This window comes from Cornus florida, unplaced genomic scaffold, assembly GCF_030987335.1.
Source record: "Cornus florida cultivar Cherokee Brave unplaced genomic scaffold, ASM3098733v1 CherokeeBrave_3.0.0_Hap2_Chr06, whole genome shotgun sequence".
Classification (NCBI taxonomy): Eukaryota; Viridiplantae; Streptophyta; class Magnoliopsida; order Cornales; family Cornaceae; genus Cornus; species Cornus florida.
Genome location: NW_026775576.1, coordinates 88,530,893 through 88,602,981, shown reverse-complemented (window position 1 = coordinate 88,602,981; position 72,089 = coordinate 88,530,893). Strand labels below are relative to the sequence as shown.

General features: G+C 34.9%; 4 protein-coding genes and 1 pseudogene across 4 annotated transcripts; 1 reads left to right on the top strand and 4 right to left on the bottom strand.

Moving 5' to 3' along the window:
• Positions 1 to 25,071: 25,071 nt before the first annotated feature.
• On the bottom strand, positions 25,072 to 36,191 carry LOC132312682 (UDP-glycosyltransferase 88A1-like; annotated as a pseudogene).
• A 3,122-nt stretch (positions 36,192 to 39,313) lies between these two features.
• LOC132312681 (UDP-glycosyltransferase 88A1-like) lies at positions 39,314 to 40,980 on the bottom strand. Its single transcript, XM_059811147.1, has one exon. It carries the CDS (start codon positions 40,899 to 40,901, stop codon positions 39,459 to 39,461), a length of 1,443 nt encoding a protein of 480 aa, XP_059667130.1. The 5' UTR covers positions 40,902 to 40,980; the 3' UTR covers positions 39,314 to 39,458.
• Positions 40,981 to 47,244: 6,264 nt separating this feature from the next.
• On the bottom strand, positions 47,245 to 56,564 carry LOC132312680 (protein SGT1 homolog). Its single transcript, XM_059811146.1, has 10 exons — positions 56,290 to 56,564; positions 55,428 to 55,497; positions 51,657 to 51,781; positions 50,038 to 50,209; positions 49,514 to 49,610; positions 49,325 to 49,390; positions 48,790 to 48,928; positions 48,007 to 48,092; positions 47,777 to 47,881; positions 47,245 to 47,599 (listed from the first exon to the last, which is right to left on the bottom strand). The coding sequence occupies exons 1-10, from the start codon at positions 56,447 to 56,449 to the stop codon at positions 47,492 to 47,494; spliced, it is 1,128 nt and encodes a 375-aa protein (XP_059667129.1). The 5' UTR covers positions 56,450 to 56,564; the 3' UTR covers positions 47,245 to 47,491.
• Positions 56,565 to 57,487: 923 nt separating this feature from the next.
• LOC132312679 (pentatricopeptide repeat-containing protein At5g52850, chloroplastic) lies at positions 57,488 to 61,356 on the top strand. The gene has a single exon (XM_059811145.1). The coding sequence runs from the start codon at positions 57,960 to 57,962 to the stop codon at positions 60,609 to 60,611; it is 2,652 nt and encodes an 883-aa protein (XP_059667128.1). The 5' UTR covers positions 57,488 to 57,959; the 3' UTR covers positions 60,612 to 61,356.
• A 381-nt stretch (positions 61,357 to 61,737) lies between these two features.
• LOC132312678 (probable NADH dehydrogenase [ubiquinone] 1 alpha subcomplex subunit 5, mitochondrial) lies at positions 61,738 to 67,287 on the bottom strand. The gene is made up of 2 exons (XM_059811144.1): positions 66,877 to 67,287; positions 61,738 to 62,256 (listed from the first exon to the last, which is right to left on the bottom strand). Exons 1-2 carry the CDS (start codon positions 67,187 to 67,189, stop codon positions 62,066 to 62,068), a joined length of 504 nt encoding a protein of 167 aa, XP_059667127.1. The 5' UTR covers positions 67,190 to 67,287; the 3' UTR covers positions 61,738 to 62,065.
• Positions 67,288 to 72,089: the final 4,802 nt, after the last annotated feature.

Below are 72,089 nucleotides of genomic sequence, written 5' to 3'. Positions count from 1 at the left end.
ATTTTAAACAACTGTTAATTACAAATAAACCTGCAAAGGCTGCAATCCAGTACATACAAAGAATCAAATAAATATTCTGAAGCAATATATATTCATAGGTTCTACTCTTGATCCTCATAAACAGCCTCAAGAATCAAAATTTTAAACCGAACCAATATACATAATTTTAGGAAGAATTACAATGGAAGGCTTACTTTTAATTTTATAGGACCATTAAGTCCTATCAATGAATAAACCTATTTTTATTTAGTAATAGGACTTAATGATTTTATAATAAAAAATTAAAGTCGGACTTCTTTGTATATATATATTTTTCTTATATTTACCCAAAAAAAAAAAAAAAAAAAAAAAAAAGGACTAAATTAAAACATACTTCTGCTCCTAATAAAAGAAGAAAAAAAGAGAGACTAAATTAAAACATACTTCTGCTCCTAATATCACATTTTATTATAAGTTTAGCAAGTCTACTCATGTTAATTCTGGTCTTCCCCTTTCTTTAACATTACCCTTATTGTGGACCATGTCACTCTTTTTAAGTAGCGCACTTGGTAGATCTTCTTTGCACATAACCAAAATCATCTTAATCAATGTCTTCTCATTTTTATTTCCTATTGATGTTACTCTAACTATCTCACAAATGTGTTAATTTCTAATACTATCATTTCTTGTCTCCTTGCGCATCATTCTAAATTCGCATTGACTTCATTCACTTTATTGTTGCATTATTTTTTAGTTGCCCAACATTCTATTCCATAAAAAATAGATGATCCAATAGTTGTACACTAGAATTTTCTTTATAATCTCAAAGGGGTAGCGGATTTCTTAAAATACTAGATGTATTCCTTTATTTATCTCACCCTGTCTATATGCTAGGATTAATATCACCATCAATTTCTCCTTCATTATGAATAATTAAACCTAAATAACGGAAATATTCTTTTTTGTGCCTATTGTAGGTGTCCAAAATACGTTAGCCCATACGGTCCACATAGCTTGGTCAAACAGTCAAAGAACTACGCCACATTAGCAACAATGACCACATAGCTTGGTCAAATAGTCAACAGACTACGCCACATCATCAACAATGACCACATAGCTTCGTCAAATAGTCAACAGACTACGCTACATCAGCAACGATGGCCCACACAAATCAAATGGTCAACGATCAAAATACGTATCATTTACCACCTTATCACTATACCTCGAACAGAAGAGTAAAGACTTGAAGACCTGAGTTGAGAGTAGGACTCAGGATTACCTGGGATCCGAGAGGTACTTGGTTTGGTGGTTGAAGTCCAATGTGATACCCCTCGATTCTAGAGCCACGGGTGATCAAGTCCGAGCACAGAATACAAGGGATATCAAATAATTAATATTTAAACAAGCATTGGAATACAAGATGAATTAAAATTAAATAGATAAGCTGAAAAGAAAACTAAATAATAATTAAAAAAAAATCCCATACCAAAGTTCTCCAATCCTCTGATACCAGTAATTAATTAAAATCACAACTTGGGAATCCATATTGTGAACTCCTAATAATATCCTAACTGAAATAATTGAACTGAAATAAAATTAATAATTAAACCATGAAGAAGAGTCTTACGTAGAGTCGGAAGAGTGAATAACTGTCTCTACTTGGCACGAACAATCTCTAAGACTGGAACTAACGAACACCTGAAAAATAATGGTGAGTCAGGCCCACAAACAAGTTATAATCTACTACATCCCAAACAGAGACCCGATACACGTACACATCCTAATTAATTCAACAATAACTAAATAGTCCATACGTAGATATATACACACTAAAGGAACTATAGAGTTGTCTCAACCTGAATAGTAGGCAACATGCAAAACGCACATATAGTGGGCATGAATACCTAGACCATACCAGGGTACACAACTACACTATATCTAGCTACACATCCTTGGCAATATACGCACCCTAACCACTGATCCTGAGACTCAAGCTCATATCATGGTGTATAATTATATATATATAATCCGTCATATCCAACCATCAAAGTAAATTATCCAAATATTATTTTAATAATATGTCATCCAACTATTCCGTTGACCTGACACAAATAAGTAGGACTTAACACTATGGTTAATCCGTTCCCTTATCCAAAAATAGGTAGGACTTAACTTTTAAGTTAATCCGTTCCTAATATGCCCCCATCCCATAATGGTGCATTAATCCATACCATAATCAAATAAAAGTTTCCAATCCAGAGACAATATAAATAATATTTATATCTAACAATCCAAATAAATATTATATAAATCATATACACAAACTTTGCATTTACTTGAGCAAAAATATCAATTCTAAATAGCATGCATTTAATTTACATCACAAGAAATTAACATGCATCTGAACTAAATTGTACATCACTATGTTCTGATTAAATTAATTTAAATCTAAACAATTGATTAAAATAATTTAATCCAATAATATTTAATTAATTTATCCTTTAAAAAAAAAATAATTAAATTCTATACTTAACATGTAAACTTAAGTCATGCATTCCAACTCTTAATGGATCTATTTAAATAACATTTAAAAATATTTAATGCATTACTAACTATTATTATTATTATTATTATTATTGCTATTATTATCATAAGGTTTATTCCTAATACCCACGTTACCACGTATTACAAACTGATTATATTATAGACTGATTTATTATTAACTCATTACCTCGTTCGGCGTGCACCATCCATTAAGAAAACAAATTCATAATTTACGATCCAATTGAAAGGACGTTAGAACACCAAGTTTACCAAAATTGATTGTTGCTGATCCTAGAATACCAAACTTGCCAAAACTGATTGTTGTTCCTCGTTCGGCGTGCCAAACTTAAAAGAAAAACAAACACACTACACTGTATTGACCTCTTGACATCACGAAATTGAATTTCATACATATATACAAAATTGATTTATGAATCATAGTTCACCTCGCTCGGCGTGCCAAATCTATCACCCATTTTGACTTGAGTCACATGTATACAAATTAATAAATTCCAGCACTTGCGAAAATTCTTTATTATTTTATTTCATTTTATTTTTTTCTTTCACCATTATTAATTATCCTATGAACCAATCTATGTTCTAAAATTATCCTACTAGCAATTAAACATAATACAAATACGCTTTGAACTTCATAACCATAATGTATACCTTTATTTATCAAGTTTTGAAATTTCATTACAAACTCATCATTAAAACACATGAACTGAATTTTTTTTAAATCAGTATATGTAATTAGAACTAATTAATTTATTTAGAGAATCTAGAATTTATCTAGCATGCATAGAGTATGAATCAAAGGAGAAGAGAAGAATTAAAACTTGTCTTTAGGGATTTGATAAAAATCATAACCTCCTTCTTCCTTTTTCTCTTCCTTCCTCTTCCTTCTTTCTCTCTCTAAAATATAGTACGTGATACATTTTCTAATCTCTTTCACAACTCTATAGTTATATATTTATAGGCAACTAAAATAACCCTAATCCTTTTCCCATTCCAAGACAAACTAAAATAAAATAAGAATAAAATAAAATAAAATTTAAACACTAAAAAGGTAACTTAAATATATATTACGTATAATCTATTTGTACTCCTTTTTATATATAATATATAAATATATATCAGATTATTATTAAAGGATTTTCCTTATATATATATATATATTAAATATACATATACATGGGTAATTATCTGTACCCATTAAACCCCTTATCCAAGTAGTCCATGTCAGTCCAATTGATTGGTCAATTACTACTATCCATATTCAATTCCTTAAAAATATAAAAATAAAATAAATAAAATAAAAATAAAAATAAAACAATTAAATTCTTAAATAAATACACATCACCACATACAATTCAATTTAAACAAATAATTAAATTAACACATTTAAACAAATAATTAAATCAATTAAACAAGTAAACAATTAGTCAAGAAATCAACTAAATAATTAAATGCAATTAAAATACTTTTAAAAAAATACCGAGACTATCCCTTTAAAATTAGGGGTATTACATCCAGGGCTCGTCGAGTTGATCCTCGACCTGACTTGCAGAGAGAGAAATATCATTTTGACTCCCAAAATTATCAACCCCATTTTAATATAGCTTTATAATTATTTGAGATATTTCTTTCTTTTAATTATTATATTAACCAATTCACATGTGATGTCATCCAATGACATCATCCAACCTCTCACTTGGCCTATATAATGAAGTGTTCCAAGGCCAAGAGGGGTAGAGAAAACAGGGAGGAAAAACACTTCCTAGACATTGAGAGCTCTAAGCCTCTGTCTTTTAGGTTGTCTTCACAACCCTTAAACATTTACCAAGGGAGTCAATGGTGTTTAGTACACTGTCATCCTCTTTCTCACTCTCTCTCAAGTTTGCTTGGGCTTCCATCTCTCTCAGTCCACCTCGGATTCTATTATGTTGTCTGGATCACTTATATTTGTGTTTGATACATCCTAAGAAATCCAACAATAGCTAATAGTCCGTAAGTATATATATATATAATCACACTAAAGGACTCTCACTGGCCTACATGCCGGTCTCAACCTGAATAGAGGTAACATGCTAAAACGCACTCGAAGTGGGCATGTGTACCTAACCTAAACAGGGTACACCTCCAACCATCGTAGCCAGCTGTGCATCCTAATGCATATACGCTCCCTAACCAACGACTCTGAGACTCAGGCTCATATCGTGGCACCATAAAATATATAATTAAATTCCATTCCAAAATTCATAGTAGTGTCACTCAACTATATGTTGCCTTGACACTACAAATAAAATAGGATTAAACTTTTAGTTAATCCATTCCTTAATCTAGAGTAGGTAGGACTTAGCATTTTTTAGCTAATCCCCCTAGTATGACACCGTCCCATACCGGTGCATACAATCCATCCATCCAGTGTTGATAATGTACATGACAGTAAACATTTTAATATCAACTAATCAACCAATCCATAATAAGTATAACACCATCCATCTAATTGTTGATAATATCATTGACATTAACACATATCAATATCAACATATCCAATCAAAGGCATAACAAGAATCTATAATTAACATGTTTGTTTCAATACATCTAGTACTTAATTCTCTAACAAATATAAATATCCGAGAATAAATGTAACCATTCTGTATTCCACAATAAGCATAATAATAATTAGAATAGAATTAACATGCTTACTAATAACGACTCCGCAACATCCCATAAGTTGATATAAATAATTCTTTGAAAAATATCAACTAGTTTAACCTTAAGCATCAACCGAATTTATATTAATTGACATGCTTAATCTCAGACCATTGTTACATGATTTAAACATAAAATTCCTAATTCAATTGCTAATTTAAAAATAAATAAGCAATCTGAATCATTTATATCAAAGCCGTCACAAAAGCTTATTTAAGTGTTCCAGACTGTTCCTACTTTAGCCTCTTATGATGCTTTAAGTATTTCCATGTCTTCTTAGAATTTATCAAGGGTTTATTCATTACAAAATACCCCTAGAACCATTCCTAAAACATTGTGGAACTTCAAAATTCCAAATATAGTAGCCTAAGTTCGCAAGAAAATCACATAAAAATAAATAAAAACTGAAAATCTTTGGAGGAGCCAGCTCCCCACAAAGTGAAGCCGCCTCTAATGATGGTGGAGCCGCCTCCACCTATAGTGGAGCTGCCTCCCCTAATTCCTCGAGCCGGCTCCACTTAAGGTGGAGCCTGCTCTGCATTTTGGTGACCTAGTTCCTCCTCTGTACGTCATCTTTTTCCATTCCGGCAGTATTAAACTACTTTAATCCTCTAAACCAACTTCACTACTGATTAAAACTAAGCCCCAAGGTGCTCTAAAGTTATTTAAATTCATTACTCGTTAGCCAAAAACAATTAGAACAAGAAACAAACAAAAGCAGTTCAAAAACGAAAGGAAAAACATATATAAGAACAGATACTGTTATGAAACAATTAATTGTGCAACCAAATTAATTTAAATTTAATTCTTCTTGGAACTGAATTAGGGATGCAAAGAACACAGGCCAAAGAGATTGAGTTAGATATAAAACTTGCCTATCAGATTCAGTTCAAAAATCTAAACGTCCTTCCTCTAAGTGTTTCCAGAAATCCTTCAGTTTTGTCCCAGACTTCTCTATACGCTTCTTGCTTCCAATATGCCGTGAATAGGGTTTTAAAACCCTAGGCAGATGCTCATTACATATATTTATAGATTTTCACAAAACCCTAATCCATGTCTAATTCGGCCCATAAGTAAACCTAGGATATACAATGTCGGCTGCCTATGAAAACTATAAATCCCATGAAAATATATTCACGTTGCAAACTAACTAAAACCAATTAAATGTAATTTAACTAATCCAATTTAATTTAATTTTAACTTAAAGCAATTAAATCCATAAGTAAGACAATTAAATAAAACAAATCAATTAAATAAATTAACTCAATTAAATGCAAGTAACTTAAACAAGTAATCAAACGCAACAATTAAATCCATAACTAACCCAATTAAATATAATTTAACTTAAAACAATTAAAATAAGTAAATCAAACCAAAGAAATAAACAAAAGCAATTTTAAACAATAATTTAAATACCAGAATTATCATTTTAAAATTAGGGGTATTACAAAATAGGCCGGAGAAGAAGCAAAAAGGTCGAAGACGGAGCAAACGGAGGTTGGAAGCTCTCAAAAGGGGTGAGAGCCGGCTCCCACACATGTAGAGCCGGCTCTAAGACTTTTAGAGCAGGCTCTTTTGAGGCTCCAAGCTCAAAAGAGCCTGCTCTTTAAAATTTAGAGCAGGCTCTCTTCAAAAGTACACTTCTGATGTTTTTTTTTAAGAACTATTTGATACTTTGGAGCATGGGAGTGATTCTGTTGATTCTGGGGTTTCACAGAAGGATTAGAAGGCTAGTTTTAAGATAGAACATAATACAAGTATAGAACTTAGTACACTGTTACCGGATGGAAATAACTAAATTGCTTAAATTAATTTAGCAATTTATTGGACTATAATATGATTATAGAATTTATTTAAATGCATGATAGAGTTGTTGATTTATTTAAATACATGATAGAGTTGTTGATTTATTAAAACTAATCTATGCATACTCTGGATGCTGGTTGTTGAATTATTAAACCATTTCTTGCAATTACATGGTTTAGATCTTGGATTTAAATTGTTGAAACTTTAACCACTTTTCTGCAATGATATGGATATTTGGTTTTGGACTGTAAATTACTTACTTATTATTTATATGTTTTAATTTACATGGATATGGAGAATTGTATGCACCGGTATAGGACGGTGACATATTAGGTATGGTTTAGCTCAAAACGCTAATTCCTACCTTATGGATTTTAATTGGTGAACAATTTTACCTGTTCAATCAATTATATGGATTTTGTGGATTGTATGCACCGGTATGGGACGGTGGCATACTAGGAACAAACTGAATCAAAATACTCAGTCCTACCTTTTTTGGATTAAGGGTACGAATTATAAAAACATAATTCTCCTTATATTTAAGTCAGTGCGGTTGAATAAGCTGAACGACTTATTGGATATCTTATATAAGTCTGTACGGTTGAATAAGCTGAACGATTTATTGGATTTCCTATGGCTGGATGTGAATGGATTTTAAATATATTTTTATGGTGCCACGAGATGAGCTTGAGTTTCAGACTCGTTGGTTAGGGTGCGTATATGCATTAGGATGCGTAGCTAGCTATGTTAGTTGAGGTATACCCTGTTAGGCTTAGGTAGTCATGCCCACTCAGGTGCGTATTGCATGTTACCTTCTATTCAGGTTGAGACCCTCAGTATAGTTTAGTGAGAGCCCTGTAGTGTGGATATATATTTATTTATTAGGGACTATATAGATATTGTCGAGATATCTAGGGTGTATCTGCGTATCGGGTCACTGTTTGGATTGCAGTTAGAGAAGAATTTGCATGTGGGCCTGATCCACTCTTATTTTTACAGGTGTTCGTTAGTTCCAGTCTTAAAGCTGGATCGTGCTGAGTAGATACAGTTATTCACTCTATCGATGATTCGGATTTTATTTCATGTTTTAGACTTGGGTTTTAAATTTCAGTTGGGATTTTAGGGGTCCACTAAATGGATTCCCGAGTTGTATAATTTGGTGAATGATTTGTATACGTGGAGGATCAGTTGTAACGGAATAGTTTTATTTATCAATGGAAATAATTGTTATGAGGTTTCTATTATTAGATTGTCTTTTTAGTTTTCATTTCAACAAATTTTATTTATCTCTTTTGGTTTTAATTGTATTCTGTGTTTGATTATTACTAATTGGTTTGATATCCTCGGGTAATTAGACGTGGGCTTGGCCAACCCGCATCCGGAGATCTAGGGTATCACAGTTGGTATTAGAGCACTCCAGGTTCTAGTGTCCTTAGGAGTGTCTTTCGTTATAGGACTTCCACGTTGCGTCTCTTAAAACTTAGAGCCATATTAGGATTCGTTGTACTCTTTTTACGGTTCGTTAGGAGGAGCTAATGTCAATTATATTCTGTAGATACATAATGGTTGACACTAGGAGAAGGATAACGTTTAAAGCGAAAGCGATACGGACCCAAAGGAGTAACAGAATAGGTTGTCGAGTTCGTTGCCAGAAGCAGAACTTAGGATCGAAGGTTTAGTTTCAAGGTTGACATTATTTAGAAAGTATACGCCAAGAACGGATCAGGGTATAGGTTATAGGTCACCGCATGTCGGGGCCAACATAACTTCAGATGTTCTAAAAAAGGAGACAAACGAAGAATAGGATTCTGAAGAGGATCCTAAGGGGGGAGATATCAACGTCTCCAAGAAAGGGGATATTGAAGCTTAAAGATGAAGGATCGCATGAGGGTGCTCTCATTCACAAGTAGTATAGTGAATGATACTGGTAGCTTTGGTGTGAACCAATCTACATATGGATGAATTTTCGTGTTGTTGCTCAGAGAGTTAATTGAAAAGTACTCTTTAGGCATTTGGGAATCGGATGGAGTTCTTATCAGAACAAAGACGTGATTTTATATCACATTCTAGAGCGAATGGGGATTAGGTTGTGACATTCTACGTTGCGTTGTAAAGCCACGATAGATGGTTTGTATTCCGAGTATAGGGAGGATAAGGGGTAAGCCTTTGGTATTTGCTTAGGCAAAAAAATGTTGCTTTTAAGCTATGTTTACAGATAGGTTTCAAGGTTAGATGATTACCGACGAAACTGCAAAATGAACTTTTGTGACATAATTTGGGAACTTGAGTTCAAAGGAGGTTTTCTTCTCTGGAATGGAGGATGTTTTAAGTATAAATTATAGTTTTGTTGTTTTGTTGTATTGTGTGTATCTATGTGTTTGATTTTTGTTATTCTGTGTTGCATTTTGTTGTTAAGTGTTTCATTTTTGTTAATTGGTTCAGGATTTGGAATAGGGTTTAGTTGGGGCACATGTATGTTGGCTAACTATTACTGTAATAACATGGAGTAATAGCGCTATATGCGCTAGGATTTGTGGATATAGGGTCATAGGATTAGGTAGAGATACAAACTTCTAGCCAATCTATTGGACTTGGATATGCATCATTATGTTATGCTACTTAGGAAGGGATAGTTCAACTGCCCATAAGAGTCAAATAATCTACAATGATTAGTTGGATATGTTCTATGCTAGGTAGGGATTCGTTTTTACAACGCTATAATAATGGTGGGTGTTAATGTTTTGGGGATTCGTGAGTTTGTGGTAGATAAAGACCACTGTAATGCCACCATGATTTGTGAAAGGTGTCGGATGTGCAAAATGTCTTCAGGAGAATTTCTGAAGTGACCACCAAGACGGAAGGAGGATTTCGTGCTGGTAGGTATCTATTGGAATGTCGTCGAGAGAGGTTGGTGGACTGATTAAATATTTATTAGTTTATTCGTAATTAAGACACTATTCCTGAGGGTGTCATTTGGAGGGGTTGCTGGTGTTGTACTTGGAGGAAGAACCAAAGTTTTTACACTATATAAAATATGAAAAAAAAATTTTAAGGTCATAATTTGCAACAATTAGTTGTTGCTAGGACATTGATGACTATATGAAGGATGGAAAAAGTTTCATAAGTTTTAGAAGTGGGACAAGAAGTCAAATTAACACTACTTATTGTACAAAGGTAGGGTGTGTCGAAGATAGGATGGTGAGACCAGTCACTTATCATGAGGAAGTGGTACATGGTGTGCGTGAAAAAGTCATGGTTAGCTTTTAACGATGCTCCAAATTAAGTATTGGGTGCAGACGGAAGCTGGTGGTACCAGACTAATGGTACTTTTAGTAGACAGATTTGGGAGTAGGATGCTGGGACTGAGGGTCACAACACTTACTTCTTTCTTCATTATGGCAAATAATGTGATGCATTCACGGTCTGGAGTAGTTTTTGAGGGTCAGGAGGAGGGACAAAGTGGTTTTCTTCCAGTTTAATAAAATTAGATGGTCGAGATGGATCATCAGAGATCACTAAATCCTTACAGTCATTTTCTGTACTGAGGTGGAAATGATAGAGCATCATTACAGATTTAGTTGAAGGTTGATTTCTAAATTAAATCAGCTCAGATCTTGTTTATTTCGAACCAGTGAAATATCAGTTCATATGAATAAAGGGGATTACAAGACGACTTAGATGCATCAACGTGGTGATTCGCACTTTGCGTTAAGTTCTGTCCAGTGGAAGGGAACATGGATGAGGACGCTCGCAACAACTGATAGGAGTTTTCGGTTAGTTGTTACATTAGGAGTTGGGGTCTTAGTTTATATACTAATGACACTTGCTTTTACCAAGGAAATTAAGGGGGGTCAAATTCAAATATCGGAGCTAACCCTGGAGGCAGTGTTACCTTACTTGGATAGAGCTTAAGGTACTGGAGGATTAATTTCTATTAAGGTTGTCGGAGTAAGTGTGATGTAAATTTTTGTCATTTTTTCTCAATTGCACTTGGATGATTAAAGACCATCAGGACATCAAATGTTCGTTCTGGTGAACAGGTTTAGAAAGAGACATGTATATAACTGTCTAAATGAGTAAGACAAGTTAGAAAGATAACCGGAGATCATTGGAGATTTTTGCCACTGCCTAAATTAAAATGGGAGTAAAACTAATCAGGAGTGGGTGGTTGGTAGAACTTGTTGATATTTATTGGAATTTTAATTCCATACGGATTAAGAGTGGTGGATTAAGCAAGTTTGTTGCTCGACCTAATTCTCGTAATGTTCACTTTTGGACTTCGCATTAGTTCTACATTGTACTAATAACGGAGGTATAGCTGTGCTTCATATCTCTCGACAGAGGATTGGATTGAGTATGTACGTTTAATCATGGAGGAGATATTTGGGATAGATATCCTAAGTTTTATGGGAGTGCTTACTTCACTTCTCATATTATTGGCACAAGGAGCGTAGGAGGTTTTGTATTTTATGTGGTGCAAACCTCTTACCTGTTGGTTTGTAATGGTAGCGAGGGTTGTACAATAAGACCCTGGTTTCATTAATGGTAACATCGGAAAGGAATACTCTTCTTTGTAATGGATTGCGCGCTGTTTGGCGGCAGCAGTATGATTTTTGTAAATCGTTACACTTGTACATTAGTATTTTCTATTAGGAAACAGCTGATGGTGATGTCTTTCATATCGGAAGCATGGTGTGTTGTGAGGGAAGGTCAGTTGTAATGTATTAAATTGAATTTTCATGGACGGCGTTACTACAACACTAGGATGGATGCATAAAAGTTTTACAAATCTATGCTATGGAACTTGGAGGAGTGTGAATTTTTACCCTGTCTAAAAAATATTGGGTAGGAATGAGTAGTTGTTAAATATAACTTACGTGTGGATTAATTTTTGTGTTTCCTTATATTGGACTCATAACTTTTATATTGGAGGTTTTGGAATTCAGTAGAGCTCCTACACAGAGGCAGTGTCCACAATGGAATGTAATTGAATTTTAATAAAAATAATTCAGAGTTTCATGAATTTCGAGAACGGAATTCCTTTTGTTAGGGGGGAAAGAATATAATACCCCTAAATTTAAAAGGATATAATTGGAATTTTTTTTTTTTTTTGGTGTTTAAAATGCATTTTTGAATTGATTTTTGTGGCTATGTGCTTATGTGTCAAATTGTTTATTTATCTTAATTAATTGGTTAATTGGATTTTTGTTTTTATTTAATTAAATTAGTTTTGATTGTCTTAAATGAGTTAATTAGGTTGTTAAATTAGGATTTTAGGGTTAGGGATCGTGTATTTGGCCGACTAGGGTTTAGTTGGGTTTCCATCTCTTAATATAAGTAAACGTAGGTTTTTATATGCCTATATATATACTGTTATAAGTCTGTTTAGGGTTGTATGCACAAACCCTATTCACGAATAGTGAAAATACAAAGAGTTTAGAGTGAAAATAGAGAGAGGTTGTGAGGAAAAAATAGAGGAGGAGGAAGGTTCAGCAGTAGGAGGTAGAGTTGACAGAGAACGGACGTCGTCGGAAAACCTAGGAAGACGGCGATAGGGTTTTTATTCAAAAACCACATAGGCAAGTTCTTTTCTTTCTCCTTCCCTTTGGCTTGTGTTCTGTGTACCTAGGTAGTCTCTAGGGTTTAATTAATCAATAACTGGAAATTACATGTTTAATATATGCTATATTGATGATCTGTTTGTGTTGAAATCAAATCTGTTACAATTCGTGTATATCTGTTTTAGTTTTGTTTTCTTAAAGCATGTAAATTCTGTTAGAATTTTAGTTACTGTATTTTCTTTCAACAACTGTAAACGAATGATTGGGATGATACTGGGATTAGATAAGACTCCTAAGTTCAGTAATGAAGAGGAACAGAGGGGTTGGAACGGAATTGTTGTTGCAAAATAGTTTCAGTTTCGTTCCTAAAGCATATTTAATTCGGTAGCAAATTAAACCTCTGTAATTGTTTCCAGTTGTGTTATCAAACCATTGATAGGCTTCTTAGTATTAATAAGACCTTCAGGATCAGTTTTAGAAACCAACTGAAGAGTAAAAATATGTGATACCCCTCGGATCCGAGGCACGGGTTGATCAGGTCCAGGCCCAAACCCGAAGGATATCGAACAATTAATATTTTATAACGAACACAGATGACAAAATGAATTTAAGAAATAACATTTAAGATGAAAGAAACTAAAATAAAATCCTCAAATAATAAAGATTAAATAATCCAACTCCAAAACCTCCAAGGGTATAACTCGGAAATCCATCTCTAGTGGACCCTTAATAATAATCCAAACAGTAATACAAATAACTGATAAGACATCCAGAAGTAAGCTACGAAGAGAAGTCCTACATCGTCGGTAGAGTGAAAAGAAACCTCTGCTCAGCACGAACACGTCTAATCTGGAACTGTCGTGTACCTGAAAAAATAGAAGTGGGTTAGGCTCACGCGCAAATTCTATACTACTACAACCCAAACAGAGGCCCGATACGCATGTACATCCTAAACAATCCAACAATAGCTAATAGTCCGTAAGTATATATATATATATAATCACACTAAAGGACTCTCATTGGCCTACAAACCGGTCTCAACCGGAATAGAGGTAACATGCTAAAACGCACTCGAAGTGGGCATGTGTACTTAACCTAAACAGGGTACACCTCCAACCATCGTAGCCAGTTATGCATCCCAATGCATATACGCTCCCTAACCAACGACTTTGAGACTCAGGCTCATATCGTGGCACAATAAAATATATAATTAAATTCCATTCCAAAATCCATAGTAGTGCCGCTCAACTATATGTTGCCTCGACACTATAAATAAAATAGGATTAAACTTTTAGTTAATCCATTCCTTAATCCAGAGTAGGTAGGACTTAGCATTTTTGAGCTAATCCCCTTAGTATGACACCATCCCATACCGGTGCATACAATCCATCCATCCAGTGTTGATAATGTATATGCCAGTAAACATTTCAATATCAACTAATCAACCAATCCATAACAAGTATAACACCATCCATCCAATTGTTGATAATATCATTGACATTAACACATATCAATATCAACATATCCAATCATAGGCATAACAAGAATCTATAATTAGCATGTTTGTTTCAATACATCTAGTACTTAATTCTCTAACAAATATAAATATCCGAGAATAAATATAACCATTCTGTATTCCACAATAAGCATAATAATAATTAGAATAGAATTAACATGCTTACTAATAACGACTCCGCAACATCCCATAAGTTGATATAAATAATTCTTTGAAAAATATCAACTAGTTTAACCTTAAGCATAAACCGAATTTATATTAATTGACATGCTTAATCTCAGACCATTGTTACATGATTTAAACATAAAATTCCTAATTCAATTGCTAATTTAAAAATAAATAAGCAATCTGAATCATTTATATCAAAGCCGTCACACAAGCTTATTTAAGTGTTCCAGACTGTTCCTACTTTAGCCTCTTATAATGCTTTAAGTATTTCCATGTCTTCTTAGAATTTATCAAGGGTTTATTCATTACAAAATACCCCTAGAACCATTCCTAAAACATTCTGGAACTTCAAAATTCCAAATACAGTAGCCTAAGTTCGCAAGAAAATCACATAAAAAAAAATAAAAACTGAAAATCTTTGGAGGAGCCGGCTCCCCACAAAGTGGAGCCGCCTCTAATGATGGTGGAGTCTCCTCCACTAATTCCTAGAGCCGGCTCCACTTAAGGTGGAGCCTGCTCTGCGTTTTGGTGACCCAGTTCCTCCTCTGTGCGTCGTCTCCTTCCATTCCGGCAGTATTAGACTGCTTTAATCCTCTAAACCAACTTCACTACTGATTAAAACTAAGCCCCAAGGTGCTCTAAAGTTATTTAAATTCATTACTTGTTAACCAAAAACAATTAGAACAAGAAACAAACAAAAGCAGTTCAAAAACAGAAGGAAAAACATATATAAGAACAGATACTGTTATGAAACAATTAATTGTGCAACCAAATTAATTTGACTTTAATTCTTCCTAGAACTGAATTAGGGATGCAAAGAACACAGGCCAAAGAGATTGAGTTAGATATAAAACTTTCCTGTGAGATTCAGTTCAAAAATCTCAATGTCCTTCCTCTAAGTGTTTCCAGAAATCCTTCAGTTTTGTCCCAGACTTCTCTATACGCTTCTTGCTTCTAGTATGCCGTGAATAGGGTTTTAAAACCCTAAGCAGATGCTCATTATATATATTTATAGATTTTCACAAAACCCTAATCCATGTCTAATTCGGCCCATAAGCAAATCTAGGATATACAATGTCGGCCGCCTATGAAAACTATAAATCCCATGAAAATATATTCACGTTGCAAACTAACTAAAACCAATTAAATGTAATTTAACTAATCCAATTAAATTTAATTTTAACTTAAAGCAATTAAATCCATAAGTAAGACAATTAAATAAAACAAATCAATTAAATAAATTAGCTCAACTAAATGCAAGTAACTTAAACAAGTAATCAAACGCAACAATTAAATCCATAACTAACCCAATTAAATATAATTTAACTTAAAACAATTAAAATAAGTAAATCAAACCAAAGAAATAAACAAAAGCAATTTTAAACAATAATTTAAATACCAAGACTATCCTTTTAAAATTAGGGGTATTATAAAATAGGCCGGAGAAGAAGCAGAAGGTCGAAGACGGAGCAAACGGAGGTTGGAAGCTCTCAAAAGGGGTGAGAGCCGGCTCTATTGAAGTGGGAGCCGGCTCCCACACATGTAGAGTCGGCTCTAAGACTTCTAGAGCAGGCTCCAGGCTCAAAAGAGCCTGCTCTTTAAAATTTAGAGTAGGCTCTCTTCAATAGTACACTTCTGATGTTTTTTTTTTTAAGAACTGTTTGATACTTTGGAGCATGGGAGTGATTCTGTTGATTCTAGGGTTTCACAGAAGGATTAGAAGGCTAGTTTTAAGATAGAACATAATACAAGTATAGAACTTAGTACGCTGTTACCGGATGAAAATAACTAAATTGCGTAAATTAATTTAGCAATTTATTGGATTATAATATGATTATAGAATTTATTTAAATGCATGATAGAGTTGTTGATTTATTAAAACTAATCTATGCATACTCTGGATGCTGGTTGTTGAATTATTAAACCATTTCTTGCAATTACATGGTTTAGATCTTGAATTTAAATTGTTGAAACTTTAATCACTTTTCTGCAATGATATGGATATTTGGTTTTGGATTGTAAATTACTTGCTTATTATTTATATGTTTTAATTTATATGGATATGGAGAATTGTATGCACCGGTATGGGACGGTGACATACTAGGTATGGTTTAGCTCAAAACGTTAATTCCTACCTTATGGATTTTAATTGGTGAACAGTTTTACCTGTTCAATCAATTATATGGATTTTGTGGATTGTATGCACCGGTATGGGACGGTGGCATACTAGGGACAGACTGAATCAAAATACTCAGTCCTACCTATTTTAGATTAAGGGTACGAATTATAAAAACATAATTCTCCTTATATTTAAGTCAGTACGGTTGAATAAGCTGAACGACTTATTGGATCTCTTATATAAGTCAGTGCGGTTGAATAAGTTGAACGATTTATTGGATTTCCTATGGATGGATATGAATGGATTTTAAATATATTTTTATGGTGCCACGAGATGAGCTTGAGTCTCAGACTCATTGGTTAGGGTGCGCATATGCAGTAGGATGCGTAACTAGCTATGTTGGTTGAGGTATACCCTGTTAGGCTAGGTAGTCATGCCCACTCAGGTGCGTATTGCATGTTGCCTTCTATTCAGGTTGAGACCCTCAGCATAGTTTAGTGAGAGCCCTGTAGTGTGGATATATTTATCTATTACGAACTATATAGATATTGTTGAGATATCTAGGGTGTATCTGCGTATCGGGTCACTGTTTGGATTGCAGTTAGAGAAGAATTTGCATGTGGGCCTGACCTACTCTTATTTTTACAGGTGTTCGTTAGTTCCAGTCTTAGAGCTGGATTGTGCTGAGCAGATACAGTCATTCACTCCATCGATGACTAGGATTTTATTTCATGTTTTAGACTTGGGTTTTAAATTTCAGTTGGGATTTTAGGTGTCCACTAAATGGATTCCCGAGTTGTATAATTTGGAGAACGATTTATATTCGTGGAGGATCAGTTGTAACGAAATAGTTTTATTTATCAATGGAAATAATTGTTATGAGGTTTCTATTATTGGATTGTCATTTTAGTTTTTATTTCAGCAAATTTTATTTATCTCTTTTGGTTTTAATTGTATTCTGTATTCGATTATTACTAATTAGTTTGATATCCTCGGGTAATCGGGCGTGGGCCTGGCTAACCCGCATCCGGAGATCCGAGGGTATTACACATCGCGTCCAAGTACCCAAAATCCTGGCATCGTGTCCAGGTCCCAAAACCCTGGCATCGCGCCCAGGTACCCAAACCCTGGCATCGCGCCCAGGTACCCAAACCCTAGCATCGCGCCCAGGTACTCAAACCATAGTATCTCATCCAGGTACCCAAACCCTGGCATCGCGCCCAGGTACCCAAAACCCTGGCATCGCGCCTAGGTACCGAAAACCCTGGCATCGCGCCCAGGTACCCAAACCCTGGCATCGCGCCCAGGTACCCAAAACCCTGGCATCGCGCCTAGGTACCGAAAACCCTGGCATCGCGCCCAGGTACCCAAACCCTGGCATCGCGCCCAGGTACCCAAAACCCTGGCCTCGCACCTAGGTACCCAAAACCCTGGCACACGCCCAGGTACCCAAACCCTGGCAGCACGTCCAAGTACCCAAACCCTGGCATCACGCCCAGGTACCCAAAACCCTGGCATCACGAACAGGTACCCAAACTCTAGTATTGCGCCCAGGTACCCAAAACCTTGGCCTAGCACCAAGTACTCAAAAACTCTGGCATCGCGCCCAAGTACCCAAACCCTTGGCATCGCGTCTAGGTATCTAAACCCTGACATGCCACCCAGGTCATCAAACCTTGCATTGCGCATCGCAGCTCACTAAACCTTGAAGACCTCATCTTCGAGTCCGCAAACCCTGTCATCATGCCTAGGTCATCAAACTCGAAGGCTTTGTCCTTAGGTCACCAAGCCCTAGTATTTCATTAGGTAGCTAAACCTCGCATATAACACCATTCTCGCGTCATTTATTTACGGCTACTCTTTTATGAATTCTATAAAGAACACCCGCGCAGGGGGACAAAATGTAGGTGTCCAGAATATGTTGGCCTATATGGCCCACATAGCTTGATCAAACAGTCAAAGAACTACGCCACATCAGCAACAATGACCACATAGCTTGGTCAAATAGTCAACCGACTACGCCACATTATCAAAATGACCACATAGCTTCGTCAAATAGTCAACAGACTACGCCACATCAATAATGATGGCCCACAAATGAAATGGTCAATGGTCAAAGATACGTGCCATTTACCACGTTATCACTATACCTCGAACAGAAGAGCGAAGACTTGAAGACCTGAGTTGGGAGCAGGACTCAGGATTACCTGGGATCCGAGAGTTACTTGGTTTAGTGACTGTAGTCCAGGGCTCGTCGAGTTGATCCTCGACCTGACTTGCAGGGAGAGAAATACCATTTTGACTCCCAAAATTATCAACCCTATTTTAATATAGCTTTATAATTATTTGATATATTTCTCTCTTTTAATTATTATATTAACCAATTCACATGTGATATCATCCAATGACATCATCCAACCTCTCACTTGGCCTATATAATGAAGTGTTCCAAGGCCAAGAGGGGTAGAGAAAACAGGGAGGAAAACACCTCCTAGACATTGAGAGCTCTAAGCCTCTCTCTTTTAGGTTGTCTTCACAATCCTTAAACATTTACTGTGATACCCCTCGGATCTGAGACACGGGTTGATCAGGCCCAGGCCCAAACTCGAGGGAATCTCAAACAATTAAAGTATTTTAAATGAGCACAGATTACAAAAAAATGATTTAAGAAATAAAAGAATAAGCGGAAAGATACTATAAAAGAAATCCTCAATATAAAAACCTTAAAATATTAATAACTTAAAATCCTACAATCCAAAATCTCCAATCTTTTAACAACTCGGGAATCCATCTCTAGTGGACCCCTAATATAAAAATCCCAAACTGAATCAAAGTAAAACTGAAGATATAATCTAAGTCGAACATCTGGAAAGAGATCCTACATCGTCGGAAGAATGAGTGACCGTCTCTGCTCCACACGAACAAGCTCAAGCCTAGAACTGACGTACACCTGTAAAATAGGAGTGGGTCAGGCCCACGAACAAGTTCTATCCCACTGCAATCCAAGCAGAGACCCGATACGCATGTACATACTAAATAGTTCAACAATAGCTAATAGTCCGTACATAAATATATATCCACACTACTGGACTCTCGCTAGACCATGAAGAGGGTCTCAACCTGAATAAAAGGCATCACACAAATCGCACCTGAGTGGGTATGAATACCTAAGCCTAAACAGGGTATACCTCAATCCCCACAGTCAGCTACACATCCAACTGCATATACGCATCCTAACCGTTGACTCTGAGACTCAAGCTCATGTCACGGTACCATAAATTATATTTAAACTCCAATTCCATCCATCCACAAGAAATCCATTAAGTCGTTCGGCGTAGTCAACCGCACCGACTTACATACATATAAAGAGGATTTATTTAATAACCCGTACCCTCATTCCAAATAGGTAGAACTTAGCAACTTGTGCTGTCCAAACCTAGTATGTCACCGTCCCATACCGGTACATACAACCCAATCCATCCAACAGTTGATACCATACATAAACAATGCACATAGCAACTGAACCGTAATAAGCATAAATAGAGATATAGACTAGCCTGCCTACTCCAGTAATTAACAAACCAAAACCATAAGACATATCAATTAATACCATGATGAACATAAAATAAATATATAAGTTATCATATTCATCCCATATCTCCATTATAAATTATCATATTACTGAGCATGCAGATAATTCATCCTTCTCGTCCACGAATCCATGACAAGTACAATAACCTTAACTATATTAATTACCATGCTTGTCACTATTAATAACATCATATTAATCCATTTTCCATCCACAGAGAATATAAATTAAATTCAGTAGAAGTATAATTCCTCTGCACTACAATGAACAACTTTCGTCGATGCTTACTAATGTCTAAGCTATAAACACCTACTGGTTTATTAAACTTTAATCCACTCTCACAAGTGTTAATTAGACTTAGAACATCTCAAAACACCCAAGTATAGCTTCCTACAGCTTCTGAAAAATCCAAAATCCGAGTTCCGTAGCCAAACAAGTCACAGAATACGTCACACTAGAAGTTCGGGAAAGAGCTTGCTCTTTCAAATGAAAGAGCCTGCTCTTTCTTTGCTTGGAGCCTGCTCTTTGGTTGCAAAGAGCCTGCTCTTTTTGCTTCTATGAGCCGTCTCTTTGAAAACTTAAGCCGTTTCTTCTCTGTTCTTCTGTTTCCAACTCCGGTGAGTTTATGTTAAACTGTGTTTCAATCCGAAGAGTCTTAGATGTTTAAATTAGATTCCAACTAATTCCAGAGTCTACTAAATTCATTGCTCAGTTACCAAAATTAATTAAAACATAAACTTTGCACAAGAATTTAATACTAGCAGTTTATGCAATCCCAAACTCCAACTGTTTTAACCCATCAACCTTGTAACTAAAAATTAATTCCATTGATTTCCAACATGATATAGAGTTAATTAAAAATCATTACTCATTAATTTCATTGAACTAAAATAAAAATTTAACATAATGAAGAAATTATAACATGAAAATACATTCAGGACCAAGCAAAATGGAGTGTAGGAAAACTAGTAAAAATCATGGTGCAACCTTTAATACCTTGGAACTTAATCCCACTCCAGACCCTTGTTAAACCATCCATTACAGTAACCATTCCATTTAGATAACTTAGAAAATCAATCTCCATAAAGCCATCTCACTGAAAACTGGAACAAAACCTCACGGAACGTGGAAAAACTGGAGATAACCAAATGGAGCAGGCTCTGGAAAACCTTGGAGCCGCCTCCATGGCCTTGGAGCTGGCTCCCAAGTGTCTTGGAGCCCCTCCAAGCATGTAGAGCCGGCTCCAAACCCTAAAGGAGCCGGCTCTCCCCCTCCTTTGCTCTGTGTTCTCTTCTCCAGCTACGTTTAAACCCTTCTACAGATCACCGTTTTGATTACCAGAAATTTCTAAGTAATTCCCCGTAAATTCTAATGTTGGTTTAAGCCTTGATTATACTTACTAATATGGATTTAACCAAGCACAATGCAAGATCAGTTCCAAGCTTTAACAGTTTATCAAACCAAACCTAGGACTAACAGTTTGCGTCCTAGTAACAGATAGCCTATCTATTTTTGTTTTAAAATCATATAATAAACCTGGAACCAATTTAATATGCAAAGAACACGAGTATAAGGGAGAGAGTAAGGTTAGAACTTGCCTTTGAGATCTTTGTTCAAAATCTTTACGCCGTCTCTAAAGCTTTCCGACGATTCCCACTGCAAAACTACTCTGTTGCTTCTCTATCTCTAGAGACGTGAATAGGGTTTTGTTTGTTTTTCTAAAAAGCCCTATACAGACATCTCACATATATTTATAGGGTTTTACTAAACCCTAGATTAATTCCAACCCTCCTAAAAATCCTCACCGACCCAAAGAAACTTAATAAAACCTACGTCGGCAACAACTGACTTTTAAAACAAAACCCTATTTAAAAATACAATTAAATTAAAAAAATTACCACTTAAATTAAATTAATCAAATCATTTTATTAAATTAGATTAAATCAATTAAACAGTTAAATTAAATCAAATAAAGCATTTAATCCTAATTAAAAAAAATAACTAAATGCAATCAAAATACAACCATGAAAACAATTAAACTAAAACAAGGTATAAACATAAAACCCAATAAACTCATAATGAAATTTAAATAAATTTTCAATTAAAACAAACCAATTCATAATTAAATAAATAAAAATATAATTTAAATAATAAAATAAATTCCAAACCTATCCTTTTTAAATTAGGGGTATTACATTTACCAAGGGAGTCAATGCTATTTAGTACACTGTCATCCTCTTTCTCACTCTCTCTTAAGTTTGCTTGGGCTTCCACCTCTCTCAGTCCACCTCGAATTCTATTATGTTGTCTGGATCACTCATATTTGTGTTTGATATCACCATTTATATATATTTTATTGTGTTACGAAAACAAACCCCCACACCTATAAACCCTCAATCTTGAAAGAGACCCCCTCTATATCAAGTAAATTTCAAAGAAGAAAAAGGAGAATCATTTGCTTACGTGAAAGTTCAGATCCATTCGTGAAGCAATCTACTTGAACAAAACTATGCCTAAATAGATCAAACTTTGAGCTTTAGAAATTTTAGCATTCACTAAAAAGTGTAAATCAGTGAGAACATAATATGACAAGAAAGAATAGAAAAAAATTGAGCTAAAAACATGCCCATTTGTTCATGTTACCATGTTGTTTGTTTAGTGTTTCAACAAAAACCCTAGCTTTTATGCCAATAACGGTATTCCGAAGTGGGGTCATTATTTTAAAAGAATAGTGTTAATTGTATTTGAGTTGTTTAAAATGAGGGGGAAAAAAAAATTATGAGGGGAACATTATTTTTTTTCACCATTCTCATCCAATTTTTTTTTTTTAATTCAGTCTTTAATTTGTTGGCAGATTATCTATCAAAGGGAATTAGAGAAGCAATAGTCCTCTCTTTAATCCCCAAAAGAAAGAAAGTTTGGTGGTAAATGAGTAATTTAATTCATACTTTAGATAAGTTGTTTTCTTTTTTCTAATTCCCTTTCCTGTGTATTATTCCAAAAAATTGCCACAGCAAATCCAGTTTCCACAGGAAAATCAACCCTTTTCGTGCTGTAATAATTTGTCATTGAAAGTGTGTGTGTGTGTATATTTCCATGTGACTAATTATGGAAGCATCCATTATTGCACCTCTTGGTTCCAAATTTCAATTTTATTTTCTTTTTTATTCCTTTTCTATTCAGAATTAATAATTGAGGAAGAGATATGTACACCCTAAGTTAAAGCGGGAGTGGGAGTGAATGCGAATTCAAAAGCGAGAGCGAGAGCGTGAGAACGGCATAATTAAGTTATAAGCGGTGATAATTTGAACGAAAGTGTGCGCAGAACATGTGAGCTGGAGCGTGTTCGAAGCGTTAAAATAATAACTATTGAAAAAAACCGTGTAACTCAGTAAAAACCAAATAATCCGTATATAACATTCACTTGCCTTATAATATGCTATGTGATGAGAATGATACTCGAGACACCAAGATAGTACTTCCAAGGTGAGAGGTCTTTATTGAATCAGCAGTCAAGTGAACTACAAATTAACAAACAATAGACAAAAGGAAGGTTATAATTTGGAGCACACAATTGTATGTTGTATATAGTTCTAATGGGTCAACCAAAGTAAGTGAAGACTAGGTGTGACTCAACTCATGCCGCTTCCAATTCCGAACCAACTCAGCCAATGCAACACGTGAGGACCCGCCTCACTCATTGCAGCCCTCGCCTCCTCTCTCTTTGCCTCAGCCTGGTCCCTTATCAAATATCCTAAAAAATATAATTACAAATATTTGATTGATTTTCTATGTAAAAATATCACTCAAACAATTCTCTCAATTAGAAAATAAATAAATTTTCAAGCCCTAAAATTTTTGGAGAGAAAAGAGTTTTTATAAGTTTTAGAGACACCCGACAAATTCGTGTATATACATCTCCCTAAAAACTGATAAAAAAGGAAACCCAAAACATTAGGATTCAAATTTCTTATTGGTATGCAAGAGCGCAACCGGTTGCGTGGGATGCGACCAGTTTTGTAATAAAATTAAAAAAATAAAAAATAAAAACGATTTTGTAATCTAACAGCGTAACTGGTTCCGCGACACATGACCGATTCTGTTACGCAAGAATGGTTCGGTTCAAAAACGAGATTGGATAACAAAGACCGCAATCGGCTGTATGGAACATGACCAGTTCCTGTGTGAGAGTGCAGTTTTAAAATTGTAAAACAATAAAAATAACGCATTCTCTCCTACATACCTTTTCTATCGCGATATTATTACTCAAATCAAAATCGAATGTACATTAGTTGCACTTTTATTTTGATTCCGTTATCCAGAAAGAAAAAAAAAAAGATCGAACAAAAATTACAATTCCATTGAACACATTTTGATTTCTTATACCGAATAGTTGCAGTGAATTGTTAGACCTATTCTTTTAATTGGACAATTATGTAATAAATAAGGAAATGAAACGCTCTATTTAATCATATTTAATATAAATAATAAATTAAAAATTATTTAATTAGGTGATTTACTATAATTATTTGACGTGAATATCACTATTCTAATATTTATTATGATTCAATCTCTCTGTCATGCTTTAACAACCATTCAATCCAATCTCATTCCAAAAAGTCAAACACGACCTTTCAGCATTCCTCGGTGATAGACAGTATTACAAAAAATATAAGATAGATGAGTTCAAATTCTCTTCTGAACGTTTTATCCTTCTCCTTAGGTTATCCCAGATATTTTTAAAAAGTTTAATATGAAAATGACTTGGCCAAACTTAGGGGAGTGAATAATTTGCCCTTGTTATTATGATTCCATCTCTCTCCCATGCTTTAACAACCATTCAATCCAAAAAGTCAGGATAAACAGTATTACAAAAAATACAAGACACAGATCGACAAAGCACGTTAAATCGTGATTCAATACAATTATTTAATTTATTTGGATCTGAAAAAAATTGTGTTAAAAACTATAAGATACTGATAGAGGTATTTATATTTAATTACTTTATTTATGCATTAAAGATAATGAAAATAATAAAATTTTAAGATCTTAAAATTCATATTTGTTTACGATGCAATTATATATTGTATATATGGCACCAAATGAGCTATGTTAGTTCTAAAGGGTCAACCAAACCAAGTGAAGATTAGGTGTGACTCCAACTCAAACCGCCATCCATTTCCGAACCAACTCAGCCAATGCAACACGTGAGGATCTGCCTTCACTCATTGCAGCCCTTGCCTCCTCTCTCTTTGCCTCAGTTTGGTCCCTTATTAACTTCCCCTCCCCCGAGTCCATCAACTCCCTGACTCGCTTTTCCACCTCGGCCGCACTCAAAAACCCGTCCTCCTTCGACTCAGTCATCGGCAAGGCCAGCTTCATTTCCTCCACCAACACCACCCTGTTCATCCTCTGCTCCGCATAAAGCGGCCACGCCAACATCGGTTGTCCCGCGCGCACAGCTTCCAACACCGAGTTCCACCCGCAGTGAGTCACGAACCCGCCCACCGAGTCATGACTCAGCACATCCACCTGGGGAGCCCATTGCTTCACTACTAGTCCCCTCTCTCTCGTCCTCTCCAAGAAGCCATTAGGAAGTAAGGAGTCCAAATCCGGCTCGGGCGGTGCCAAGAAACGCCTGCTGTGGTCCTCCGAAGGCGGACTGCGCACCACCCACAAAAACCTATGTCCACTCCTCTCCAACCCAATTGCAATCTCCATCAGCTGCTCTTCTGAAAACAAACCCAAGCTACCAAAACAGAGAAACACGACGCTTCGACTCGGTTGTGAGTCGAGCCAAATCAAACACTCATGTCTGCCCCCATCCCCACCTGGTTTATCATCATGGGTTGCAATCAAGGGTCCAATGCAATAAATTGGTGGCCTAAGGTCATCAGGAACACAAAGGCCCTGTGATGTAATATCCTAATTTTAAAAGAATAGTCTCGGTATTTATTTATTTGTTTTAATTATATTTTTAATTATTTAATTGATTATTTGATTAATTGCTTATATATTTAATTGAATTAAGTATTATTTGATTATTTGATTACGTGTTTATGTATTATTTGTATTTGTCTATATATTAATTATTTAATTAGATTATATGCTTAAATGGTATTTTTATTAATTGTAAATTAAATGTTTTCGTTTCTTTTATTATTTTATTTTATTTTTCTTTTATGGTTATGATTAGTAGTAATGGGCCAACCAATTGGGTCCCATGAACTACTTGGATAGGAGGTTGGATGTGTATGGATTATTACCCGTGGATAGTTGTGTATGTATATATATAGATATATATTATATACATATATAAAAGGGAAAGTAATTTATTAATTACTTTTATGGTAATTTGGTTAGTAATATTTAATCTGATGTATATGTTTTATATTTAAATAATAAAAATGTACATAGATTTGATACGCGTTATGTTTTAAGTTACTTTATAATATTATGGTAACTTAAGTATTATTAGATAATCCATTAATAAATAATGGGATGTGTATAATTTATTTATTTATTAAAGATATACATAAATTATATACGTAACATATTTTACTTATTTCTTTTTTAATATATATAAAAGGGAAAGTAATTTATTAATTACTTTTATGGTAACTTGGGCAGTAATATTTAATTAGATGTATATGTTTTATAATTAAATAATAAAAATATACATAGATTTGATACGTGTTATGTTTTTGGTTACCTTATAATATTATGGTAACTTAAGTATTATTAGATAATAACTAATAAATAATGGGATGTATATAATTTATTTATTTAATAAGGATATACATAAATTATATACGTAACATATTTTACGTTACCTTTTTTATATTTTAATTTTAATTTTTCTTTATTAAGTTGATTTGGAATGAAATTAGGATTAGGGTTAATTTTATTTAGCCTATAAATATATAGCTATAGGTTGTAAAAGGGGGTTAGAAATATTCACGTGATATATTCTAAAAAGAGAGAGTTAGAGAAGGAAGGAGGAAAAGGAAGGAAGGAGGAGAAAAACCCTGTAAAGAGAAGATCAAGGAAGAAGAAGTTTAACTTTCGATCCAAAAGTTTAAGGCAAGTTCTTTTTCTATCTCTTTCCCTTTGATTCGTGTTTCTGTACATGCCTAGGAAATTCCAGAATTTATTAAATACATAAAATTAAATAATTATGCATGTTTAATTGGATTAGAATATAAGTTTTATGAATTTTGTTCAAATCTGTTCTTGTGTTATGAATTGATAAATGCATGATTTTGATTTGATTTCTGGTGTGAATTTTTACATGTTTAAATTATATATTTTTCATATCTGTGGAATGATGGAACGTAGAAACATGCGTAGGATTCCTGAACATTAAATAGGAACTAGGTTTGGGTTTAAATAAATTTAAATAGACTCAATCATAATGATGCTTGCTATTTAAATGTTTTAAACAAACGAACGGATTTAATCTTTTAAAATGTTTTAAAAATTAAAATTAAATGTGTAGGATAAATTAGATATGGAGAATGCTTATTTGACGGTATAATAAAATATCATCATGTATAAGATTCAATTTGTGTGGGACATATGATATAGCAAGCTTAAATAAATAATAAGTCATTCCTATTTTGCGATAACTTGATATCATATTATCATAGTTATTTCTGGATTGTTTGATGTATTTCCTTAATCATTACATCAATTGTTGGATTGTGTGGTTTAATGCACCGGTATGGGACGGTGGCATTCCAAGGACGGATTAACTTATCAGTTAAGTCCTACCTATCTTATATAAGGGAATGGATTAACTAAAATGTTAAGTCCTACTTATATTCAAGTCAGGTCAGCTGAACAAGTTGAATGACTTATGGAGGATTAATTTATTATATAAGGGAATGGATTAACTAAAATGTTAAGTTCTACTTATATTCAAGTCAGGTCAGCTGAACAAGTTGAATGACTTATGGAGGATTAATTTATACTGGATAGGATGGTTACTAGATTTTATATATATATAAGTATGGTGCCATGATATGAGCTTGAGTCTTAGGATCAGTGGTTATGGCGCGTATATCGCCAGGGATGTGTAGCTAGATATAGTGTAGTTGTGTACCCTGGTAGATCTAGGTACTCATACCCATTATATGTGCGTTTTGCATGTTGCCTACTATTCAGGTTGAGACAACCCTATAGTCTAGTGAGGTTCCTTTAGTGTGTGTGTATATATATATACGGACTACTAGTTACTGTTGGATTGACTAGGATGTATACGTGTATCGGATCTCTGCTTGGACTGTAGTAGAGTAGAACTTGTTTGTGGGCCTGACCCACCATTATTTTTCAGGTGTTCGTCAGGAGTAGAGGTTGTTCGTGCTGAGCGAGGATCAGTCTACTTCATTCTTCCGATGCTACATAGGAGTTTCTTTATGATTTAGTTTCCTGATTTAGACAGTTATTGCTGTCATTTGTTTAGTTTGGATTTTCTAGGGGTCCACACAGTATGGATTCCCGAGTTGTATTTTGGAGGATCAGTTGTATCAGAAGAGTTTAGTAATTAATAGAAATATATTCTGAGGTTTATTATTAGATTATCATTATAGTTTCTTGTCAATATTTTATTTATTCTTCTTTATTCTTTTGTACTTTGTGTTCGTTTATTGCCGATTTGTTTTTTATATCCTCGGGTATTCGGGCGTGGGTCTGGCCAACCCGCATTCGGGAATCCGGGGGTATCACAGTTGGTATCAGAGCACTCCAGGTTCAAGTGTCCTTAGGAGTGTCTTTCGTTATGTGACTTCCGCGTTACGTCTCTTAAAACTTAGAGCCAGTATTAGGATTCGTTGTACTCTATTTACGGTTTGTTAGGAGGAGCTGATGTCAATTATATTCTGTAGTCATAGAATGGTTGGCACTAGGAAAATGATGGGTTCAAGGCGAAAGCGATAAAGACCCAAAGGAGTAAAGGAGTACGTTATCAATTTCATTGCCAAAGGTAGAGTTAGGGATCGATGGTTTAGGCTCGTTTGGAGTTACTTTAAAAGTATAAGCCAAGGAAGGATTTAAGTGTACGTGATAGGTCATCGTATATCAGGGCCAACACGACTTCAGTTAATCTCAAAAAGGAGACAAGCGAGGAGTAGGAGCCTGAAGAGGATCCTAACATAGGGATTTTACCGTATCCAAGAGAGAGGGTATTAAATCTTGAAGATGGGTGATTGTGCGAGGGTGATGTTATTTGCTAGTAGTATTGCGAATGATATTAGTGGAATTGGGGTTGATCAATCTATAAATAGTTAAGCTTTCTTTTCATCTCTAAAAAAGGTATATAAGAAGTAGTCTTCAGAAGTTTGGGAATCGGATGAGTTCTTATTAGAACGAAGTACATGATTTTAAAAGAGCATTGGTATTATGTTGTGACATTCTAATTCGCCTTAAAAAGCCAAGTTAGACAGTTTACATTCCGCATATAAGAAGGATGAGGGTTAAGCCCTTGGTATTTGCTTAGGCAAATATTTGTGTTTTTAAGTTATGTTTTAAAGGATATGTTTCAAAGTTGGATGATTATTTACGAAACTATAAAAAGAAATTTTGAAACAATCTAGTAAGGTGATTTCAAAGGAGACTTTCTTTTCTAAAAAGAACGATATCCTAAGTATGAGTATATTTTGTTTTATTGTGTTTATCATACATGCTTTATTATTATTATTATTTTTTGTTAATTTCTCGGGATTTGGTATATGGTTTAATTGGGGACACAAGTGTGTGATCAGCTAACTATTGTTTTAATAACATAGAGTACTAACGCTATTTACGCTAGAGTTGTGAGCATGCGATCGTAGGATTTAGTAGATACACATAAATCTAGCCAATCTATTGGACTTGGACATGTATCATTATGGTGTGTTTTGGGATGGGATAATTAAACCATTACTACAAGTCAAACAATCTAAAACGATTAGTTTGATATACATTACGTTAGGTATGGATTCGTATCATATTACAACGCCATGATATTGGTGATTGTTAATGTTTCGGTATGCTTGAGGTAGTGGTAAATAAAGATCACTGTAACGCCATGATGATTTATCAGATGTGCTGGATTTGCTGAACATCTTCTTGAAAATTTCAGAAGTTGTTATCAAGTCGGAAGGAGGATTTAGTACTGGATTAATAACTTATTGGAATGACACCGAGTGAGGATAGGAGACTGAATAAATATTCATCAGTAAATTCTTAATCAAGAATTTATTCACGAGCGTGTGTCATTAGGAGGAATTTGCCGGTGTTGTACATGGAGGAGGAAACTAAGTCTCTTCATTTCCATAAATAATATGGAATTATTTTTTTAGTCACAATTTGCAACAATTAGCTCTTGCTAGAAAATTGATGACTTATGTGGAGGATGGAAAGATTTCATATTCTTTTGAAGTTAAACAAAGAAGTCGGATTGACACTAACTTGTCTTAAAGAAGCAGGGTGTGTCAAAGATAAGATGGTGAGACCAAACACCTATATAAAGATGAGGTGCATGGTATGTATGGAAAGGTTGTAATTTGTTGACTTTTGTTGAGTTAAAGTCATAGTTGACTATTGATAAATGGAATTTCTGATTAACTTTCAATATCAGTAAGTTTATCACAGATCAGTGGTGGATAGATTTAGTTGCAGAATTCGTTTTTGAAGATGCTCCAATTTAAACAATGAGTACAGACGAAAGCTGGTGGTACCGAATTAACGGTATTTTCTGCAGACAAATTAGATAGAGGATGCAAGGACTGAGTTTCACAACTCTTAGTTCTTTATTTATCCTAGTGGAAACATGATACTTCATGTTATGAAGCAGACTTTTAGAGGACAGGCAGGAGAGGGGACATAGTTATTTTGTTTCCCAGTGTAATATTTATTAGATAGTCGAGATAGACCATCAGAGATCACTAGATCATTTGCAGCAATTCCCTATAATGAAGTGGAAATAAGAGAGCATTTTCTACGGATTTAGTTGAGGGATTACTGACTTCGCACAAGGTCATGATGGGATATTGGTTGACTGATAAGTTAGGTCAGCTTAGTTTTTGTATATTTCGAACTGGTAAGACTTCAGTTCATATGAATATAATGGATCACGAGATAGTTTAGATGGATAGAAGTGGTGATTCATACTTTATATCAAGTTTCGTCTAGTGGAAACAATTATGGAAGTGGATGCTCTCAATAACCGATAAAATATTTAAATCTTTTGGTTAGTTGATGAGTTATCAGTTGAATTTAAAGCATGTGTAATAATAACACTTGTTATTACCAAGATAATTTAGGAGGTCAACTTTGAATATCGGAGCTGATCCTGGAGAAGGTGTTACCTTACTCAGATGGAGTTTAAGGTACTGGAGAAGGATTTAATAGTTTCTGTAAATAGTTTTATGACAGTCGGGTGACTGAAATGGAAAGTTTATAATTTTTCTTGGTGTGCTCAGACGGTTAGAAGATACATCATGACATCAAATGTCGATTTTGGTGAACAGATACGGATAAGGATGCATATATAATTGCCTTAAGTGTAAAACTTGCTACAAATGTGGAAAGTTGATTATCAGATATCGTAGGAATCTTTAGCCACTTCCTATAACAAATATGGAAGTTGAACTAAACAGGAGTGACGGTCGGTGGGAAGGATCGACATTGATTTGGAATTTCAATTTTCCATATGGAATCCAAGTGGTGGATTGAGAAAGATCGCTTGAGGACATAAATTTGAGTGATGCATATTTTAGAATTTCATAGTAGTTTTATAGTTCAATGATAGTGGTGTTATAGCATGTGGATGTCCATATTAGTGGATGTAAAGTGCTATTTCGAAGGAGCTTTATGAAGATTTTAGAGCAACAACTCTACTTCATATCTATAGACGGAGGAATTAATCGAGAGATTAAATTAGACCATAAAGGATATGTTTGAGGCGTATATCCTAGATTTTCATGGACAGTTGGAAGTGTTTACTTCACTTGTCGGAATTTTGTCTGTGATATTGTTGGCACAAGGAGGTTAGCGTGACAACTTTGGAGGTTTTGTATCTTTCACAATGCATACCTCTCATTTGTTGGTTGGAAATGGAAGTAAGGGTTGTACAATCAGACCTCGATTTCATTTAAAAATATGTCGGAAAGAGATACTTCCCTTTGTATTGAACTGCGCGTGATTGGGAGGCAACAGTGGGATGTTGTAAATAGTTGAACTCGTATACTAGAGTTTTCTATCAGGGAGTAGTTTGCTCATTCTATTTTCCATGTAGGAAGAACGGCGATTTTTGGAGAAATGTCAATTTTACTTATTACATTGACTTTTAGAGAATTGTGTTTCGCAATTGAGGCAGTCGCCTCTGAATTAGCGTTACCAAATTATTAGCACTGGGTGCATAGGAGTTTGTGCGTATATTCTATGGTACTTGGAGGTATGTAGATCATTCTCTTGTCGACATGGGAGGATTACGTTGATACAACCTACGCATCGTATGGTTATTGTGTTTCTTAAAATATAGGAACCCTGTATACCACTTGGTATATTGAAGTTAAGTGGAGCCCTTATAATGAGGTTGCGTCTACTTGGGAATGTGAGGATGTATTTCGCTCACAATTTCCAAGCATACTGGAAGAAAGTAAGGGTGAATTCCGAGGACGGAATTCCTTTTGTTAGGGGGGAAGAATGTAATACCCCTAATTTTAAAAGGATAGTCTCGGTATTTATTTATTTGTTTTAATTGTATTTTTAATTATTTAAGTGATTATTTGACTAATTGTTTATGTGTTTAATTGAATTAGGTATTATTTGATTATTTGATTACGTGTCTATGTATTATTTGTATTTGTCTATATATTAATTGTTTAATTAGATTATATGCTTAAATGGTATTTTTATTAATTGTAAATTAAATGTTTTCGTTTCTTTTATTATTTTATTTTATTTTTCTTTTATGGTTATGGTTAGTAGTAATGGGCCAACCAATTGGGTCCCATGGACTACTTGGATAGGAGGTTGGATGTGTATGGATTATTACCCATGGATAGTTGTGTATGTATATATATAGATATATATTATATACATATATAAAAGGGAAAGTAATTTATTAATTACTTTTATGGTAATTTGGTTAGTAATATTTAATCTGATGTATATGTTTTATATTTAAATAATAAAAATGTACATAGATTTGATACGTGTTATGTTTTAAGTTACTTTATAATATTATGGTAATTTAAGTATTATTAGATAATCCATTAATAAATAATGGGATGTGTATAATTTATTTATTTATTAAAGATATACATAAATTATATACGTAACATATTTTACTTATTTCTTTTTTAATATATATAAAAGGGAAAGTAATTTATTAATTGCTTTTATGGTAACTTGGGCAGTAATATTTAATCTGATGTATATGTTTTATATTTAAATAATAAAAATATACATAGATTTGATACGTGTTATGTTTTTGGTTACCTTATAATATTACGATAACTTAAGTATTATTAGATAATAACTAATAAATAATGGGATGTATATAATTTATTTATTTAATAAGGATATACATAAATTATATACGTAACATATTTTACGTTACCTTTTTTATATTTTAATTTTAATTTTTCTTTATTAAGTTGATTTGGAATGAAATTAGGATTAGGGTTAATTTTATTTAGCCTATAAATATATAGCTATAGGTTGTAAAAGGGGGTTAGAAATATTCACGTGATATATTCTAAAAAGAGAGAGTTAGAGAAGGAAGGAGGAAAAGGAAGGAAGGAGGAGAAAAACCCTATAGAGAGAAGATTAAGGAAGAAGAAGTTTAACTTTCGATCCAAAAGTTTAAGGCAAGTTCTTTTTCTATCTCTTTCCCTTTGATTCGTGTTTCTGTACATGCCTAGGAAATTCCAGGATTTATTAAACACATAAAATTAAATAATTATGCATGTTTAATTGGATTAGAATATAAGTTTTATGAATTTTGTTCAAATCTGTTCTTGTGTTATGAATTGATAAATGCATGATTTTGATTTGATTTCCGGTGTGAATTTTTACATGTTTAAATTATATATTTTTCATATCTGTGGAATGATGGAACGTAGAAACATGCCTAGGATTCCTGAACATTAAATAGGAACTAGGTTTGGGTTTAAATAAATTTAAATAGACTCAATCATAATGATGCTTGCTATTTAAATGTTTTAAACAAACGAACGGATTTAATCTTTTAAAATGTTTTAAAAATTAAAATTAAATGTGTAGGATAAATTGGATATGGAAAATGCTTATTTGACGGTATAATAAAATATCATCATGTATAAGATTCAATTTGTGTGGGACATATGATATAGCAAGCTTAAATAAATAATAAGTCATTCCTATTTTGTGATAACTTGATATCATATTATCATAGTTATTTATGGATTATTTGATGTATTTCCTTAATCGTTACATCAATTGTTGGATTGTGTGGTTTAATGCACCGGTATGGGACGGTGCCATTCCAAGGACGGATTAACTTATCAGTTAAGTCCTACCTATCTTATATAAGGGAATGGATTAACTAAAATGTTAAGTCCTACTTATATTCAAGTCAGGTCAGCTGAACAAGTTGAATGACTTATGGAGGATTAATTTATTATATAAGGGAATGGATTAACTAAAATGTTAAGTCCTACTTATATTCAAGTCAGGTCAGCTGAACAAGTTGAATGACTTATGGAGGATTAATTTATACTGGATAGGATGGTTACTAGATTTTATATATATATAAGTATGGTGCCATGATATGAGCTTGAGTCTCAGGATCAGTGGTTATGGCGCGTATATCGCCAGGGATGTGCAGTTAGATATAATGTAGTTGTGTACCCTGGTAGATCTAGGTACTCATGCCCACTATATGTGCGTTTTGCATGTTGCCTACTATTTAGGTTGAGACAACCCTATAGTCTAGTGAGGTTCCTTTAGTGTGTGTGTATATATATATACGGACTACTAGTTACTGTTGGATTGACTAGGATGTATACGTGTATCGGATCTCTGCTTGGACTGTAGTAGAGTAGAACTTGTTTGTGGGCCTGACCCACCATTATTTTTCAGGTGTTCGTCAGGAGTAGAGGTTGTTCGTGCTGAGCGAGGATCAGTCTACTTCATTCTTCCGATGCTACATAGGAGTTTCTTTATGATTTAGTTTCCTGATTTAGACAGTTATTGCTGTCATTTGTTTAGTTTGGATTTTTTAGGGGTCCACACAGTATGGATTCCCGAGTTGTATTTTGGAGGATCAGTTGTATCAGAAGAGTTTAGTAATTAATGGAAATATATTCTGAGGTTTATTATTAGATTATCATTATAGTTTCTTGTCAGTATTTTATTTATTCTTCTTTATTCTTTTGTACTTTGTGTTCGTTTATTGCCGATTTGTTTTTTATATCCTCGGGTATTCGGGCGTGGGCCTGGCCAACCCGCATTCGGGAATCTAGGGGTATCACATATTGCTTAGAGAACTCTTGGCTCAAGTGATTCAAATGTGTTAATAATGATTCCAGCTGATTTTGGCAAGTGGATAGCTGTATTCATGAAGCCTTAATAGGACTTGTCAGCTCGATCGAGTACCGGCTTTGCCATGTCAGTGGCTAGCAATGGCGGCACACCTGGGATGTCAAGATAAGTGTTTTTGAGATCTTTGAGACTCTTGGTTGTGTTTTGATGGATTGTGGGCATATAAAGGTTGGCAGCAAGCCAACAGGCACCAGAAGTGTAGAAATAGTAAGCTGGGATATTGAGGTCTGCTGCAACAGACATAGCTGGGGTACAAAACATGTCTATGATAAGGGCATGGACAGTGTGAGTCTGGGAGATGGAGAGGAGGGCTTGGTGGACATTAGGGTTGTTGAGGGCGAGGAAATCGAAAGCCAGAGTTTCGTGGTTAGGAGAGGAGGTTTGGAGAGGGAGAGAGACGGCGGGGAGGTGGTGGAAGGTGATGGCAGTGGTGACGGATATGCGGTTGATGTAAGGAGTGGTGGAGCCAGTGTTGTAAGGTGGGTGGGTGATGAGGATTTTGATGGAGAAGGAAGGGTGGTTGCGGAGTATAAGCTTTCCTAGCTCCACCATGGAGATCAGGTGGCCCATGGCCGGAGAAGGATATAGAACTATGGCATCCTTCATGGTTATATGCGCTCGATGGAGTGAACCGGCCGAAAGGAGAAAGGATTATGCGGTATATATATATATTCTCAAGCGGTATATATATACATATTAATAAGCAAGCTAATTTTATAGGTAAATGAGAAAATGTACACCAAACAATAAGCGATGAAGAATATACCAACTGAAAAAGAACAAACACAGAAACCAAACTAAACCAGCTAATCAAACCAACCGACCCAATAAATTTGAGGCTAACACCTTCCAGTCAGTGCAAGATTTTTAAAAAGTTTTTATATAGTATATAAGCCGGAGTCAATTATTATTGGGACCACTCATGAGGTTATCCCATATATTTTTTAGAAGTTTAATATGAAAAAGAGTTTGGCCAAACTTACGGGAGATCTAAAAAAAGTTGTGTTAAAATTTGAAATAATGGTGTTGAAAAGGCTCTATTGATTTATTGCTTGGTCATTCCAAATGATGAGTTCCCCTAATGCACAACATGGTTCTTTTTTTATGGAGGACAACAATATACTGACACCAAAAGTTGTGTCTTAGAAATACTTTATCTAGTACGTACAGAAATGCCACCCATTGCGCAAATATCTTTAGGCATTCAAGGATCCAACTTAATTGCTCTGTTTGCATCAGCAACAGCCTCTGGTCATAAAGTCTCAAACTTGAGCATAAGTCTTCCAAAAGCTTTTTTACACTCCAGTAAACAACTCCACGTGAAAAGATTAAAAAGAATAAAGTTCTTATATGAAGATTTTAAACAACTGTTAATTACAAATAAACCTGCAAAGGCTGCAATCCAGTACATACAAAGAATCAAATAAATATTCTGAAGCAATAAATATTCATAGGTTCTACTCTTGATCCTCCTAAACAGCCTCAAGAATCAAAATTTTAATAATTTTAGGGAGAATTACAATGGAAGCCTTACTTTTAATTTTATAGGACCATTAAGTCCTATCAATGAATAAACCTATTTTTATTTAATAATAAGACTTAATGATTTTATAAAAAGAAATTAAAGTCGGACTTCTTTGTATTTTTTTTTCTTATATTTACACAATCAAAATAAATAAATAAATAAATAAATAAAAAGCCTAAATTAAAACATACTTCTGCTCCTAATATATCCAAAAGTATAGTCAGACCACCAGTGCAAATATAAACCACACTGCATGTGTACACAAAAGATCATGCATAGATTTAAAACTTTTATCTATGTGACAAATGTAAAAAGGAATGAGATGAGTTCATGATCACGGAAATATAGGATACAAGTCAGCTCAACAAATCATTTATCCCAATTACTTGGGGCGGTTACACAAATCCACCGTCATACCATCCATTAAATTACATTTTATTATATCCTTATTAAGTCTATTCATGTTAATTCTGATCTTTCCCTTTCCTAACATTACCGTCGTTGTGGACCATGTTACTCTTTCTAAGTAGCGCACTTGATAGTCTTCTTTGCACATAACCAAATCATCTGCATCAATGTCTTCTCATTTTATCTTCGATTAATGTTACTCTATCTATGTCACAAGTGTGTTAATTTCTAATATTATCATTTCTTGTCTCCTCTCGCATCATCCTAAATTTGCATTGACGTCATTCACTTTATTGTTGTATTATTTTTTAGTTGACCAACATTCTGTTCCATAAAAAATAGATGATCCAATAGTTGTACAATATAATTTTCTTTATAATCTGAGAGGGGTACGCCGATTTCTTAAAATACTAGATGTATTCCTTTATTTATCTCACCCAGTCCATATGCTATGATTAATATCACCATCAATTTCTCTTTCATTATGAATAATTAAACCCAAATAACGGAAATATTCTTTTTTGTGCCTATAAACCCTCAATCTTCCCCACATCTCCAACTGTATTTCTAGAATTACTAGAGTTACGCTCCACCCTTTTAATTCTCGAGTTTTCATACAAACCTCCAATTTATAGAGTCAATATATCCCTTTGTTTACCCAGCGTTTGGAGGAGCTTCTCCTAATTCGAAAAGATCATGCATAGAAAACCATCAAATGGAAAAAGGACCCCGCTCTGTATCAAGTAAGTTTTAAAGAAGAAAAAGGAGAATGATTTGCTTACGTGAAAGTTCAGATCCATTCTTGAAGCAATCTACTTGAACAAAACTATGCCTAAATAGATCAAACTTTGAGCTTTAGAAATTTTAGCATTCACTAAAAAGTGTAAATCACCGAGAACATAATATGACAAGAAAGAATAGAAAAAAATTGAGCTAAAAACATGCCCATTTGTTCATGTTACCTTGTTGTTTGTTTAGTGTTTCAACAAAAACCCTAGCTTTTTATGCCAATAACGGTATCCCTCTGTAACAAGAAATGTGAAGTGGGATCATTATTTTAAAAGAATAGTGTTAATTGTATTTGAGTTGTTTAAAATGAGGGGGAAAAAAAAATTATGAGAGGAACATTATTGTTTTCACCATTCTCATACAAATTTTTATTTTTTTTTAATTCAGTCTTTAATTTGTTGGCAGATTATCTATCAGATGGGATTAGAGAAGCAATAGTCCTCTCTTTAATCCCCAAAAGAAAGAAAGTTTGGTGGTAAATGAGTAATTTAATTCATACTTTAGATAAGTTGTTTTCTTTTTTCTAATTCCCTTTCCTGTGTATTATTCCAAAAAATTACCACAGCAAATCAAGTTTCCGCAGGAAAATCAACCCTTTTCGTCGCTGTAATAATTTGTCATTGAAAGTATATATATATATATATATATATATATATCCATGTGACTAATTATGGAGGCATCCATTATTGCACTTCTTGGTTCCAAATTTCAATTTTACTTTCTTTTTTATTCCTTTTCTTTTCAGAATTAATAATTGAGGAAGAGATATGTACACCCTAAGTAAAAGCAGGAATAGGAGTGAAAACGAATTGGAAAGCGAGAGTTAGAGCTAGAGCGTAAGAATGGTATAATTAAGTTATAAGTGGTGACAATTTGAACAAAAATGTGCGCAGAGCGTGTGAGTTGGAGCGACGGAACAACACATTGTGTGACTTAATAAAAACCAAATAATCTGTATATAACATTCTCTTGCCTTATAATATGCTATCTGATGAGAATGATACTCAAGACACCAAGATAGTACTTCCAATGTGAGAGGACTTTATTGAATCAGCAGTCAAGTGAACTACAAATTAACAAACATTAGACAAAAGGAAGGTTTTAATTTGGAGCACAAAATTGTTTATTGTATATAGTTCTAATGGGTCGACCAAAGTGAGTGAAGACTAGGTGTGACTCAACTCATGCCGCTTCCAATTCCGAACCAACTCAGCCAATGCAACACGTGAGGATCCGCCTTCACTCATTGCAGCCCTTGCCTCCTCTCTCTTTGCCTCAGTTTGGTCCCTTATTAACTTCCCCTCCTCCGAGTCCATCAACTCCCTGACTCGCTTTTCCACCTCGGCCGCACTCACAAACCCGTCCTCCTTCGACTCAGTCATCGGCAAGGCCAGCTTCATTTCCTCCACCAACACCACCCTGTTCATCCTCTGCTCCGCATAAAGCGGCCACGCCAACATCGGTTGTCCCGCGCGCACAGCTTCCAACACCGAGTTCCACCCGCAGTGAGTCACGAACCCGCCCACCGAGTCATGACTCAGCACATCCACCTGGGGAGCCCATTGCTTCACTACTAGTCCCCTCTCTCTCGTCCTCTCCAAGAAGCCATTAGGAAGTAAGGAGTCCAAATCCGGCTCGGGCGGTGCCAAGAAACGCCTGCTGTGGTCCTCCGAAGGTGGACTGCGCACCACCCACAAAAACCTATGTCCACTCCTCTCCAACCCAATTGCAATCTCCTTCAGCTGCTCTTCTGAAAACAAACCCAAGCTACCAAAACAGAGAAACACGACGCTTCGACTCGGTTGTGAGTCGAGCCAAATCAAACACTCTTGTCTGCCACCATCCCCACCAGGTTTATCATCATGGGTTGCAATCAAGGGTCCAATGCAATAAATTGGTGGTATAAGGTCATCAGGAACACAAAGGCCTTGTGATATTGCTTGGAGAACTCTTGGCTCAAGTGATTCAAATGTGTTAATAATGATTCCAGCTGATTTTGGCAAGTGGATAGCTGTATTCATGAAGCCTTCATAGGACTTGTCAGCTCGATCGAGTACCGGCTTTGCCATGTCAGTGGCTAGCAATGGCGGCACACCTGGGATGTCAAGATAAGTGTTTTTGAGATCTTTGAAACTCTTGGTTGTGTTTTGATGGATTGTGCGCATATAAAGGTTGGCAGCAAGCCAACAGGCACCAGAAGTGTAGAAATAGTAAGCTGGGATATTGAGTTCTGCTGCAACAGACATAGCTGGGGTACAAAACATGTCTATGATAAGGGCATGGACAGTGTGAGTCTGGGAAATGGAGAGGAGGGCTTGGTGGACATTAGGGTTGTTGAGGGCGAGGAAATCGAAAGCCAGAGTTTCGTGGTTAGGAGAGGAGGTTTGGAGAGGGAGAGAGACGGCGGGGAGGTGGTGGAAGGTGATGGGAGTGGTGGCGGATATGCGGTTGATGTAAGGAGTGGTGGAGCCAGTGTTGTAAGGTGGGTGGGTGATGAGGATTTTGATGGAGAAGGAAGGGTCGTTGCGGAGTATAAGCTTTCCTAGCTCCACCATGGAGATCAGGTGTCCCATTGCCGGAGAAGGAAATAGAACTATGGCATCCTTCATGGTTATATGCGCTTGATGGAGGCCAGGAACAGAAAGGAGAAAGGATTATGCGGTGTGTGTGTGTGTGTGTATATATATATATATATTGATAAGCAAGATAATGTTACAGGTAAATGAGAAAATGCACACCAAACAAGAAGCTAAGAAGAGTATAACAAGTGAAAAGAACAGAAACCAAACTAAACCAGCTAATCAAACCAACCAGCACAACAAACAACTAATTAAGGTTTGTTTGGATTGAAAAGAAAAAATAGTGAAAATTGTACTTGGATAACTTTTAGTGGAAAGAAAAGAAATGAGTGGAAAAGATTTTAAGTGATACCCGATCCCTCCAAATCCTTCATGTGCAACCCTCCAAAAAATGAGAAGATTTGAAAAGAAAGGATAGTGAATAGTATTTTCATAATCACGAAAATACACTCGTATAACATTTGACTCTCATAGTATAATATTTTATAAAAAATTTATGATAGTACTTTAATTCTTATATATTCTTTTTTTTTTTTTTTTTCTTTCTTTCTCCTCTATCTTTTCCAATCTATCTTTTCCAAACAAGAATATTATCATTTCATTTCTCTTCTTTCCTAATTTATACAAACATAAATAAAAGTTATTATTATCAATTTTTTTTTTCTTCTCTCTTATATCCAATGATATTCTTTCTTTTCTTTTCTCTCACAAAGGAAATCCAAACGCAATAGATACTCAAGTCCTGGGACTCAATTAAGGAACTATAGCTGCCATGAGGTAGATATAATTCACTATAGATTAGGGGTAGGACTTGGGTAGTTGGTGGGACTAACCCGAGCAACACGATTCCCTTCCAAAAATTTTACCTGAGTGAGTAAGATACTTGAGACCATGGGACAGAATTAGATTTAAACTTTTATTAGAACCCAGAATTTATTTTGGATGGAATTTGGACAAATGCCCTAGTAACTCGAGGATTCTGAAAAAATCAAAAGAACCCAAAATTAGTTTCTAACTTTTATATTTAAAAATTAGATTATTCATAGAATTATCAATCATGATTCATCATATGAGATCATATTATTGCTATAAGATTATATTACACATAATTTGATTGATTTTTGTCATACCTTTGAATGGTTTAGGCAGGTGAACATAAACATAATATTTTCTTTTCTTTTATTGTCTTTTTGTTAGTAAGTTATTAAAATTTGAGATGAACCAAGAAACCCGGCTAAAGTAACTCATGAAATACTAGGATGCAATGGGTTTCTCGAGACTTCAGCATGGCGCAGGCTAAAGTGTTAGAACCTTGGCGTGGGCTAATCCCTTGGTCCGCCAAACTTGCCCAAGTCTCACCCCCTACTGCAGATATAATTCACTGCTAATGTAATGTTTGTAATTTATGTGCATGTGTATTTGTGTGTGATGGAAAAGAAAAGTTTTAAGTAAAAAGTGGTGGGACCCACCACTTTACATATAAGTGGCAAGGAGGCCAAATTTGGGTCTCACCATTCTCTCTCTCCCGTAACTCATTGCCTTCCCCTCTTACTCTTCTTTTTTTTCTTTTTTTTTTACAAGATTCAATCCTAGATTTCTCCCTCAATTTTTAGTATTTTTAGGAGCCGTTTGCGGCAAAACGAAGAGCACGTCGAGATCTACGATTTGATCGGAGCAATTCTTCATTTGGTACACTTTGGAATTTCAAAATCTAGGGCACACAATTGGGGTTTTTTGCAATTCTTGAGGTAGGGGTTTCTAATCCATAACCTCTTAGATTTTGTGAGTCAATTCCTTATAATTTGTATTATTACATGATTAAATTGTGTATATTTCATACAAACTTTGCTTTGTGTTGTATATGAGACGTATTTACATGCTAAGTTGATATGTGATGAAGAAATATGTTTAAATGATGATGTTTTCATACCTATAGTGTTATAAGTGATGAATTTTGTGATTAGAAAGCATGAGATATATTTCTAAAAATTTTCTTTTGAATTAAAGCATGTAATTTATGTGAATTAATTGATGTTGTATGAGAAAGCATGTTTAAGTAGTGAATTTCTATACCTATTGTGTTGGAATTGCTAAATTTTCAATATAGAGACATGTTAGTTATTATTAGAAATTTCCTACAAAGCTTACTATATTGTGAACACATGACTTCTATAGAATTGTGTAATAGCATGCTTATGTGAAATGAATTATGTTTTGTATGCTCGGTATGCTAAAATAATGTTGAAGGGAAACATGAATTACCTATTTTGAGAGATTTAATTTGCAAAGCATGTGTGAAATTCTATGGTTGAATTCACGATTAGGAGCATGAAACATTCATGCATCCAATGGGAAAGGAAAATGGGGAAAATGTTTTGAAAGCAAATGAAATGATTTTGGGAAAATGTTTTGAAAAGTATTTGCGAAAATCGGACGCCTAGGAGGCGCCTAATGGTCTGTGGTATTAGTGTAGTCTAGAGGGGAGTATGGTTGAGCTAGCTAGGCCGGATACGACGCCTTGGAGGTGCCTTGTGGTCGTGGATAGTTAGTCAATCCTCCTCTCGTGATGCCATGGAGGTGCCTTGGGTCAGATTACACTAACGGTTTGAAAGTTGAAACGGAAATGTTTCAGAAATGGGGAGCGACATGAGCATGGCATTGTACTTCATTGGCATACATGGTGTATTTGCGACTTGGATGACATTTGTGTTTATAATGGATGTTGTGGTTATGGTTTACATCCCCGGTATAGTATAATCCTGTTCTCTTGTTTTCTATTCTATATGTGGATTCACGGGATCATAAGAGGTATGTCTTAGACACTTCCTACTGAGTTTATGCTCACTCCATCATTTTAACATTTTTCAGGTCACGAGAAGGAGGTAACGAACGACGTTCCTCCCTAAGTTTTGATGGGTTAGTGAACTGTTTGACATATTTTGTAACCATGATCTCATTTTATTATTATTATTAGTATCATATTATTATTATTATTAATTATAAAGCCTGGGATGACACGTATATTATGTATTGATATTAGAAAGGGCGGTAGTGTTCTTAGTTGACATCGGGTTCGGGTAAGGACCCGGTTAGCAATTCGGACCCTCGGGTTCGGGTTGTTACAGCTAACCTTTCAAATAGCATAACTGTGAGTTGCACTATGCGGAATGGATGTGGAAGTTTGATGAAAAAAATTACCTAGAGAAGTGAACAAGGTTTACTAGCTCATTTATCTAATTTTTACTTATTTTAATTTTACCGAAATAAAACTAAAATCAAACCCACAGAAGCAAAAATAAAGTGCAAGTAAAGTAAATAAAGTTTCGGAGATGACACCGCTTTTTGTGCGTGGAAACCCTAGTTGGAAAAAATTGACCAACCAGAATGAAAACCACAGAGACTTTCGCAGCCTCGAGCAAAACGATCAACTATGTTTGAAGGATCGCTCGTATATCAACCAACACTCCACAAATTATGTCTTAATCCCTTCAAAGTGTGATTGCTCCCTCTTTTTCTTTAAATCAAAATTTGATGAAGACAAATAGAAACCCTACTTTTCTAAACGAAATAAACTGAATCTTTAATAAGCTTGAAATCCGATCAGATACTGAGCATCACCCTAAATCACTCTTGTATTTATGTGTGTGCCCTAAAAAATATAATTAGAAAAATTGGATTGATTTTCTAAGTAAAAATATCTCTCAAACAATTCTCTCAATTAAAATAAATAAATTTTCAAGCCCTAAAATTTTTGGAGAGAAAAGAGTTTTTATAAGTTTTAGAGAAACCCAAAAATACTTGGAAATCAAGACAAATTTGTGTATAGACATCTCCCTAAAAACTGATCAAAAAGTAAACCCAAAACATTAGGATTCAAATTTCTTATTGGTCTGTAAAAGCGCAACCGGTTGCATGGGACGAGACCAATTCTGCTTGGCCAATGAGTTTTTGTAATAAAAAAAGAAAACGATTTTGTAATCTAACAGCGTAACCGGTTCAGCGACACATGACCAATTCTGTTACGCCAGAATAGTTTTGTTCAAAAATGAGATTGGGTAACAAAAATCGCAACCGATTGCGTAACACACGACCGGTTCCGATGTGATAGTGCAGTTTTAAAATCGTGAAACAATAAAAATAACGCGTTCTCAACTACATACCTTTTTCTATCGTGATATTATTACCCAAATCAAAATCGAAGGTATATTACTTGCACTTTTATTCCGGTTCCATTATCGAGACACGATGGATCGAACAAAAATTACAATTCGATTGGACACATTTTGACACCAAAATTTTCTAATTACAAAATTAAGATCTCACACAAACTATCCACTTCTTCAGCACACTAGCGACTACAACACCTTCTGCAAGATTTTTAAAAAGTTTCACCATGTATAATTAGGGCAAACATGAGGAAAAATGAGTGCATTTAACCCCAAATTCTAGCAACCCAATCCAGAACTTCAGTCAATTTAGAAGGCTAAGTAACCGTCATTACTGTTATACCGTGTATATATATCTATGTATGTGTGTATGTATGTATATTCCCTAATGTAACAGGTGATCGCTTATCTATTTGTTCAAAAACTTAAAAATATTGAGTAATGATGCATACACACCCAATTATACACAATCACTCTTTCATTCGGATATAATATGTGACAAATCTCCTATTCCAACACCAAACTAATAGTACCAAGTATTTGATAGTATAAGACAATTTGCAATCAATTATTATTTACGGGTACTCCTTGAAACGGTAGCAAAAAGTCATCTCTTGGGGAAGCGTAAAGGATTTGTGGAGCAAGACTCCTGGGGTTTGCTATGATTATGTTAGGAAACCGTATCAATTAGTATTTTAGAAGTAGAGCTTAAAGGAAAATTATTTTGTGCTCTGAATAATTATAGTAAATTATTAGATTTACTCTTTTAATTTATTAATTATCAACAAATAAAAAAATAAAACTCTTTATTTAATTGTATTTAATATATATAATTAATTAAAAATTATTTAATTAAATAATTTACTACAAGTGTTCATATAAATATCACTACTTTATACTTAAAATACTTATAATATTGATTGATACTGATTTTCTGACACATTATTAACCACTCTAAGTCTAATGATTTTTATTCAGACCGGTTATTTTTAAAAAGTTTAATATGAAAAAGACTTGGTCAAACTGAGGGGAGTGATAATTTGCCAATAAGATTTGGGTAAATTACCCTAATATTTATTACGATTCTATCTCTCTGTCAATGCTTTAACAACCATTCAATCCCATTCCAAAAAGTCAAACACAACCCTTCAGCATTCCTCAGTGATAAATAGTATTACAAAAAATATAAGACAGTGACAAGATGAGTTCAAATTCTCTTCTGAACGTTTTATACTACTAGGCTGCTCCTTAGGTTATCCCAGATATTTTTAAAAAGTTTAATATGAAAAAGACTTGGCCAAAACTTAGGGGAGCGAATCTTGTTATCATGATTCTCTCTCTCTCTCATTCCTTTAACAACCATTCAATCCAATCTCATTCCAAAAAGTCAGGATAAACAGTATTACAAAAAATATAAGACAGACAAAGCACATTAAATCGTGCTTCAATACAATTATTGTATTTATTTCGATCTAAAAAAAATTGTGTTAAAAATTTGAAATAATGGTGTTGCAGAGGCTCTATGGATTTATTGCTTGGTTATTCCAAATGATGTTAGCTATCATGGGATTCATTGTGCCTAGTTTGGTTCGTTACCAAGTTCCCCTCATGCCCAACATGGTTCTACTGTTTCTTCTCCACTCGAACACGGGAATGCATTTATTAGACACCAACTCCTCTTAAGATTGGAGGGAATGCATTTATTAGACAAAAACTAATTACCCCGTGCATCAAGACTAGTTTCTTTCTTTTACCTATATTATTCACTAGTAATCATGAAATCTCTGTCAACAAGATAAAAAAGAGTGAATTCTTCCTTCCATGAAAAGAGGCAAATAAACCTAATTTCATCTTTTCTTCTTACACTCGACCACTGCCAGCCTCTTATTATATTGTGGTAGCAAAGACCATCAATCCTTCTATGTTGAAATACAAGTTCGACGAGCCTGAGGAACAAGGTTTCGGGTCAGACCATCACCACCATTTTTAGGTATTCAGTCGACGGCAACGGCGGCGGCATAGGGAAGGGGAGGAGTGTGATTAGAGGTTCAATTCTTCCATTGTCATGTAGAATAAAGAAATACAAAATAGAACAACAACAAATAGCACATGAATGAAGTACATTAATGAAGTACGTTAAACAACAGGGGAAAAAAAAAAAAAAAAAAAAAAAAAAAAAACAGAAGTTATAATATTATACGTTGCACTAAAGAAACAACCACAAACATTCCCCTTAACCTTCAATGACATAATCAAGTAGAGTTTAAGGCTGTCTTAAGCACACAAATACCTTCTCAGCATATAAAATTATATTATATACCAAGTAGAGTGCATTTGGATTCCAATAATATTATGAACAAATCCAAACATAACCAAGCAACATGTTATGGTAAGTATGCCAAAAGAGAGATTTTTCACACCCAAAAAAATATAAAATCCAACTGGACCAACAACTCAGTATTCATATTTCTTCAGCTCCATACCATCCGGAGGGCTTCCTTCAACCTTCTTTGAACCCACTTCTTTCCAGTTAGTTGACAGCACCGTTCCATTTGACTCGATCTGTAGTAGTACCCACAAAATAAATAACATTACTACTTGGGATGGAGATTTGTGAAACAGTAATGCTCAACACAAGTTAGAAAACAAAAAGTACACTCTTCAATAACACAAGTAAGATAAACCAGTGGAAAAGAAAACCAATAAATGTATCAAATATAAAGCCAATATCAGTCTTACAAAAGATTTTCTCATGGCTCGTCTTGTGTCCTCATCAGCATCCTGGTAGATGTCCCGGAAAAATTTGTTCAAAGCTGCATCTCCATCTAACTTTTCTTCTTTCTCCTGAAAATGCAAACAAAACCCCATCATGCCCAAACTGAACTTGTACATTCTCGGTTTTGTTGGATAAGAACTCAGACAGACATTTACAAATACTAAGATAAAGCTATACTATGTTTCAGGCATACCTCTTTTTTCACTTGAGCTTCAAGTTTATCCCAATCTACTCCTCTCTTTGGTTTTGAGGACGGGTAAGTGGGTCTTTGGGTAGAAACTATAAAATGCAGAGAAAGCTCATCACATGAGAAGAACTAATTGATAACACATAAATAAGACAGGCATTTTGCAACTTTGGTCATCAAGCAACCAAATGCAGGACCAAGCATTTCATCCTGTCTTGACAAACCAACCATAGCCATACTCGTACAATTTATATGATGGTAAAAAATTGAAAATATCAGAAGGGTTTTCCAGCAAATTACAAGTGTATACAATGAGCATAATAAACCAAGTCTAACTAGCATTTAGGTCTTCACAGAATTAACGAATGAACTTAAAGCTCCAGTATAAAAATCAAAGCAGGCAAGAAGAGGCAAACTTCAAAGAATTTCAAATGAACAATTACTTTTTTCATGAAAACAAAAGAAGTTGACACGTGAGTGTGAAGCATTGATCACTCGAGTGTGAAGTAAACTAGCATTTAGGGGCTAGTTTGGAAACTTGTACTTTTCACTTAAGTGTGAAGCACTGATCACGTCTCCTTCAAAATAGATTTTCACATATGAGTATTGTAGCAAAGTTGTATATTTCTTGTTAGCAAGCAATCTTATCTTTCAGTTCTTCAAATATTCATACGAAGTTTTTCATGTCAAGGACCAATCTGGTTGCATCACTTATTGGATCCATGAAAACTATCTACATTTTTTATTTTGTTTTGCTAATCACCTCATTGTACAAACATTTTAACCAACCTGATGACACATTTATCCTCCGTGGAACTATCATATCCGTGCTGAACTCAAGAGATGTCCATTGTATATCTTCAGCTTTTGCAAGGCGGATTTCAATCTTTGTAGACAGAACAACGTACTTGCACTCAGCAGGTTTTATCTGTTTCTCATGCAACAGAATAACAAAAATATAAGTTGGCATCCAGAGTAAAACCTGTAACAAAACCTGCTACTCATGCATGAACCATAAGCAAACCAATACTTGGTAAAAAATTTAATTCAATGATTACATCATCATGAACTATGCAGAAAATGATTTACTTCATTTTCTAACTGCAATTGTATCACATAAATTTACTTGCCATACATATTTACCTCATGTTCCTAGTTTTTTTTAATAAAAAATAAAAAATAAAAAATAAAAATAAATATACTAGTTTTCAATTATTACAACCATCTCAGCATTCAAGATGTAACCAATTCAATAATATATAAAATGACCACGAAGCATTCCTACAAGAAGAAGTTGATGACAACATGAAGTTTAATATCTTACCTTTCCAAATAACCGAGGTTGGAAGGTGTAGGAATCCTCCCCAGGAGCATCAATCGTAACACTGAGCTGTGAAGTGAGAGAAAAATATATGTATATCAGCCAAACTTTACCCCCAAAATTTTGAATAACCAAGAGTCATAAATATGCAAAAAGTATAAAGATGTAAAGCACTGAATGATCTGAACATACAATTTGTTCACCAAAGTCAACTGTAACACAGCTAGCTGGTATGCCCTTTGCAAATATAGTCACAACCAATTCACTTGGTTTCTGGTAATATTCATGCCTGCAGAAAAATTGTTAAACAGATGACCAGTATAACCAACAGTTGTTAACACGTCATTTTGTAATGCAAATAATGTTGTTGAATCACTGATACTCCCGCCTCATATTAGATTTATATCTCATAAAAATTTAAACTTCTAAGACTACAAACATTAAATGTATTAATACTAAAGTGAAAAAGTAGGACAACTAAGATATCAACCCTCCTTTGAGCCAATTATTCAAAGTGGACATTTTTTGTGGGACATCCAGAATAGAAAAAATGGACATATAATTTGGGATTGAAGAAGTACCAAAATACCAAGGCTCTTCAGCATACTAGGAAACTTAAATATGCATGCATGCAACAAAATAAACCAATTTCTCATGTAGAGAACTACAGAACTTGCAAGAATCAGGTACAAACTAACACAGAATGTAAACACTACCTGTATTTTGGTTTGGTTGATGAGATCATTGTAACCTGATTGGAAGAGTTAGAAACTGGCTGGTCATCTTTTGCAGCTCCATCAGTTTTATCCGACAATTGAGAATCAGGAGGAATTGCAACACTAGCTGTTGTTTTATCAAAAGGCTGCTTTGGTTGCTCACCATTTTCCTCTGAGCATGAAAATCCATCAATAATAATAACAATAATAACAACAACAATGCTTATTAAAAAATAATAAAAATATTAATAACAATAACAACAACAATCAATAATAATAACAATAAGTGGAGGAGAGTGACGAGGAGGAAGAAAAGTAGAAGAGAAGAAGACATTGCAAAATCCTCGGATAAATATTCATCCCTAAGGGCCTGTTTGGTTGGTGTTCTGTTGTGTGTTGTAGTGTTCCAGGCAGCTACATAGCACTATTGAGGCCCAAAACATATTTGGCACAGGCCTGTGTTGCTTTCAACAGTGTCAGAACACTTCAAAATATGGGCCAAAAGTTGGAACAACAAAATGGTGTTCTGGCTTGTTCCACAAATTGACCGGCCCAGTTTGCACTGTAGCGGGGGCAACATATTTTACACTGTAGCGGGACAAAAATAAAAAAATTTAAGGGCAAATCATTTCAGCCTCCCAATCGCCTCCATCTCTATTGTCGTTCTCAACTCTGAACTTGCCCTAATTTCCGAAAAAAAACTCTGAACTTGCCCTCTCTCTCTCTCTCTCTGCAACTGCAAACTACAAAATCTACAAGAATCAGAAATTCAAAACCCATATATTTCAGTTTATCTGTCTGCAAGAATCAAAAGTTCAAAACCTATTACCTATATTATCGGCATATCATTTCAGATTGTTCAAAAAATCAAAACCCATATCTTCAGTTTCCATCGCCCGCTGTTCCAGTTCTGGTTCGCAGTTCGCAAGCTTCAGCCGCTGTCTCTCAACCCTCAAGCTTGCCCCCCTCTCTCTCTGCAACTGCTAACTTGTGTGTGGGTTTTGTTTTAATTTTTTTTCTAAATCAACTAATCAAGCTCTGTAATTCTTGTTTTGCAAACTAAATCGTATTTGGTGAAATTTTTTATGATCTTTTTATAATCAAGCTCTACTCTCGTTCTCAACTCTGAAGTTGCCCTCTCTCTCTCTCTCTCTCTCTGTGCAACTGCAAACTACAAAATCTACAAGAATCAGAAGTTCAAAACCCAAATATATTTCAGTTTATCCATCTGTCTGCAATAATCAAAAGTTCAAAACCTATTACCTATATCAAAAACCCATATGGGCATATCATTTCAGATTGTTCAAAAAATCAAAACCCATATCTTTAAATTTAGGGATATTTTCAGAAGGTAAAAAATGCTACCAAACATGTTTTACCATGTTTCTGTTCCAAAATTCTCACCGCAAATTTTCGTCGCCAAACATGTTTTGTTCTCATCTCAAAACAAAACATGACAAAACACTTGTTCTGTTCTAGACTAAAACAAAACACTACAAAACACAACGCATACCAAACAGGCCATTAATGTGTATCAGTCCACAGAGTTTGCCTTAATCAAACTTTGGGATTAAGTAAAATTCCACAAATCAGAACCATAATTGCAGATAAAAATATACCTGCAATAAGATCTTCACATTCTTTGATCAAAGTAGTGAATCTTGGTTCCTCAGGTGCCAAGGAAGCACCTGTTTCCAAAGCTGTCTTAGCAGTCTGATATTCCTCAAGCTTGATGCATGCAGTGCTGTAAGCAGAAACAAGGAAAATATTAATTGCGAGTCATAATGATCCAAAGCAAAGAACAATATGTGATGTGAAAGGGACTTTGGCACTAGTACAAACATGAGGAACAGTCAACAAAAGTAGATCATAAATACACAGATGATGCATCAGAAGTAATGGTTTTAGGCATGCCAAACAACACACGGAGAGAAAAGTGACATGTCAGATGGCTGCTTAAGCCGCAGAATGACAGCATGCAGCCTAAAAAATAAACATAGTATTACCAATATCACACATTTAGCCGTTAAATACTGCATAGTGCATGCATCAACAAATATGTAAATGCCTCTTAACAGAAAAAAGAAATCACCAAGACAGCATGTAGCATATGCTAAGAACACTTGCATAATACACCAAGGGAACTGATTTTAATACATAAGTGCTACCATAAATGAAAGTTAAATTTATGAACAGGCTCCAGGGACGAGTTATAATCAATAGAACCAAGGAACATAATGAATAGCCAGAAGGTGTACTTCAAAACATGGTAAGTCGTATGAAATGCTGGAATGGCTTACAGTTGTGTAATAAAGAATGAATCTGTTGTACCATTTTATGCACATTACAAATTTATCCTCAAGTTAAAGATAAGCCAAGTAATCGAATTTAAGTTTAGTGAAAGCAAAATCATATAGGACAGCCTTAACTGAGAGATATTCCAATGACCATAACTTCAATTAATTTTAATAAAAACACATGGCAACAGCACCGCCTGCCTAAAAGTATATAGGATGTTCACTATTGTATCCAACATATGAAAAACGACTACACCCCCTTTTTTGGTGTCTCTTATATTGGACTTTAATTACTTAACAAAAATATCTAACACTAAACCCTGTGTTTATCAGGATGAGAGTGAAATTTTTAATTACTTTAAAAATATCCAACACTAGAGCCCCGTTAAATCATGATGAGAGTGAAGAATACCGGGGAAGGTTATCCAATATTCTATGATGTGATATTTAACCAGAATCCTAATGATGTGAAGGTCAAAAAAAATTACAAAATTAAAACCCCGTGAAAGCCCATTTTCTTGCATCTTCTTTCTATTGAGTTTCCTGAAGATTTCACAAGAAACTTCGAACTATTGTAGCCAAATAAAGATTTATACCTTACTCTGTCATTATCACACACAACCAACACAGAGCTTTGACTTAAATATGACATTTTTTAGTAGGTGACTCAGATTATATGGGGTTAAGCAAAAACTAATTTTTTTTCAATTCATTTCCAAAATCCCTAAAGGGGTTACTATTTACAAAAATATCAATAATTATTCTGCAAGAAAACACTTTCAGCACCACCAAAACCCAACATATATTATTTTGAGAAAACTTTATCACCATAAAGCATTATCTTAATGCAAAACACATGCAATCAAGGTTGTCAAGATCAGGATTCTACGTAGGATTGTTGGGGGCTCTGTAGAATCAAAATCGTAGAATCGGATCAAAAATCATAAGACTCTACCAAACTAGTAGAAAAATAAGTCAAACTAACTTCTTAAACAATTATCTTAGGATGTGCGATTCCGGCGATCTTTTCAGGATTGGGAGTTGGATGATGTCACTGGCTTGTTGGCTCTCTTGTACAGACAGGAGGTGGAGGGCACTTGTGTGGAATCCCTGTTTTGGGTGCACTCTTCTCAGGGGATGTTCCAGGTCCGGTCTTTTTTTGTATGCCTTTCTGGTTTTCATGGCGCTTCTTTCCCGTGGAAGACGGTGTGGTTGTCTAAGGCGCCTCTTAGGGTGGCCTTTTTCGTGTGGACTGTAGCTTGGAGCAAGATTTTGACTTTAGATAACTTGAGGAAACAAAGACATTTTATTGTTAATCGGTGTGATCTTTGTAAGTTGAATGGGGAGTCAGTGGATCACCTGTTGCTGCATTGTCCTGTGGCTCATGATTGTTGGAGTCTCATTTTTTATTTATTTGGTATTCATTGGGTTATGCCTCGGACATCTCGGGATTTGCTGGATATTTGGAGGGGCCAATGGGTGGGGGCTCAGGCGAGAGTCTTCTGGAGGGTAACCCCCTTTTGTGTTTGGTGGAGCATTTGGAAAGAGCATAATAGAAGATTTTTTGATGGGAAGGAGGCCTCCATTGGGGTGTTGAAATTCTCTGTTATTTGTACTCTTTTTTGTTGGGGTTGGGGGAGAGATTTTTCCTCCATTGAGGATATTGTGGACTTTTTGGGCTCCTTGAGATCATAGTTTCAGATTTTTGTATAGCTTGGGACGCGTTCCCCTTTTGAACGCCTTTTATACATTTTACTTATCAAAAAAAAAAAAACAAGAAAGTATAAAATTACCACTCCAAATATAGTAAAGGGATTAATTCATACATATATCTAAGAGAAATTTTGTTTTTGATAAGTCATACATACATTTAAGAGAATGTTGCTCTCAAGACAACTATGCAATCTATGCAACACCAATTCAGTTAGAGTCATGAGAGATAGTACTAACTTGCAATAGATGCTAGGTAGTAGGTCCAAGAGGAATTGACCAACGTTCGTTAAAAAGTAAATCCAAAAAAAATATATATATATATATATATATATATAAAATAAAATAACAAATAACTAACATTATTTATATAAAATTTGAGTGATAGACACCTCTGCTTTTGTCTATAAACAATATCTGCATTGTAGTGCAAGAATGAATGAACAAATTTTACCATCGATTCTACTCTGATTCTACTGAAGACACGATTTATGTGTGATTCAGATAAATTTAGGGTGCTAGGATAGCAGAATTGTGCAATTCTAGCGATCTAGAACCGTGATTTTAACAACCTTGCATGATTTATGCGGCATAAAGTGCAAACCAGAAGTGACAAAATAATCCTGAACACTGCACTGTCTGGATTCAAGAAATGATATTGTCGTAACAGAAAAAAGAGAATGCACAAGTTAGCATACAGGCTAGAGAGCCCTAAATGACCAGATCTGAACTATGCTCATAAACACGAAGGTTTTTTTTTTTTTTTTTTCCCCTCTTTTATAGGTCATTTGTAACTTTAAACCTTATTTGACACCAGTGGAAGTGCTAATTGCATTGCTTTCATTTGAAAGATCATCAATTCAATATTTTCTCAAACTTTTTAGAAAACCAACAACCCAAGAGAGAGCCCCTTGAGGAAAGCATACAAGTGGAAAACAACAAAGAAATCCGCAAGATGTAAATTTCTACCCACAAGGAGGACGTATGACCACACATTTTAATCAAAACAACTTGATGCCACTAGCAGCTAACAAAATGTAATAAAAAATAATCAAAAGACTGTAGCTTTGTTCAACCAAATCAGAGTCAATAAAAGAAAACATCCATGAGACTTAGTAAATGAATTTATGATGCCTAGAAAAATTAATTGAACTCCTCGACATCATGCAGCCAATGTATCATATGCACTACAAAGATCTCCATCCAAGTCCCCAGGAAATTAAACAAACATCATTCATAATTAGCATAGATGTACAAAGTATGTGTTTGAAATTCAAACAAGAACCTAGCAATTGCATGCAAGCACTTGTGAGGAGGACAATATACTGACACCAAAGTTCTATCAAATATTAGAAATACTTGATCTAGTACAGAAATACCCACCCTTTGCGTAAATATGCCTTGGCCATTGAAGGATCCAAATCAATTGCTCTGGTTGCATCAGCTACAGCCTCTGCTCATAAAATGTAAATAGATTAATCACCAACCAAGAAACTGTTAATATAACAAAAATTGCAAATTGGAAAGTGCTAAAATATAACATGAATAATTTGGCTCAGCAAGAAAAGATGAGAGACCAAGAGGACCTCTCGACTGTTATAGTCCGTTTTTGACAGTAGAAAGCTACTCTAACCACTTATTTAGGCTTTAAATCCTAATTCTGACAATCATGACTTCAAAAATCCTCTTTTATTTCCTCTTTTCTCCTTTTTGGCCAATTATATTGCTATGGTTACAAAAAACTGTCATTAACCATTACTATATTTCGATTTTCCAATTTGAGGTACTAGCAGGGTATAGTAGACACAGCAGCCTCCTGTATCATGCTTCGCTTTTTCCCCCACTTTCAGAAACTAGCAGGTACTAGCACTTTTGTACTTCTACTTTTTTCAAATCAGAATACATGTTTAGTGAAGTGCATACAAGCAGGCTCTAAGCAATACCAAAAAGAAAATCCGGCCACATCTAACAAAAAACACACGGAACGAACAAAACCCTAGAGAACCGAAAACTGAAAATAGAACATCCATCAATAACAGAGTGAGATATCCCTAATCGAATGAAGTAAAAGAAACTAGCATATCAAATTCGAACCTTTGTTGGTTGGATCCAATTAAAAAACAATAAAGCAAGCAACAAGAAACATAATACTCAAAATTTTATTTTACTTTTTCGTGTTTGTTTTCTCGGAAACCAAACGACAGTAAAAGATGTGTGCGAAAGAGAGAGAGAGTTGAGTATGTACCGGTGAAGTTCAGGAGTTTGATGTTGGCCTGAGCGCGGTCAGCAAAGAGTTCGGCGTTTTTAGGGTTCATGTCAATGGCCTCCGAGTACAGGTCAACGGCCAATTCGAAGTGGTCGTCGATGAAGGCTGCTTTAGCCCTAGCTTCAAGATCGGGCGCCATTGGAATTAAACGAGACTCAGATGGATTGCGATTAGAGAAGCAAGGTCCAGATAGGAAAACTATTCTTGCCTTGGAGCTCTACTAAAGGAGGAGGGGAGAGACGACTTGCTTCTTCGAGTCCACGGCTGAGTAATATATAAAATTAATTAATTAACCAACAAAAAGGGAAATACAAATATGGTAATTTTAAATTTTAAAAGATGAGAAAAAGGATCGGCAATGATTATTAGCCCTTTTCTTTTTCTTTTTGGGATATTCCAAATTGAAGTAATGCTACAATTAACTCTTTTTTTTTTTTTTTCAATCCATAATAATCAAGTTATTTATCATTTTTTTAAAGTAATTATAATCCATTTGAATCCGCCCTATGGCCCAATAATATAACTTACAGGAAGAAAGGGATTAAGAGATTTTGATTGCTTCTCTATTGTTTAAAAAATATTTTTATTTTAAAAAATTGTATTTGATAATCATTAAATATATTTTTAATAGTTACTAAATTTAATTCAACAGTAATTTTGAATGAGGTTAGAATTTGGAATTCACCAAAAAATTTGAATGAGACTAGAATTAGGAATTCTGAGAATGGTACAAGTATTTTAAGTAACTCTTTTTTATTAAATAATTTTGTTATTTAAAAAAAAAATACTCATTCTTTAATACAGTTTTATTATCAAATATAGTAACATCTGAGAAAGAAAAATATTATTGTAAAATTAACAATAAAAGTATTAAAAAAATTATTATTACCAAATAATTTTAAAATTAATTTAATTAGAAAAAATAGTTCTTTAATACAGTTTTATTATCAAACAAGGTAACATCTAATAAAGAAAAATATTATTATAAAATTAACAATAAAAGTATTTAAAAAACTATTGTTACCAAATAATTTTAAAATTAATTTAATTATAAAAAATATTTATTATAATACATCATCAAACATTTAAATGTTTTTAGTGATGGTAATTTTTTTTTGACATCTCTATTAATAAAAATATTTTTTTATTTCAATATCATCCTAGTTTGGTGCATAATCAGAAGTGGAATGACCTCCTCATACCAAAAGTTTTGTACAGATATCCTTCCAATTTTGTCAATTTAAGCACAGTATTCATTTATTACCAATTTTACTATTAGTTTACGCGCTCGTCCATCAACGCGAGGCAAGTTCTTAATGTGAACATATTTGGTTTCGAGAACCTTCCTCTCGCTAGCCAATTTTTACTAAGAAGATGGGACAACATCGTTGCTGTTATTTGGAATCCAGTGGTTTCCAGAACCTTCCAATCCAGTGTTGCAAGAAATGATATTGTACACTCGAAGTAATATCAGATATTTAGGAGAGAACGAAAGCCACACTCTCCAGTCACAAAAAAATAAAAAAAAATAAAAAAAAAAATGGAAGGAACAATCTTTTGTTGTTCTTAAGCATCCAAATCCTACCCTTTCTTAGGAACAGTCTTGTGTTTCCATATGATGTCTGGAAATTTGAGTAGAAGCTAGAGAGATGTTATGGAGAGCAGTACCCAAGATTTCCTACAGAACTGAACTGTCCCAATTTGAAACAATCTGCTCACAAGTTCTTTCATTATGCAATTCACAGTCATTGAAAGAGGCTGTTTGCATTCACAGCCCAATAGTCAAATTGGGTCTTCATGATAATTTGTTACTGAATAACAATCTGTTGTCTCTATATGCAAAATGCTTTGGACCAGAACATGCACGCCACTTTTTTGATGAAATGCCGCATAAGGATGTTGTTTCCTGGACAGGGATGGTGTCTGCTTATGTCCGGCACGGAGACCATAAGGAGGCACTTGAAATGTTTGATTTAATGAATATTTCTGGCCAATGTCCTAATGATTTCACACTCTCGACGGTCTTAAGATCGTGTTCTGCTCTCGGGGAATTTGATCAGGGGACTCGTGTGCAGGCCTATATGATCAAGCATGGGTTTGAATCGAATTTGGTTTTGGGCAGTGGCTTGATTTATTTTTATTCCAAGTGTGATCATGCTGATGAAGCATACAAACTATTCACTAGTATGAACAATGGTGACACTGTATCTTGGACAATGATGATCTCTTCTTTTGTTGATGCTCAAAATTGGAGTCGGGCTTTTCAACTTTATTGTGATATGCTTGATGCTGGTGTTCCTCCAAATGAGTACACTTTTGTGAAACTTGTGGTAGCCTCGAGTTTTCTTGGCTTGAACTATGGGAAATTAGTCCATGCCCATTTATTAAGGCGGGGAGTTGAGTTGAGTTTGGTTTTGAAGACAGCTCTTGTTCATATGTATTCAAAAAGCCAGAGGATGGGAGATGCAGTGAAGGTCTCGAACCAGACGTGTGAATTTGATGTGTTGTTATGGACTGCTATTGTTAGTGGTTTCGGTCAAAACTTGAAGTTCAGTGATGCTATTGCTGCATTTCGTGACATGTTGATCTCTGGTGTTGTACCAAACAGTTACACTTACTCTGCAGTTCTAAATGCTTGCTCCTCGGTCCTTGCACTAGAATTGGGGAAACAAATCCACTCGAGGGTGATCATTGCCGGCTTGGAGTGTGATGCTTCTGTTGGAAATGCACTTGTTGATATGTACATGAAAAGTTCGTACATGATAGAAGATGCTTTGAGAGCATTTAATGGGATAGCCTCTCCTAATGTAATCTCTTGGACTTCATTGATTTCTGGTTTGGCTGAACATGGTCTTGGACAAGAGTCATTTCAGGCATTTGATGAGATGCGGCTTGTGGGGGAGCAACCAAATTCTTTTACTCTCTCTGCCATCCTTGGGGCTTGTGGAAATATGAAATCTCCAAGTCAGAAAAGGAAACTTCATGGGTATATTGTTAAAATCAGGGCAGATGATGATATAGCTCTTGAGAATGCTCTTGTAGATGCTTATGCTGCATCGGGTATGTTTAATGATGCATGGCACGTGATTAGTATGATGAGTCGGAGAGATGCCATCACATACACTAGTTTAGCCACAAGAATGAATCAAATGGGATATCATGGTATGGCTTTAAACATCATCACTCACATGTTTGATGGTAACGTTAAGATAGATGCATTTAGCATGGCTGGCTTCTTATCTGCATCAGCTGGCTTAGGTGCAATGGAGCCCGGGAAGCAGCTTCATTCTTATTCCATAAAATCTGGCTTATGCAGCTTAATTTCGGTATCAAATGGCCTAGTTGACTTGTACAGTAAATGTGGATGCATACATGATTTGCATAGAGCTTTTGGAGAAATAGTTGAGCCGGATGCCGTGTCATGGAATGGGTTAATGTTTGGTTTAGCAATGAATGGGCACATCTCCTCCGCTCTTTCTGCCTTTGAAGATATGAGGTTGGCCGGAGTCAAACCTGATCCTATTACATTCTTAATACTGCTCTTCGCTAGCAGTCGTGGTGGTTTTGTTGATCTAGGTTTAGAGTATTTCAAATCTATGAGAGAAACATGTGGTCTGACACCGCAACTTGATCACTATGTTCGTTTAGTTGATCTCCTTGGCCGAGCTGGCTGGCTAGAGGAGGCCGGTGCTGTGTTAGAAACCATGCCTTTCATGCCAGACGCATTGATCTACAAAACATTATTGGGTTTCTGCAAATTACATAGGAACGTGCCTCTTGGGGAATATATTGCAAGAAAAGGTCTTGAGCTTGATCCATCTGATCCAGCATTTTATTTGCTACTTGCTAACATGTATGATGATTCTGGCCAACCCGATTTAGGTGAGCAAATCCGCAGGAAGATGAGAGAGATGGGTTTGGAGAAGAATCCTGGTCAAAGCTGGATTGAGATGAGAAGCAAGGTTCATCTCTTCACTGCAGGAGACAGAACACATCCACAAATAAATATGATTCATGGCAAAATACAGTCATTAATAGCCGAGTTCAACAATGGAGGATATTTATATCAAAACAGTGGAGATTCATCATACCACAGTGAGAAGTTAGCCGTTGCATTTGGTCTCCTTAATGCACCATCAACAGCTCCAATACGGATAATCAAGAACACGCGTATTTGCAGAGATTGTCATAACTTCATGATGAATGTAACTAGGTTGGTTGATAGGGAGATAATTGTGAGGGATCGAAACTGCTTACACTGTTTCAAGAAGGGCGAATGTTCATGCAAAGGCTATTGGTAAACACTGTAACAAAGTGGCTTGCATTTCATGAACCATGACCTTGCTGGATCTATTGTGATCAATAAAATCATGATAACTGCTGTTAGAGGAAAGCTTAACATTGTTCTGGAAGGCACTTTCTGCAGCTGATAAAGCAAAGAAATATTCGGTCACTAGGCTTGTTGCTCTCCAGATTCATTTTTGTTCCAAAACTCTGGTTTCTGGTGAGACTGTCAAGTTCAGAAAGAAGATATTAGATTAAGGATTCGAAATGGCAAAGGTTGTAAAGTCACCAAGACTTTGAACCAGCAATGTTGAATGCAACATGTTTCTTGCCTCTTTTGCTATTTTTGGCGGAGTTTTGAAACATTTGCTCAATCGGTTTTGGTATTACATTTTTTATGAGCATGGGTTGGTTTTGGATGTCATGAACTACATAATAATTGAGAGTTACCAGCCAGAAAAAAATTTGGCCATAATTTCTTTATCACAACAATTTCAGTGGAAACCCTAGTTTCAAAAGTATTTGCTGTCCAATTAGTTTAACTGAAGGGATTTCAAGTCCAAACGGTTTACTCAAATACAGCCTAAAAAGACAGGTGCTTCGCTCCAATTTAGGTATTTCGACAATTTATGTATTCCAGGTAATTTTGGAGGATTGACTGGAAGGCACAGAACCAGAAACTTTGTATACTTCAAATTTTCAGGATGAAATACTATATACTCCGTAATAGATTAAATTTTGATTTATCCAGAAATATTATACCATAAGAAAATTGTGTGAAAATTAGTGAAACAAACCATGATGGAGGCAAGATAATTGGTAGTACATTAGTCTCTGTAGCCATGTATCAAGCAGATTTTGCAAACTGTAGGTGCAGTAGCAACGGTGCATGAACTTTGTAGCTAGGCATTGCCAATTCAAGGTGTAGCAACCTCCATTCACGTCCAATTATCTTGAACGTAAATGGAACTCTTTCAAAAAATAGTAGCCATATCAAAACTATTCATGAATTTTGTCATTTCTAGAGAACATGAAAATGACAACATGGCAAAATATGATCAATTTTTCTATGATATATCATTAAAGATGATGAATTCTTACACTGAAACGCCATTTAAAAAGTTGCATACCCAAGATCCTATGTCGAGAACAATTATTCCCTCATCGACCTTTTTATTTCTTAGTCACAGGCAAATACAGCTAATACTCCTAGCACAAGTTCTCACTACAACAGGAACGCAAATTAAAAATAAATTTATTAAAATACCAGCTCAATTCGAGTTTATTGGCAATGGTTTAAGCTTTTCTACACCAATAAACTATGTCCGATCCAGCAAACAAACTATTTCGACGTAACAAGCATAAACAAGAGAACTTAGAGAGTAAAGGACATTGATTTAGCTTAGAATCTCAGATGTTTCTTAATGAATATCCAAAACAAGTGCCAGCAGCATACTACTCCATTGTTTTGTCAGTCGCTTGAGGTGATTGCAGGCTTCGAAGTAGCAGGCTCCAACGTGCCTGAAGTAACAGCCTCCAACGTCTTGTAGAACTCCTCAGGGAGAGGGCCAGGTCGGTGCAAGGGGACATGCTTCGGAACTGGAGCATCATTCTCAATAACTTCACACTCATAGTCATCAGGAACACCCCATGCATCCCACTCTGCAATACAACAAAACAAGAAATGCACATTATTAACACTTCAAATTCATAAAAGTCAGTCTTATAGAAGGCGAGATTCAATGAAGATGTTCGCTTTAACTCAAAATTTACCACGTATCATACTGGACTAAATGGAAAGGAAAACCATCTTAACATTAGGTAACTGGAGGCTTTCCAATAAGGAAAGGCTTCTGAATGGCAGCTGCAATAGGGGTTGAGGGGGAGAGAGATTTTGCCAAACACCTACCCCGAGCAAGGGGTGTTTTTCAATGAAAAAGAAATAAAGGAAAAAATGATGAAGAATATAATATGACTGTTGATCACATGTTTGTTGTCGTCATCATCCTTGCCTTAATCCCATATACATGGGTTTGGCCACGTGAATTCTCTCTCTCCAATCTTTTCTATTACATGTCCTTTCCCCTCCCATGTTTAACTTTTTAAAATCATTTTTAATAACCTTAATCCCATGTTATTTTTGGTCGCCCTCTCCGTCTCTTACCTTCTATAATAACTAATCTTCCACGCTTCACCGGCGCGTCTCTAGGCCTCCGATAGATGTGTCCAAACCATCTCAATCTACTCTCTCTAATATTCTCAGAAATGGGTGCTACACCTAATTTCCCTCACACTCTTACTACTCAACTTTTCTAGTCACCCCACTCATCCACCTCAACACTCTCCCAAAATTGATACAAGAAAAGGAAAAACAGACAAAATTGATAAGAACTCCATATCATTGTTGAATCTAGCAAACAAGGATTTGTCACGGGAATTACAATCCCAAACGTCAAGTAAGATGGAAATCAAAAACAATTTTGTATAATTACATAGAAAATACATGAAAAATAAGGCCTATTTAACAGAACTGCAAAGTTTCATTGCTGACCGATAGAATAGACATCAGATAAAGTACATATATAGACCTCAAGGGTTAAGGATATCAACCCAATCAAGCATAGTCACCTAGGAACCACGGGCCAGCACATAGTAAATTTAGAACTTCTAAAAATCTTATAAGGCTGCTTAATTGGTTTCTACCAGATTTTTGTATTAAGATGGTTACTATATCAATACTGTGTAAGTTTAGCACGGAATCCTAAACAGGGATGCTACCTGGCAGGCTGATAATCCAAGGCACCTTTCAAAATTTAAGAGCAGGGGTAGTGTTGGTCTGTCTAAGGTTTGATCTTCTTAATCCTTTCAATCCTTCAACCCAGAAAATTTAGAATGGTAAAAAATAAAAGGAAAGGAAAGCCTCGGGTTGAAGATGCGTCCATCCCCCACCCTTGCTTTATATTTTTTACCAGCCAAAACAGAGCATAACCAATCTCAACTCAAACCAACATCCAACAATAGTTTTAGTACCAATTACAACAAAGATCAATGGATAGTTCTACAAAACGATCCCCAATGATTTAATGAAAATCAACATTGGAGACTAATTTACTTTATTACTCCCATTGCTTCAAAGCAACGCAACATGGGGAAGGGGTGAACAAATGGAGGACCAATCTTCACTTGCCACCTCAACAACAGAACCAACCTAACCTAAACATATTGTTATTTTTGGGTTAATTAACCACCAACATTTCCATATATTTGGAAGCAATGATGGTGCTTGCGGAGGCTATTTAGGTGACACCAGCACTGATGACACTGTTCATGGTGCAATCTGACATTCTGAAAATTTTAAGACAAACTATAATGAACTTGGTGAAGGGGAAAAAAAAATATTGGCAGAGAAATTGTGGAAGGTGACACTGGTTCAGGCGAGAAACACATCTCTCTCTAAACAATCTTTAAAATAAGAATACCTAGATATATGTTATACATGCACACCTATAAAATGTTTACATCAAGATAATTGCTACGTTATTTGCCATACTCAGATTCACCATGTAAGAAATGATCTCGAATCTCCAACTACTCCACGATTCTGGGTATTATACTTAATATTCTATCTACCCTCTCTCTCTTACTTATCAAACTAAAATAAAAAATCTACCCTCCTCTCTCTCTCTCTCTCTCTCATATAATACCAATAAATTACCAACAATGGAAGCTAAAGGGTAGAAGTTACTTGAATGATGGTGCTTTGATTTAAAAATAGAGAGATATGAGAGTGAATCAGAAAAAGAAGGTAGCTAGAATACATGGAAGAGATAGTGACAGGAATCAATGGAAGGAGGTGGGTTTGGTAGTGGTAGTGATGCCGGCACCGAGGACAAGGGGGAGAGGATTTGGAGTGACACTTGCCAATATACAAGTGAATCAGATTCTTAATATATTAGTTTCTCTCTCACTAAGGGTTTAAAGACTTTTTACAGCGACAAATATTTTTGAGGAATTTAAACTTTTCTGTCAATTTGTTTTGCAGAAAATATTAAATTCTATGAAAATTCTTGGATGATATATGTAGAACCCCCTCCTAATAACAATTTAAAAACAAAAACTTCTCTTGCATATTATATACCAAGTAAAACAAGTATTCTATGAGCCAAAATAAACAACTAAACGCGTCTGCAATCTTTCAACAATTACAGTAAATTGAGAACCAACACAGAGGCATGAGAAATGAAATTTATCCGAAGTTTCATTACTGTAGAGGTAGAAATAGCATCCCAAACCCAACAATCCACCCGACCATACCCATCCTTGGGTTAATTTGGCGAGGAGCAGATCAATTCGGGTGAACCCATTAAAAAGGGTCCGGTTCTAGTTTTTGCTGATGCAATCCATTTGGTTGTTATACCCAAAGAAGAAAACGTATATATTAGTTTTTCAATTATACACACCATTAAGGCATTTATAAGGACAAATTTATTCTTTCCGTGATCCTTTTTTTGAGTGCGTATTCAGTGTAAATGAGACCGTGAGTTCTGGGTCATGCATACATGTAAATTCTACATGTTTCAAGGTGTTGTATTTTTACTTGTACTATTCCATGGAAAAATTTAAATTTTACAAAAAAATTTAATCATTTTATTGATTTTACATTATTCTCAATATCCATTTGAACAAAACTGTATTCCTTTACTAGTGTGAATTATACACTGAAATTCATAAGTTATTTATTAACAATGTGCAATATATATAGATATATATAAATAAGTTCCAGCTTCATTTCAAAAAAATAGTGAAGATAAGAGAAATTTAAACAAGTTAGGGAGGCTAAAATGTATTGGGTTAAAGGTTCTACTAAAATTTCGAATTTAGTTGAAAGTTTGAAAAGAGAACATAAATAAGCTTTATCTAGATTTCAATCGAATAGATATGGGATCTTTCCAAACCCCACATGCTTCTAGTTGGTTATTTGCCAATTAAGTTGAGATCCGCTACCAGAATCACATATTTCGGTGTAGAGCCACACAATGACACCTTAAGTACCACCTCTTCCCTTCCATTGAATGAGCTCTAACATCCTAGCTCGACCCCTCAGACCAGTAAACATTCTTGCAGTTATTCTTCTGAAACCTGACAATCAGAGCATATGGAATATGCAAGCTTTCATGTTCTTAGGGAAATAGCAACTATGGAATTCATTGATCCTAAAATAACCCAAGCCATTACTATTGTGATGCACTCTTAGCAAGAGGAGACGATTAGTTGTGACAGAACAAAGGAACAGTGCAAGAGAAAGGATAATTGAAAAGCAAGCTTTACTTTAGTTGCTCTTAAGCATAATACTCTCCAATACCCTAACCACCCTTTATATATATATAGCCTCCTAGCAATCCTACTATAATTGGCATTATTATAATAAAGCAAAGTTACTAAAAATCAAAAAATTACATAAAATCAGCAAGTTTCTAAAAATCAGACATGGAAAGTTTTCAAAAATCACAAGATAATATCCACTTTTTAATTGACGGGGGAACAACTTTTTATCTTACCAACTTTCTAAAGATCATCGTAAACAAACACACACCCTATCAAAGCTCGAAACTAAACACGAGTTGTGTTTCTCTGGGTTCGGCCAATGTGCATGAACCCTATGCCCATTCCCAAGCCATTGGTTTGCAGAGGTAGATCATCCGCATTACCACAAGCATCACGGCTAGCATTTGGTGGTAAGACTTTACGATCAAAGTAACCCAATAACAACATTATTTTCTTTGCATTCATTACAAAAAGGATATTAAACAAGCTGGAGACAATTCATGGATTGGGTGAAGTCCCAAAAGGAATGATTAAGATTTTGAACAAAACACAGCCACTAACGGGAAAGAAAGCAAAATCAAGATGGGATCAAGTGAAAAATTGCTAAACTTAATAGAACACTAAGTCAAAACAATTTAATCTAAAATCCACCCAAAATGCATACACCAAAATCTTGCAAAAGCAATAAAAAGTCACCTCTATAACGCCAATAATTCTTGATAAAAATAAAAGTAGAGATTTTTAACCAATATACACACACATATATTCCATGTCATTATTAAACTTGCATCATTTTCAATAACGTTTTCCACTTGTTTTAAGAAATCAATTTCTTCTCTTTCCCCTATCCTTTCTCAGCAACCAAACGGAAATATTAAGATTTCCATTTTTCTGTAAATCTACAATCAATTTAACTCAAAAAATGAGAGAATGGAGAGAGTATTGGACAGTACAGACCGATCATCTTGGACATGAGCTTGAGCTCGTCCTGAGCCTCTTCGATGAGCTCTTCGACCTGACCACATCCGAGCCGTTTTTCTATTACTTCCCAGTCCTCCTCCTCCTGGCACACCTTTAGGCGGTGGCGCGTGAAACTCTCTACCGCCTTACGGTAGCCCTCGTCCTCAGGGACGATCTGAATCTCCTTTAGGGTTTTGTTATATAGATTAATCAACACCTCCCTCGCGTTCGGGACCACATCAAGCCCTACGATCCCCGTCGTCTCCTTCACCCTCGCCATCAGAGGCAGCGCCACCCTTCGTAGGAACATTTTCTCTCTCTTCTCTTTCTCTCTCTCTCTCTCTCTTCGACTCGACTCGGTTTCTACTCAGTCACACTCGGGCCACTGGACACATTGCTCTGAACAGATCATATCATTCTTGCGGTTTTACCATAAGCTTGTGTTCCATCGTGCAGTCAATGCCCACCCATCAATACAATATACTGTAGTCACAAAAATTTTACTCCGTACTAATTAAATTAGAAACTGATTTTGGCAGTGGGAGTCCAATGTTTGGTACAATAGAAATAAAAGAAATACTCCCTAATCCCAAAATAACTAGGTCTTTTGAAAATTGTGGCTCACAAAATACAGTTCTCAATGTACCCAACTGTTTTGAAATAGAGAGGATAATAAGATTAGTTATGAGAGAGAAAAGAAAAGAAAAGAAATGAGTAATAGTGTTTGCGGAAAGAAATGAAAGGAAAATATTATCATAAATTTACTATCATACTATTTTTCATATATTTTGCCCTTTATAAAAAGAAGGCAAATATAGTATTAAAAAGTTTTCATTAAAAAAATGGTAAAGTACAGCCACACCCCTAAGGTTTGGTAAAAGGACACATAGATGAAAGTTACCCATTTTTTGAATAATGACACCCCTTCAAGTTTGAAAAATGGACAAAGAGACCCTGACAATGGTGAATTGACTTTAATACCTTTTGATATGAAATTGATATTTTAATTAACTTAAATACCCTTGAATCAAACCCAAATCCAAATCCAAATCCAAACCCAAACCCTTCTCTCTGTATGTATGTGTGTACATAATCGCCGCCCGACAACCTGTATAAAGAACTCCTCAGTCGCCGCCGCCACAGCCTCATCATCATTCTCGTGTGGTGGTGCTTCAAACCATCGTCATGGTTGTTGGTGATGACGACGCATGCCACCATGGAACATTATCGGATCGAAGTCATTTTTCTCACCTTCTCTCCTTTTTGTTCTCTTTTCCTCCGCCCCAACATCAATAGACACACACATATATACACACATACATACATATATATATATATATATACAAGTGGTGATACTGAATGGATCTGCGGCCTTCATCCTTTGATTCCGTCGACCCATAGAGCCTTCATCATTTTGCAAAGATTGATACATATATATGTACACACCCCTTTTAACTTTTATATCATTAGATCCCTTATTGTTATCATATATAAGAGTTCCAAAAGTCTTATTGGTCTCATTAGAGGACAATTCTCAGTAGTGCATTCTAATCATTCATAAATTTCTTAAAGGACTCTAAGGATCTTTTTCAAAATTTTAAAGTAATATTTGGTTTAACCACCAATTAGATATTATGGTTGAACTCTCAATTAGATACAATAATTGAATATATATGTATGTGTATATATTTTAACAGCAAGGAAATATATTTTAATTGTTTGTTTACCAATTAATCATTTTTTCCTGAGAAAAAGGAAATCAGTGGGCTAAGAGTTGTTTAGTGGAATTTTTAATCATTAGAGGTGGTTGCACCACTCCAGGAGAGCAGTGTGGGTAGGTGTGGTGGTGGTGAGGGAGGCTGAGGTGTGGTGGCGGCAGCGGTCGATGACCCCTGCGCCTGCCTCGCCAGTGTTGGTGGTGGTGTTGTAATGTGTATTATATATATATATATATATATATATATATATATATATATATATATATATATGTTAGCAGATAGAGAGAGAGAGGCATAGATGGTGTGATAGGAAAAGAAGCAGAGAAAAAATAATAAGGGGTTGTTGCGTCATTTTGCAAGGTCTGAAATTTTGTAATATATCTGAATTTAATATTGAGGGGTAATTTTGTCTTTTCATATGAATTAAGGCCTTGTTTGGATGGAATTTCAGAAAGAGGGTGTCACTATCCGAAAAATGAGTAACTTTCATATGTGTCTTTTTGCCAAACCTCAGGGGGTGTGGCTGTATTTTACCCTTAAAAAAATTATTCTTTCTTTTCCTTTCCTTCGATTTCCTCTCATTTTGAAAGGCTAACAAAGCCAACACATCCTATATAACTTTTTTATTTCCAAATCCCTCTGATTCTTTCTTTTCCTTTGAAAACTGATCCAAAACACAATATTTGATTTCCCTCCATTACCTTTCTTTTCTTTTCCTTCCTATACCCTCCAACCAAACTGGGCCTTGTACTTTGTTGGGGAGGAATGAAAGAAGATGGGTAAAAAAAGAGATGTGAAGAAATATATATATATATATTGATAAAAAAAGAAATAAAGAGATAAAAGATAATAGAATGAATGAATCATAATTCCTCTATTACAATTTTTTTATCTCTCCAAATATGGGCAGAAGAGAATGGGGAATACAAGTTGGGCTGTTATAAAAAAATCAAATTACAATATTATCCTTCACAAATTACATTTTTATAAATATTTACGTTATAATGGTAAAAATATTTTAAAATTCTCACTTCTCCTTTCTCTTAACGAACAGAGTAAGTGGTCAGCTTTTTCTCCTCTTTCATTCAATCGAATTAAAAAAAAAAATGACACAATCTCTTCTTTAAAGATATCTCATCCATCATTTCTCTCATTTCCATTCTTTCTATTCAATTTTTTTCCTTCCCACCGAATGAAACATTAGGCTATTTTGGTAAATGGTACACTGAAAAAAGAATAGAAAATATAACTTTAGTTATGTGGTAAAAGAAAAGAAAGGAAATGAGAGGATAACGTTAACTATTTATCTATTTTTTTTTTTTTTTTTTGGAAGTTAAAGCAATTAATTGATGGAATGGGGATTTGAACCTGGGCCTCTGGCCAAGAGCAACACAAGCCCTACCACTGGGCTATCATACCATATCCAAACTATTTTATCTTGTTAATGAAGGAAAATAGATAAAAGGATGGTAACCATATTTGGATAATAGAAAAGGCAAAAAAAAAAAAAAAAAAAAAACTATTTTAATGAATTTACAATCATACTATTTTTCATAAATTTTGTCATTTGAAAAAATAAGGGCAAATTAGATATTTACAAAGTTTTATAATATTAACATTTCTTTCTCTTTCCTTTCATTTCCCCCTATTTTTTGAAGGATAACAAAAATTACTAATATGCCTTATTGTATCCCTCCAAAACCTCCATTTTCTTTTATTTTCCTTCCAACATTTCATACCAAACACAATATATCATCTTCCTCAATTATCATACTTTTCTTTTCCTTTCATTTTCATTGTACCATAGGTAGAAATAGCAGAAAATGAAAAGAAATAAAAAAAATAATCATTTATTTTGCGTTCAAAGCACAGAATCGACACTTTGGAATTGGGATTGGAAGAATCAATTCAAAATTTAAACTAAATAATTTGAAAAAAAAAAAATTTAGTTTCTCATAAAAGTTATCCCCAGTATTTTAGTTTCCTATTATGCCACTTATTAGTTGGTGGATTCTATCTATTTAATTGTTCATAGACTTCTAACGGGATTTGTTCAGCACAATAACTTTAAAAAATGGATTATTTGAAGCAAATTGGTCTCTTAAACCGGTCTCTTAAATCTAACTTGACATGTATAATATAATTTTTCAAATATTCCCATGACTATAGGTTTTGAAAGTTAATTAACAGTTAAAAATAGTATGAATTTTTCCTCAAATATGAACAATTTTAAAATGGATATAAATAGTTATATTATTATTATTATTTTACTAAAATGGATATAAACAATTGTTTATATAAAGGGGATTGACCTAACACACATTTTTTTATTTATTAGTATTATAGATTATAAGAAAATTTAGTTTTCAAATTTTTTTACTTAATTTTCCTATTGAGGCTTTATTTTTTTCTTTTTTTACTTCTTTTAATTAAACAACTTGAAAAGCGGCACGCGCACATGTGCAGATAAATCTGATCAAGTGAGCATTAACAACATCATACGCGACTAATATGCACACAATACAACATAGAAGTTTTACGTGTAATAGACACGCATACAAATAATATATATATGTGTGTGTGTAAAGAAAATATTGAATCTTCTATATGACACACATGTACACATGACTAGTATGCATACGATACAACATACAAGCTTTACGTATAATTAACATGCGCGTACCAAATGTTACACGTGACACGCACGCATACGACACAACATACAAGCTTCACACGTGATAAACATGCATACATCGAATCTTACACGCGATACGTATGCACATAAATGAAACAAAAAAGAGGAAAAAAGAAAGCATAAATATCTGCGCATGCATAACAAATATATACTTCTCCACAAACGAAAAGAGGGGAGAGATGGAGTTTAAGAAAGAAAAGGCAAATGAGGGGCAGAGATTGAGATGGTGGAAGAATTGGGAATCCTAATGTTCTTAAGAGTAGGTAAGGTACAAAATTGTAAGATGTCTTTTTAATCACTACTCACTAATTACTTTTCATGATTTTTTTGCATTTATGATTTATTAGAAAATAAAAGAAAAAAATTGTATTGCTTTCAAGTATTTTAGATAATTAATTTAAAAATTTAGTGTTTAAATTTTTTACTTAATTTTTATATTAATATATATATATATATATATATATATATATATATATATATATATATTTTAATTATATAACTACAAAAGTAAGAATGGCAACGGGGTGGGGCGGGGATCTTATTCCCCATCCCTATAACCGGCCAAAATCCCCGCCCCCGTCCCCGCCACCATCTTCCCCGCCCCCATTCCCGCCCCGCCCCGCCCCCGATTAAGCTTTCCTAATTCTCAATATCACGAATTCACAATTCGAGGGAAAAAAAAAAAAAAATCGCCCCCAATATGTATATGTAGGAGTAATCGGTAGTATCCATTATACACACACACACACACACACACACAACCAACCACATCAGAATCTGGAATCCCAGAGCAACAC

Excerpts from the sequence above, each read along its gene's own strand:
- LOC132312681 (XM_059811147.1), bottom strand. The coding sequence starts at position 40,901 with ATGAAGGATGCCATAGTTCTATTTCCTTCTCCGGCAATGGGACACCTG.
- LOC132312680 (XM_059811146.1), bottom strand. The coding sequence starts at position 56,449 with ATGGCGCCCGATCTTGAAGCTAGGGCTAAAGCAGCCTTCATCGACGAC. Across the intron at positions 49,611-50,037 it reads TCAACCAAACCAAAATACAG|GCATGAATATTACCAGAAAC; the intron begins GTAGTGTTTACA and ends ATTTTTCTGCAG. Across the intron at positions 49,391-49,513 it reads TTGACTTTGGTGAACAAATT|CTCAGTGTTACGATTGATGC; the intron begins GTATGTTCAGAT and ends CTCACTTCACAG.
- LOC132312678 (XM_059811144.1), bottom strand. The coding sequence starts at position 67,189 with ATGTTCCTACGAAGGGTGGCGCTGCCTCTGATGGCGAGGGTGAAGGAG. Across the intron at positions 62,257-66,876 it reads GCTCATGTCCAAGATGATCG|AGTGGGATGCATGGGGTGTT; the intron begins GTCTGTACTGTC and ends GTTGTATTGCAG.
- LOC132312679 (XM_059811145.1), top strand. The coding sequence starts at position 57,960 with ATGTTATGGAGAGCAGTACCCAAGATTTCCTACAGAACTGAACTGTCC.